Source organism: Hyperoodon ampullatus, assembly GCF_949752795.1.
Source record: "Hyperoodon ampullatus genome assembly, chromosome: 4".
NCBI lineage: Eukaryota > Metazoa > Chordata > Mammalia > Artiodactyla > Ziphiidae > Hyperoodon > Hyperoodon ampullatus.
Genome location: NC_136917.1, coordinates 26,284,040 through 26,354,541, shown reverse-complemented (window position 1 = coordinate 26,354,541; position 70,502 = coordinate 26,284,040). Strand labels below are relative to the sequence as shown.

The 70,502-nt window shown below is 53.5% G+C and overlaps 2 protein-coding genes across 4 annotated transcripts; both read right to left on the bottom strand.

Moving 5' to 3' along the window:
• Positions 1-12,612: 12,612 nt before the first annotated feature.
• On the bottom strand, positions 12,613-36,382 carry BTBD2 (BTB domain containing 2; the record flags this gene model as incomplete). Of its 2 annotated transcripts, none has more annotated exons than XM_079703171.1 (9): positions 12,613-13,571; positions 13,965-14,111; positions 14,432-14,519; positions 14,650-14,860; positions 18,092-18,289; positions 18,453-18,558; positions 19,707-19,863; positions 23,539-23,658; positions 35,982-36,382. In XM_079703171.1, 9 exons carry the CDS (start codon positions 36,380-36,382, stop codon positions 13,410-13,412), a joined length of 1,590 nt encoding a protein of 529 aa, XP_079559297.1. In that variant the 3' UTR covers positions 12,613-13,409. The 2 variants fall into 2 exon arrangements, with proteins under 2 accessions (XP_079559297.1, XP_079559298.1); XM_079703172.1 differs by having other exon boundaries at positions 14,650-14,842.
• A 20,187-nt stretch (positions 36,383-56,569) lies between these two features.
• On the bottom strand, positions 56,570-68,480 carry MKNK2 (MAPK interacting serine/threonine kinase 2; the record flags this gene model as incomplete). 2 transcript variants are annotated; one of them, XM_079703910.1, is made up of 13 exons in its annotated part: positions 56,570-58,530; positions 58,873-58,916; positions 59,621-59,785; positions 60,551-60,745; positions 61,200-61,295; positions 61,386-61,441; positions 61,569-61,673; positions 61,921-61,994; positions 62,319-62,398; positions 64,430-64,527; positions 64,608-64,710; positions 64,796-64,894; positions 68,430-68,480. In XM_079703910.1, the coding sequence occupies 13 exons, from the start codon at positions 68,478-68,480 to the stop codon at positions 58,293-58,295; spliced, it is 1,404 nt and encodes a 467-aa protein (XP_079560036.1). In that variant the 3' UTR covers positions 56,570-58,292. The 2 variants fall into 2 exon arrangements, with proteins under 2 accessions (XP_079560036.1, XP_079560037.1); XM_079703911.1 differs by having other exon boundaries at positions 64,608-64,709; positions 64,807-64,894.
• Between the last annotated feature and the right edge of the window lie 2,022 nt (positions 68,481-70,502).

The window sequence follows — 70,502 nt, the reverse complement described above, 5'->3', positions numbered from 1 at the left end:
CTTGTGCTATACAGTGGGTCCTTGTTGGTTATCTGTTTTATGTCTAGTAGTGTGTATTTGTTAATCCCAACCTCCTAATTTATCCCTCCCCCTACCTTTTCCCCTTTGTTAACCATAAGTTTGTTTTCTAAGTCTGTGAGTCTGTTTCTGTTTTGTAAATAAGTTCATTTGTATCATTTTTTTTAGATTCCACATATAAGTGGTATCATAAGATATTAGTCTTTTCTGTCTGACTTCACTTAGTATGAGAATCTCTCGGTCCATCCATGTTGCTGCAAATGGCATTATTTCGTTATTTTATGGCTGAGTAGTATTCCATTGCATGTATGTACTGCATCTTCTTTATGTATTCATCTGTCAGTGGACATTTAGGTTGCTTCTGTGTCTTGCCTATTGTGAATAGTGCTGCTATGAACATTGGGGTGCATGTATCTTTTTGAATTATGGTTTTCTCTGGATATATGGCCAGGTGTGGGATTGCTGAATCACATGGTAGCTCTCTTTTTAGTTGTTTAAGGAACCTCCATACTGTTGTCCATAGTGGCTTCCCCAATTTTCATTCCCACTAACAGGGTAGGAGGGTTCCCTTTTCTCCACACCCTCCCCAGCATTTATTGTTTGTAGAGGTTTTTTTAAATTAATTAATTAGTTTTAATTTTGGCTGCGTTGGGTCTTCATTGCTGTGCGCGGGCTGTTTCTCTAGTTACGGTGAGCGGGGGCTACTCTTCGGTGCGGTGTGCGGGCTTCTTACTGCAGTGGCTTCTGTTGTCGCGGAGCATGGGCTCTCGGCACGCAGGCTTCACTAGTTGTGGCACGCGGGCTCAGTAGTTGTGGCTCGTGGGCCCTAGAGCGCAGGCTCAGTAGTCGTGGCTTGTGGGCTGTAGAGTGCAGGCTCAGTAGTTGTGGCGCACGGGCTTCGTTGCTCCGCGGCATGTGGGATGTTCCCGGACCAGGGTTCAAACCCGTGTGCCCTGCATTGGCAGGCGGATTCTCAGCCACTGCGCCACCAGGGAAGTCCCTGTTTGTAGACTTTTTGATGATGGCTGTTCTGACTGATGTGAGGTAATACCTCGTATTATAGTTTAGATTTGCGTTTCTCTAGCAGTTAGTGACGTTGAGCATCTTTTCATGTGCTTTTTGACCATCTGTATGTCTTCTCTGGAGAAAGGCCTATTTAGGTCTTCTGCCCATCTTTCGATTGGGTGTTTTACTTTTTTTGATATTGAGCTGCATGAGCTGTTTGTATATGTTGGAGATTAATCCCTTGTAGGTCGCATCGTCTGCAAATGTTTTTTCCCATTTCTTAGGTTGTCTTTTTGTTTTGTTTATGGTTTCCTTTGCAGTTCAAAAGCTTTTAAGTTTAGTTAGGTCCCATTTGTTTATTTTTGTTTTTATTTTCATTACTCTAGGAGGTGAATCCAAAAAGACATTGCTGCAATTTATATCAGAGAGTGTTCTGCTTGTTGAAATTATTATTACATCTATTTTGTCCATTTTTCTACTGTCTTGAATATATGAATTCTCTGATAACTCCAATTTCTTTTCTTGTTTTTGAAGTATAGTTGATTTACCGTGTTCTGTTCGTTTCAGGTATACAGCGAAGTGATCCAGTTACCTATGTATCTGTTCTTCTTTAGATCCTTTTCCATTATAGATTATTACAGGATATTGAATATAGTTTCCTGTGTTATCAGTAGGTGTTTGTTGTTTATTTTAGACATAGTAGTGTGTGTATGTTAATCCCATACTCCCAATTAATCCCTCCCCCCACACCTTTCCCCTTTGGTAACTGTAAGTTTGTTTTCTATGTCTGTGAGTCTGTTTTGTACATATGTTCATTTGTATTATTTTTTAGATTCCACATGTAGTGGATATCATATGACATTTGTCTTTCTGATTTACTTTGTATGATAATCTCTAGGTCCATGGATGTTGCTGCAAATGGCATTATTTCATTCTTTTTTATGGCTGAGTAGTATTCCATTTTATATATGTAGCATTTCTTTATCCATTCATCTGTCGATGGACATTTAGGTTGTTTCCATGTCTTGGCTATTGTCAACTATTATAGTGCTGCTATTATAGTGCTGCTATGAGCATAGGGGCTACATGTACTGTTTTGTTTTGTTTTTTTTTTGACCTGGACCATTTTTAATGTTTTTATTGAATTTGTTAAAATATTGCTTCTGTTTTATTTTTTGGTTTTTTGGCCTGAGGCATGTGGGATCCTAGCTCCGCAACCAGGGATTGAACCCACACCCCGTACACTGGAAGGCAAAGTCTTAACCACTGGACCCCCAGGAAAGTCCCTGCATGTACCTTTTTGAATTATGCTTTTGTCCAAATATATGACCAGGTGTGGGATTGCTGGATCATATGGTAGTTCTATTTTTAATTTTTTAAGGAACCTCCATACTGTTCTGCATAATGGCTGTACCAATTTACATTCCCACCAACAGTACAGGAGGGTTCCCTTTTCTCCACACCCTCTCCAGCATTTATTATTTGTAGACTTTTTAATGATAGCCATTCTGACTGGTGTGACGTGGTATCTCATTGTAGTTTTGATTTGCATTTCTGTGGTAATTGGTGACGTTGAGCATGTTTTCATGTGCCTGTTGGCCATCTGTATATTTTCTTTGGAGAAATGGTTGTTTAGATCTTCTGCTCAGTTTTTGATTGGGTTTTGGGTTTTGATTTTTGTTTTTTTTGTTTGTTTGTTTGGTTTTTTTTGACTTTTTTTTTTATTAGTTTCTGCTTTATAACAAAGTGAATCAGTCATACATATACATCTGTTCCCACATCCCTTCCCTCATGCATCTCCCTCCCTCCCACCCTCCCCATCCCACCCCTCCAGGCGGTCACAAAGCACTGAGCTGATCTCCCTGTGCTCTGCGGCTGCTTCCCACTATCTATCTACCTTACGTTTGGTAGTGTATATATGTCCATGCCTCTCTTTCCCTTTGTCACAGCTTACCCTTCCCCCTCCCCATATCCTCAAGTCCATTCTCAAGTAGGTCTGTGTCTTTATTCCCGTTTTACCCCTAGGTTCTTCATGACATTTTTTTTTTAATTCCATATATATGTGTTAGCATACGGTATTTGTCTTTCTCTTTCTGACTTACTTCACTCTGTATGACAGACTCTAGGTCTATCCACCTCATTACAAATAGCTCAGTTTCGTTTCTTTTTATGGCTGAGTAATATTCCATTGTATATATGTGCCACATCTTCTTTATCCATTCATCCGATGATGGACACTTAGGTTGTTTCCATCTCCGGGCTATTGTGAATAGAGCTGCAATGAACATTTTGGTACATGTCTCTTTTTGAATTATGGTTTTCTCAGGGTATATGCCTAGTAGTGGGATTGCTGGGTCATATGGTAGTTCTATTTTTAGTTTTTTAAGGAACCTCCATACTGTTCTCCATAGTGGCTGTACCAATTCACATTCCCACCAGCAGTGCAAGAGTGTTCCCTTTTCTCCACACCCTCTCCAGCATTTATTGTTTCTAGATTTCTTGATGATGGCCATTCTGACTGGTGTGAGATGATATCTCATTGTAGTTTTGATTTGCATTTCTCTAATGATTAATGATGTTGAGCATTCTTTCATGTGTTTGTTGGCAGTCTGTATATCTTCTTTGGAGAAATGCCTATTTAAGTCTTCTGCCCATTTTTGGATTGGGTTGTTTGTTTTTTTGCTATTGAGCTGCATGAGCTGTTTATAAATTTTGGAGATTAATCCTTTGTCAGTTGCTTCATTTGCAAATATTTTCTCCCATTCTGAGGGTTGTCTTTTGGTCTTGTTTATGGTTTCCTTTGCTGTGCAAAAGCTTTGAAGTTTCATTAGGTCCCATTTGTTTATCTTTGTTTTTAGTTCCATTTCTCTAGGAGGTGGGTCCAAAAGGATCTTGCTGTGATTTATGTCATAGAGTGTTCTACCTATGTTTTCCTCTAAGAGTTTGATAGTTTCTGGCCTTACATTTAGGTCTTTAATCCATTTTGAGCTTATTTTTGTGTATGGTGTTAGGGAATGATCTAATCTCATACTTTTACATGTCCCTGTCCAGTTTTCCCAGCACCACTTATTGAAGAGGCTGTCCTTTCTCCACTGTACATTCCTGCCTACTTTATCAAAGATAAGTTGGCCATATGTGCGTGGGTTTATCTCTGGGCTTTCTATCCTGATCCACTGATCTATCTTTCTGTTTTTATGCCAGTACCACACTGTCTTAATTACTGTAGCTTTGTAGTATAGTCTGAAGTCAGGGAGCCTGATTCCTCCAGCTCCGTTTTTCGTTCTCAAGATTGCTTTGGCTATTCGGGGTCTTTTGTTTTTCCAAACAAATTTTGAAATTTTTTGTTCTAGTTCTGTGAAAAATGCCAGTGGTAGTTTGATAGGGATTGCATTGAATCTGTAGATTGCTTTGGGTAGTAGAGTCATTTTCACAATATTGATTCTTCCAATCCAGGAGCATGGTATATCTCTCCATCTATTTGTATCATCTTTAATTTCTTTCATCAGTGTCTTATAATTTTCTGCATACAGGTCTTTTCTCTCCTTAGGTAGGTTTATTCCTAGATATTTTATTCTTTTTGTTGCAATGGTAAATGGGAGTGTTTTCTTGATTTCATTTTCAGATTTTTCATCATTAGTGTACAGGAATGCAAGAGATTTCTGTGCATTAATTTTGTATCCTGCTACTTTACCAAATTCATTGATTAGCTCTAGTAGTTTTTCGGTAGCATCTTTAGGATTCTCTATGTATAGTATCATGTCATCTGCAAACAGTGACAGCTTTACTTCTTCTTTTCCAATTTGGATTCCTTTTATTTCCTTTTCTTCTCTGATTGCTGTGGCTAAAACTTCCAAAACTATGTTGAATAAGAGTGGTGAGAGTGGGCAGCCTTGTCTTGTTCCTGATCTAAGTGGAAATGGTTTCAGTTTTTCACCATTGAGGACAATGTTGGCTGTGGGTTTGTCATATATGGCCTTTATTATGTTGAGGAAAGTTCCCTCTATGCCTACTTTCTGCAGGGTTTTTATCATAAATGGGTGTTGAATTTTGTCGAAAGCTTTCTCTGCATCTATTGAGATGATCATATGGTTTTTTTCCTTCAACTTGTTAATATGGTGTATCACATTGATTGATTTGCGTATATTGAAGAATCCTTGCATTCCTGGAATAAACCCCACTTGATCATGGTGTATGATCCTTTTAATGTGCTGTTGCATTCTGTTTGCTAGTATTTTGTTGAGGATTTTTGCATCTATGTTCATCAGTGATATTGGCCTGTAGTTTTCTTTCTTTGTGACATCCTTGCCTGGTTTTGGTATCAAGGTGATGGTGGCCTCATAGAATGAGTTTGGGAGTGTTCCTTCCTCTGATATTGTTTGGAAGAGTTTGAGAAGGATGGGTGTTAGCTCTTCTCTAAATGTTTGATAGAATTCGCCTGTGAAGCCATCTGGTCCTGGGCTTTTGTTTGTTGGAAGATTTTTAATCACAGTTTCAATTTCAGTGCTTGTGATTGGTCTATTCATATTTTCTATTTCTTCCTGAGTCAGTCTTGGTAGGTTGTGCATTTCTAAGAATTTGTCCATTTCTTCCAGGTTGTCCATTTTATTGGCATAGAGTTGCTTATAGTAATCTCTCATGATCTTTTGTATTTCTGCAGTGTCAGTTGTTACTTCTCCTTTTTCATTTCTAATTCTACTGATTTGAGTCTTCTCCCTTCTTTTCTTGATGAGTCTGGCTAATGGTTTGTCAATTTTGTTTATCTTCTCAAAGAACCAGCTTTTAGTTTGGTTGATCTTTGCTATCGTTTCCTTCATTTCTTTTTCATTTATTTCTGATCTGATCTTTATGATTTCTTTCCTTCTGCTAACTTTGGGGGTTTTTTGTTCTTCTTCCTCTAATTGCTTTAGGTGCAGGGTCAGGTTGTTTACTCGAAATGTTTCCTGTTTCTTAAGGTGGGATTGTATTGCTATAAACTTCCCCCTTAGAACTGCTTTTGCTGCGTCCCATAGGTTTTGGGTCGTCGTGTCTCCATTGTCATTTGTTTCTAAGTATTTCTTAATTTCCTCTTTGATTTCTTCAGTGATCACTTCGTTATTGAGTAGTGTATTGTTTAGCCTCCATGTGTTTGTATTTTTTACAGATCTTTTCCTGTAATTGATATCTAGTCTCATAGCATTGTGGTCGGAAAAGATACTTGATACAATTTCAATTTTCTTAAATTTACCAAGGCTTGATTTGTGACCCAAGATATGATCTATCCTGGAGAATGTTCCATGAGCACTTGAGAAAAATGTGTATTCTGTTGTTTTTGGGTGGAATGTCCTATAAATATCAATTAAGTCCATCTTGTTTAATGTATCATTTAAAGCTTGTGTTTCCTTATTTATTTTCATTTTGGATGATCTGTCCATTGGTGAAAGTGGGGTGTTAAAGTCCCCTACTATGATTGTGTTACTGTCGATTTCCCCTTTTATGGCTGTTAGTATTTGCCTTATGTATTGAGGTGCTCCTATGTTGGGTGCATAAATATTTACAATTGTTATATCTTCTTCTTGGATCGATCCCTTTATCGTTATGTAGTGTCCTTCTTTGTCTCTTCTAATAGTCTTTATTTTAAAGTCTATTTTGTCTGATATAAGAATTGCTACTCCAGCTTTCTTTTGATTTCCATTTGCATGGAATATCTTTTTCCATCCCCTTACTTTCAATCTGTATGTGTCTCTAGGTCTGAAGTGGGTCTCTTGTAGACAGCATATATATGGGTCTTGTTTTTGTATCCATTCAGCCAACCTGTGTCTTTTGGTGGGAGCATTTAGTCCATTTACATTTAAGGTAATTATTGATATGTATGTTCCTATTCCCATTTCCTTAATTGCTTTGGGTTCGTTATTGTAGGTATAGTCCTTCTGTTGTGTTTCTTGCCTAGAGAAGTTCCTTTAGCATTTGTTGTAAAGCTGGTTTGGTGGTGCTGAACTCTCTCAGCTTTTGCTTGTCTGTAAAGGTTTTAATTTCTCCATCAAATCTGAATGAGATCCGTGCTGGGTAGAGTAATCTTGGTTGCAGGTTTCTCTCCTTCATCACTTTAATTATGTCCTGCCACTCCCTTCTGGCTTGTAGAGTTTCTGCTGAGAGATCAGCTGTTAACCTGATGGGGATTCCCTTGTGTGTTATTTGTTGTTTTTCCCTTGCTGCTTTTAATATGATTTCTTTGTGTTTAATTTTTGACAGTTTGATTAATATGTGTCTTGGCGTATTTCTTCTTGGATTTATTCTGTATGGGACTCTCTGTGCCTCCTGGACTTGATTAACTATTTCCTTTCCCATATTAGGGAAGTTTTCAACTATAATCTCTTCAAATATTTTCTCAGTCCCTTTCTTTTTCTCTTCTTCTTCTGGAACCCCTATAATTCGAATGTTGGTGCGTTTAATGTTGTCCCAGTGGTCTCTGAGACTGTCCTCTGTTCTTTTCATTCTTTTTTCTTTATTTTGCTCTGCATCAGTTATTTCCACTATTTTATCTTCCACCTCACTTATCCGTTCTTCTGCCTCAGTTATTCTGCTATTGATCCCATCTAGAGTATTTTTCATTTCATTTATTGTGTTTTTAATCGATGCTTGATTCATCTTTAGTTCTTCTAGGTCCTTGTTAACTGTTTCTTGCATATTGTCTATTCTATTTCCAAGATTTTGGATCTGGGAAATAGAATCTTGGATCAGCTTTACTATCATTATTCTGAATTCTTTTTCAGGTAGACTGCCTATTACCTCTTCATTTGTTAGGTCTGGTAGGTTTTTATCTTGCTCCTTCACCTGCTGTGTGTTTTTCTGCTTTCTCATTTTGCTTATGTTACTGTGTTTGGGGTCTCCTTTTTGCAGGCTGCAGATTCGTAGTTCCCGTTGTTTTTGGTGTCTGTCCCCCGTGGCTAAGGTTGTTTCAGTAGGTTGTGTAGGCTTCCTGGTGGGGGGGACTAATGCCTGTGTTCTGGTGGTTGAGGCTCGATCTTGTCTTTCTGGTGGACAGGTCCACGTCTGGTGGTGTGTTTTGGGGTGCCTGTGGCCTTATTATGTTTTTAGGTATCCTCTCTGCTAATGGGTGGGGTTGTGTTCCTGCCTTGCTAGTTGCTTGGCATAGGGTGACCAGCACTGTAGCTTGCTGGTCGTTGACTGAAGCTGGGTGCTGGTGTTGAGATGGAGATCCCTGGGAGATTTTCGCTGCTTGATATTATGTGGAGCTGGGAGGTCTCTTGTGGACCCGTGTCCTGAAGTTGGCTCTCCCACTTCAGAGGCACAGCACTAACTCCTGGCTGCAGCACCAAGAGCCTTTCATCCACCCGGCTCAGAATAACAGTGAGAAAAAGTAGAAAGAAATAATTAGTAGAAGAAAGAAAGAGAGATTGAAAGAAAGGAAGAAGGGAAGAAAGGAAGGAAGAAAGAAAGGAGGGAGGGAGGGAGGAAGGATGGAAAGAAAGAAGGAAAGAAAGGAGGGAGGGAGGGAGGAATGAAAGCAAAAGGAAGAGTGAATGGAAGAAGGGAGGGAGGGAGGAAGGAAAGAAAGAAAGACAGGAGGGAGGGAGGGAGGAAAGAAAAAGAAAGTGGAAAGAAGAAGGGTGGGAGGGAGGGAGGGATGGAGGAAAGAAAAAGAAGGAAAGGAGGAGCGGAGGGAGGGAGGGAGGAAGGGAAGGGAGGAAAAAAAGAAAGAGCAGGTAAAGTAAAATAGAATAAAGTATGAAATATAGTAGCGTTATTAAAATTAAAAAGTAATTATTGAAAAAAAACACGGACCGATAGAACCCTGGGACATATGGTGGAAGCAAAGCTATACAGAGAGAATCTTACACAGAAGATTACACATACACATTCACAAAAAGAGAGCAGGGGGAAAAATCAAAAATCTTGCTCTCCAAGTCCACCTCCTCGATTTGGGATAATTCGTTGTAAAAAGAGGAAAAGGGCGAAAAGTCTGAAATCTTGCTAAGTCCACCTCCTTAATTTGAGATAATTCGTTGTAAAAAGAGGAAAAAAGGGGGGAAAATCTTAAATCTTGTCCTCAAAGTCCACTTCCTCAATTTGGGATGATTCGCTGTCCATTCACGCACTCCACAGACGCAGGGCACATCAAATGCACCGTGGAGCTTTAATCCGCTGCCTCGGAGGCTGCACAGAGAGATTTCCCTGTCTCTGCTCTCACAATTCCCGGGTCTCAGCCTTGGACCTGGCCCCGCCTCTGCGCGTAGGTCGCCGGAGGGCGTCCGTTCTTCGCTCAGACAGGACGGGTTTAAAGGAGCCGCTGATTCGGGGGCTCTGGCTCACTCAGGCAGAGGGGAGGGAGGGGAATGCCCTCTCCTCGCGCACCAGGCAACAAAAGGGAAAAAAGTCTCTTGCCTCTCCGGTAGCTCCAGACCCTTTCCCCGGACTCCCTCCGGGCTAGCACTAACCCCTTCAGGGTCTCTTCCTGCCGCCAGCCCCAGACCTCTCCCTGCGCTCCGACTGAAAGCCGATACCCGAGCCTCAGCTCCCAGCCCCGCCCGCCCGTCTGCCGAGCAGACAAGCCTCTCGGGCTGGTGTGTGCCTGAGGGCACCGATCCTCTGTGCCAAAATCTCTCTGCTTTGCCCTCCACACCCCTGTTGCTGTGCTCTCCTCCTCTACTCCGAAGCTTTCCCACTCCGCCACCTGCAGTCTCCGCCCTCGAAGGGGCTTGTAGTGTGTAGAAACCTTCCCTCCTTCACGGCTCCCTCCCACTGGTGCAGGTCCCGTCCATATCCTATTGTCTCTGTTTATTCTTTTTTTCTTTTGACCTACCCAGGTATGTGGGGAGTTTCTTGCCTTTTGGGGGGTCTGAGGTCTTCTGTCAGCGTTCAGTAGGTGTTCTGTTGGAGTTGTTCCACGTGTAGATGAATTTCTGATGTATCTGTGGGGAGGAAGGTGATCTCCGCGTCTTACTCTTCCGCCATCTTCCTCCGGCTCCTTGTTTTTAATATTTATTTCTTCATTTGCCTGCACCAGGTGTTAGTTGTGGCACATTGGGTCTTTGTTGCTGCGTGTGGGATCTTTTTTTTTTTTTTTTTTTAGTTGCAGCATGCAGGGTCCTATAGTTGTGGCATGCGGAATGTAGTTCCGACCAGGGATCGAACTTAGACCCTCTGCCTTGGGGTGCAGAGTCTTAACCACTGGACCACCAGGGAAGTCCCGGGTTGTTTTTTTGATATTGAGCCTGCATGAGCTGTTTGTGTATTTTCGAAATTAATCACTTGTAGGTCACATTGTTTACAAATATTTTCTCCCAGTCTGTAGGTTGTCCTTTCATTTTGTTTATGGTTTCTTTTGCTGTGCTAAAGCTGTTACGTTTAGTTAGTTCCCATTTGTTTATTTTTGCTTTTGTTTTCATTAATGTAGGGGGTGGATCCAAAAAGATACTGCTGTGATTCATGTCACAGAGTGCTCTGTGTATGTTTTCCTGTAGGGGTTTTATAGTATCTGGTCTTATATTTAGGTGTTAATCCATTTTGAGTTTATTTTGTATATGATGTTAGAGAATGTTCTAATTTCATTCTCTTACATTTAGCTGTCCAGTCTTCCCAGCACCACTTAGTGAAGAGAGTGTCTTTTCTCCACTGTATATCTTTGTCTCATAGATTGACAATGAGTACGTGGGTTTATTTCTGGGCTTTCTATGCTGTTCCAGTGCTCTATATGTGTGTTTTTGTGCCAGTACCATACTGTTTTGATGACTGTAGCTTTGTAATACAGTCTGAAGTCACAGAGAGTGTTCTGACTTCAGCTCTTCTTTCTTGAGATTGTTCTGGCTATTTGGGATTGTGTTTCAATATGAATTTAACATTTTTTTGTTCTAGTTTTGTGAAAAATGCCATTGGTAATTTGATATAGATTGCATTGAATCTGTAGATTGCCTTGGGTAGTATGGTCATTTTAACAATATTGATTCTTCCAATCTAGGAACATGGTATATCTTTCCATATGTTTGTGTCATCTTCAATTTCTTTCATCAGCATCTCATAGTTTTCTGCGTACAGGTTTTTTGCCTCCTTAGGTAGGTTTATTCTTAGGTATTTTACTTTTTTTGATGCAGTGGTACATGGGTTTCCATAATTTTTCTTATATTTCATTGTTAGTGTATAGAAATGCAAGAGATTTCTGTATATTAATTTTGTATCCTGCAACTTTACCAAATTCATTGGTGAACTCTAGTAGTTCTTTGGTAGCATTTTGAGGATTTTCTGTGTATAATATCATGTCATCTGCAAATAGTGACAATTTTTATTCTTTTCCAATTTGGATCCCTTTTATTTCTTCTTCTCTGATTGCTGTAGCTAGGACTTCCAAAACTATGTTGAATAAGAGTAAGAATGGGAGTCCTTGTCTCTTCCTGATCTTAGAGGAATTGCTTTCAGCTTTTCACCCATGAGTATGTTAGCTGTAGGTTTGTCTTATATGGCCTTTATTATGTTGAGGTATGCGATAACTCCAATTTCTGAAGTACATGTGGATCAGTTTCCGTTTTCTCTCTTGCTTTGTAATTTTTGAGTTCCTGTAGGACATCGTTATGACAGCTGGTAGAGGCTCATACTGTCGTCTTTCTCCAGAGGGTGAGTTGCATGTTCCTTTTGGCAGGTGACTGTGACCCTACATAGCTACACGTCTTGGGAGTGGGACGCAGATGTCTCTGGGGCTATTCTGACAACCCCACCATCTTGTTGCCAGGCTTTGCTCCTACTCATGCCCACCCGCCATGGGTGCCCCAGCTGTGCCCTCATCTGACACCATCTGTCATCCTGTCCTGAGGCGGCAGCCTTGAACTGCAGTGGCCCCCAGGACAGACTGCTCTGGGGGCTACAGTGGAAGGCCTGGCCCCCCACCCCGTGGATCCCTCAGTTGGGGTCTGCCTGCAGTGTGGCTGGTCTCAGGAGGTGACACAGCCTGAGGGCCAGAGTGGGTCTCGGCAGCCAGCCCATTCCTGGGTCCAGATCGTCCCTGCCTTGGGACAGTAAAATGTCACATCCTCCTTTGGGCCACCTTGGGCGTAAATTGTTACTTGTACCCAAGAGTTCTCACTGCACAGATGGAGGGGCCAGGGGTGGGGGTGTGAAGGCAGGGGGCCTCCTCTGGTGCAGAGCCAACAGGGCCGCTCTGGGGTGCAGCCCCAGGTCCAGAGGGCAGAGCTGACAAGATCCCTACATGGCTCACTGCAGTGGGGGCCCTGCTGACATCCTCAGAAAGTGCCAGGAGGCTCCCAGGGCCGCACCAGGGCACAGCCCCACTGTGTGGCCATCACCTGCTGGCGGCTCTGCCCACCGTGCCCAGGGTCCCTGATCGCTGTACAACAGGGGCACAATGGGAACCCCAGGGTTTTGTGCAGAGGACAGAGGGTCCGGGGAGGGTTCGCAGCCCACGTGGAGCCCCACGTGATTTGGACGCCCCGAAGGTGAGAATTCTGTGTCAGGAGATGGCCCCTCCTTTGGGCCCCCTAGCCCAGCTGGCCCTTCTAACAGTGGGGAAACAGATGCAGTGAGAAGGGCCAGGGCACCAGCTGCCAGGGGCCCATTCTGCTGGGAAGCAGCACGTGGGTCAGGGCCAGTACATTTCTTTCCTTTATTTAAAAAAAAAAACATTTTGGGGTGTGGTGTGAGGACACACCTTCCATGGCTTCGGGGAGGACACAGGCTCCAGGTGGAAGCATGGGGGTGGGGAGGGTACAGTACCTGGGGGTCAGGGAGGGGCTGTGCCCTCCAGCACCTCTGGGCAGAGTGCTCACTGGGGGCCGGGAGTGGGGCTACAGGATGTGCAGGTGGGCCAGCTGGGATGCGGCTCCCTTGTGTGGCCCGCAGCATCGCCCTTCCCAGGCAGACAGGGTCTGCCACCCGTGTCCACAGCTGCAGGGGCTGGGAGGGGCCGTCCAGGAGGGCTGGACCTTCACTGGGCCCACGGGCTGGGCCTGGGCCTGGCAGGAAGCCGGCCTGCAGGACCTCGGGAGGGCTCGAGCCTGTGTCCTAGGGGTGGGTCAAGGTGGTCTGAGTGTCCCCAGGGAACAGAACAGAGGAACACAGGACCCAGGCCCACGAGGGGCCCCGTACGTGGTCTCCTACCAGAGAAACGGGAATCCAAGATGCATTGCCACGTGCAGCTGAAACAAACATGAGGCAACACCCTACACGAATCCTATGGTCGGGCAGCTGGTCAGGTGACCATGAAATGCAGGGGCAGCAGGCGAAACCTCGGCTCAGGGCAGGGTCAGGCCGGCCCTGCCCCCCGAGTCCTGAGGGATTGTCTCCTGCTGCCCTGCCCATCCGCCACCTCGGAACAGAGGAGCCCTCCTGGCGCCCGGGACCGAGGCAGGGGGAACAGCGGGCGTGGCATGGGACGGGGCAGCCTAGGTGTAGAAGATGACCTCAGGGATCTGCCCGTCCTCCACGGACGTGCCATTGTTGTTCCCGGCCGCATAGCAGAAGGTGAAGCACGTCTTGGCCCCAGTCGTGGGCGACTCGTGGGTGACCTTGCGCAGGCCCTTGGTGCCGTAGTGGGAGTCCGGGCCCTGCGGGGTGGGGCCCGGTGGGTCAGGATGGATGTGCTGCGTGTGGAGAGGGCGCAGGATCCTGACCCAGCGCGGGCAACAGGTCCTCCATGGCTGCGACGCAGGGTTGCGCACTCCTAGCCCCACAGTGGGCAGTGGACTGGGAGGCAGGGTCCCACGTATGGCTCAGGGGTCAGGTTCAGGGTTGGGGTCTCGGGCACGGCTCAGGGGTCAGGGTCAGGGTCCTGGGTTTGGCTCGGGTCAGGACCAAGCTCAGGGTCAGGGTCCCGGGTACAGCTCAGGGACCAGCATCAGGGTCGGGGTCCCAGCTACAGCTCAGGGATCAGGGCTGGGGTCTCGGTCCTGGGTGGGGTGGGGCGTCAGGGGCGTGGCTAGGGTTGGGGTTGGGCACACCTTGAGCGTGGCGCAGGCCGTGTAGTTGACATTGGGCAGCACCTCCACCGGCTCCTTGAACATGACTCGGAACGTGCTGGCGGAGCCATCACAGCTGAAGCCTGTGTCGTTCTGGCCCAGGACCGTGTTGCTGTCTGTGTGGATGATCTGTGGGCCAGGAGCCAGGCACAGCTAACTCTGGCGCCCCTGCCCCTGTGCCCACCCCCAGGAGCCTGGACCCCAGGGCTGAGCCCCACCTCCAGGCCCTGCAGCAGGGGGTCCGACCCGTGACCTGCAAGAAGGAGGCCAATGGCAGGAGTGGGGAGGCATCGTCCTGGGTCCCATAGACTCCAGAACACTCGTGCCACCTTGGGGGAAACACGAGCAGACCCTTGACTGAGAGGGACGGGGTGGGATGGGAAGGGATACGAAGAAGGCGAGAGGTGGGAGGAGGGCTGTGGAGGGGCAGGGCCTGGGGCGAGCGGTACCTGGATGTTCACTTGGTAATCGGTGGGGCCGTGGATTGAGCCGTAGAGCCCGAAGCCAACCACGAAGATGCGCTTGTTGACCGAGAACCTGAACCCATCAGAGGAGGGAGATGCTGAGCTAGCTCGACCGTCCAGTGCCCACCCCTCCCCACGGAGGACCCCAGCTCCCCACCCCCGGCCGCTGTGCTCGCGGCCTGCGCCGCCCAGCCTGCACCTACCTGATGCGGTCGCTTGTGCCGCTGTAGCCCCAGCGGCTCTCCACCTGCTGGAAGCGGTTGACGCTGCACTCCTTCCCGCGGAGGCAGCAGCGTGGACGGTCAATGAAGTCCACGCGTGGCTTGGGGTTGACGGTGAAGTGCAGGAAGAGGCTGACCACCTCGCGGTCCACCAGGATGCCCGACTGTGCGGGCCCTGAGGGCACAGGGGCGGGTAGGGAAGGCTGGGCAGACCCCGAGCACGCAGAAGACACTGGAAAGCATGGCACCCAGCCTCTCAACTCCTCAGCATCTTTCTTCTGCAGAACGTCACCGGTCCAACCACCCCCGCGGGGGGATGGCCCTTCTGCCGCGTTTGGGGAAGGGTCCGAAGCAGACATGGGGCCAAAACACTGAGTTGCTGGCTAATCGGGCAAAATCCCCCTCACTGCCCCAGGCCTCCCAACCTCCACTGGGACCACCCCCAGGGGACCACTCCTGGTCCACGGAGCACCCGCCACCCTGCCTGTCCACCCCGGGCACCTACACAGACGGTGGGGATGCCAGCCCCCAAGAGAGGCCCAGAGTCGGAGAGGGGTCTGGAGGTGGGGGCCTGGATGTAGCCATGAGCCGGTGACGGGGGGCAGCGTGTGGGGCGGACGGGAGGTGCGGAAGGATTGTAAGCGCCCCTGCCCGCCACCTGCACCGGGACAGGGCGCCTAATGCAGGCCTTATGGCACCACCCTCGCTTTACAAGAATCACTCATTCACCAGCTTTGAGCTCATTTCTGCCACAGGTCAGCCACAACCTGGCCCACAGCCCCAACAGCTCACAGGCACACAGGTCTGAGCAAGAGACCTCCATGGATCACGAGAGCAAGTAAGATACAAAAGTGAACACAGGGATTCCCTGGGGGCGCACTGGTTAAGAATCCTCCTGCCAATGTGGGGGACACGGGTTCAAGCCCTGGTCTGGGAGGATCCCATATGCCGCGGAGCAACTAAGCCCGTGCGCCACAACTACTGAGCCTGCACTCTAGAGCCTGCGAGCCACAACTACTGCGCCTGCGTGCCACAACTACTGAAGCCTACGCGCCTAGAGCCTGTGCTCCGCAGCAAGAGAAGCCACCACAATGAGAAGCCTGCGCACCACAATGAAGAGTAGCCCCCACTCGCCGCAACTAGAGAAGGGCCACACGCAGCAACGAAGACCCAACACAGCCAAAAATGAATGAATAAATAAATAAAAGTGAATACAGATATTAACCATTTTTTTTACATCTCTGCATACAGAATACAGAAAGAAAAATACATCAGACCTCAGTTGTGACACACTGAGCCAGGGGAGTCTTTGGGGGAGTTTTTTTTCCATACGTCTCTCTACATTCTTGTAATTTCAAGTGGAACATAAGAGGCAGGAGAATTCTCTACAACACACTGAGTGACAAAGAGCTGAAGCCTTGCAGTCCGTGCTGCAGATGGACAAGGCCAGAGGCCCAGCTCACAACCCCTGGACACAGACACACTCATCCCAGGCGCTTGCAAGCTGAGGGGTGGTGGGCTGTTCTGGCCTGGGGGCCCGTCGTGGGAGGAGTGGCAAGGGGGCCAAGGGTGAGGGGATGGCGCTTCTAGGAGATCTGAGACCCCCGGGGGATTTGGTGGCCAGGTGGCCTACGAGGAGAGTGGTTTCGGGGGTGCAAACGGGGCTGGAGTGAGAGGGGTCCAGCAAGGCTCATACAGCTGTCTTAGGCCGGGACAGCTCAACACTATAGCTCAGGGCTCTCACCCGGGGCATCCTGCCCCCCAGGGGACACTGGGCAATGTTTGGGGACATCTGTGATCAAGACTAGGGGTGCGGGCTTCCGTGGTGGCTCAGTGGTTGAGAGTCCGCCTGCCAATGCAGGGGACACGGGTTCGTGCTCTGGCCCGGGAAGATCCCACATGCCGCAGAGCAGCTGGGCCCGTAAGCCATGGCCGCTGAGCCTGCACGTCTGGAGCCTGTGCTCCACAACGGGAGAGGCCACAACAGTGAGGCCTGCGTAGCCAAAAAAAAGACTAGGGGGTGCTGGGACTTCCCTGGTGGCGCAGTGGTTAGGAATCCACCTGCCCATGCAGGGGACACGGGTTCGAGCCCTGCTCTGGGAAGATCCCACATGCCGCGGAGCAACTAAGCCTGTGAGCCACAACTACTGAGCCCGCGAGCCACAACTACCGAAGCCCGCGCGCGTAGAGCTCGTGCTCCGCAACAAGAGAAGCCACCACCGTGAGAAGCCTGTGCCCGTAAGGAAGAGGAGCCCCGCTCGCCACAACTAGAGAGAGCCTGCGCACAGCAACGAAGACCCAATGCAGCCAAAAAATAAATAAATATATAAATATATAAAAAAAATAAAGCCCTCATACTGTTAAAAAAGAAAAAAAGACTAGGGGTGCTCCTGGCATCGAGGGGGTGGGACCAGGGAGGCTGCTCCACACCCCACAGTGCCCAGGACAGCCCCCCACAGAGGAGGACCCAGCCCCATGTCCGCAGTGCCCAGGCTGCCTCGGTCACCACTGTGCTGCCAGGGCCAGGTACCCAGGAGGTGCTAAGTATTTGAGGGATGAGTGACCCCCCCAGTGTGGAGACAGCCTCTCAGGCTTCGCCCCAGCACTGAGGGAACACCGTGGACCGCCAGATAAAACGCAGGACACCCAGCCAAGTCTCGATTTCAGATCAAAGAGGGCTGATCTGTAGGATAAGTGTCTCCCAGCTGCTGCACAGGACACGCTTACACTAAAAAAAATTGTTTGCTCTTGTTGCTAAATCTGGCAACCCTAAGCCTGGGTGGGAGCAGGGGCAGCACGGACCGGGGAGAGGCAGGACAGCGGTGCACCCGCCACGGGGCTGCATCACGGAGCCCCGTCCAGAACCTTCCAGGCCAGTTTGGCTCCAGGACCGTGGTCGGCACCGGCCATGAGAGTGACATGAAGGGGAGGCCCAGGCCCAGGGGAGGGGTCACCAAGCTGGCCACCGCTGCCGCTGGCGCACATCCCCAAGACCCGAGCATGCCCCCAGCGCGAGAGGCAGGGTCAGGGCCAACCCCACCTGGGCCCAAGTCCAGGCCCGGCAGCAGCGGCCCACAGTCCCAGACACCACCCACCCTTTCATGGGGCTTGTCGAGGATGCGGGCACCAGAGCCCAGCTCCCAGGACCTGAGCCCCAGACGGGACCCTCAGGGGCCTGGTACATTCGGATACGTGCGTGTCGACACCCAAGACGGGGGGGTGGGAGAGGCTGGGACGCGGGAGGGTCGGCATCTGGGGGTCGTTCCAGCTTCACCCTCTCGAGCCAGTCCAGGCTCCCGCATGGACACAGCCAGCACCCGACCCGCTGTGGCCGGGCCGAGTGTCATGGGACTGAGTCACACGCAGCAGGGTCCCTGGGGTCACGCCCCTCCTGAGCATTCCCTAGGCAGCCCCTGACCGTTACCTGCAGCAAACTCCTCGATGGTCATCAGCGGGAAGCGGATGAGGGCCAACGCCTTGCCCAGAACCTTCCGCTTGTTCTCGGGCGTCACCTGCAGCTGCTGCCGCTGACACTCAGCCTCAGACCAGCGGACGACAGCGTTGAACAAGCGCACCTCGCGGATGCCCAGGGTGTCCCGCTCCAGCACGGCCACCAGCGTGTCTGCAAGGGGAGGGGCCATCAGCGAGCGCCGGCCTCCATGGCCTCGGGGATGACCTCTGACCGGCTCGCGGCCAGGCCGTCCACGGCCCTCGGGCAGCCGCAGAGTGGGGCAGGCAGCGGGACGCATGTGACCACCGAGCCCTCCCCAGCCTTGTGGCCTTACCCAGGTCGATGTCTGTGAAGCCCTCTGCAGTGATGGCGTCGGCCGTGTTCTTGTCGATGTTTTCCAGACACAGGCTGGCGAGCTGCGGTTCGTCGAAAAGCCTCGCCTGCGGGGGAGAGAGCCTGTCAACACCCAGCCAGATGGACCTTGGCTCCAGACTGGGCACGGATTTCAAGTCCTGGGCACAGATTTCAAGGCCCGGGCCGAGGGGCCAGAGGGATCTTCTTTCTTGAGGTTCACAGGCTCTCATCTCAGTAACCACTGCCTGGGGCGGGGGCGGTCAGGCCTGCACCTCGAAAGCTGGGGCACCTAGAGGTTCAGGCTGGAGGCGGGCCCAGTCGCCCCTTGGGGCAGGCAGGAGCCCGGGGGAGAGGGCCGAGAGGACCCGTGGGACGCGGCAGCGCTGTGCTTCTGACCGTCCGAGAACTCGCACACGGGCCGGGGGCCGGGGACGGAGAACCTGTGGGGCAGCTCGACGCCCACACCCCTGTGCATCGGTCTCTGCCTGGGGCCTGGCTAGGAGGCTAGGACAGCCCACGTGGCTGCAGGTCTCAGCAAATGGCTGGGAGCAGCCGGCCCCCACCCGACCGTCCAGGCTCTGGCCCTTGAGAGCGACTCAGCAGACGGGGCCGAGGACCAGGTGCCACCTCAGCGAGGGGTCTGTGGTGCCACGATGACACTCGGGCTCTGCCCCGTCTCCGCCAGGCTCCCAGCCCCCACAGTGGTCCAGGACCGCCGCAGCCCATCAGACCAGACAACCCCAAAGGGTCCCCCCTTCCAAGAAACCTAGTACGGAACGCCTTTCCCCCCACACCTGAGCTCTGCACAAGGGCACCAAAACGCCAACGGGAAGCCTTTAGCAAATGACTGTCGTGAGGCCGGCCTGCCAACAAGGTGCACTGCACGAGAGGCGACCAGGGAAACACCGCGGTGCCACCAGGGGCAGGGACAGGGCAGGACGAAGTGAGGGAGACACTAACCTGGGCGCAAGAGTTAAGCGGCGCCTAAACTCCGAAATTCCCCCATCCGTCCTCCCCTGCCCCGGCGTCCTTACTCGCACCCACGCACCTGCATCCTTGCGCAGACCCGGAGCACCTGCTCCCCAGCGGGTCGCGCGCCCTCGCCCCACCCCGCAGCCCTGCTCCTGCGCCCTCGCCCCGGCTCCTGCGCCCTCGCCCCGCCCCGCAGCCCTGCCCCTGCGCCCTCGCCGCGCCCCCTGTGCCCTCGCCCCACACCTGCACGCCCGACCCGTACCTGCGTCAGCAGCATGAACGCGTTGTCCGCCCGCAGGTTCTTCTTCAGAAACTCCACGCAGTGGGCCTCGAGCGCGGGTACCGCGTACTTCTTGGCGGTGTACAGCGTGGTCATGACCGTCTCAGGCCCGATCTGAACCTCGTCCGAGTAGAGAAACCTGGGGTGGGGGGGAGGAGCGGACGGCGTCATGAGGACAGCCGCCCAGCCCCCACCCACCGGCCTGGCCCGAGGAACCAACCGAATTAGCATCGGTCGCCCTCTGACCTGTGAACGTGACTCCGCAAAGGCAGTTACCCGGGAAAAGGAGTGCCCACAGGCCAACCCTGGAAACGAGTCTACACAGCAGGTGGGCCTCTGTCCGGCTCCTCCGTGGGCAGCATGGGATTTGCCCCGGGACAAGGAGAGGCTTCCACACCCCCCGACCCGGCCACAGCCGGCTGCCATGCCCGACCACTAACGGGACCAGAAGTGTCAGCCGGAATCGCAGACACCGGACGTGTTGACCACCCGCCATCGGCCCGACTCTATATGTGGGTCAGAAGTCAGGGTCGATTACAAAACCACTGGGAGATGGTGAGAAATCAGAACCCTGGTCCGTCTGGTGGGAGTGCCTCAGAGGCGGCCCTGGGTGCGCAGCTCACGCCTCTGCGTCTGAGAGAAATGACGCATGTTCACAGCAGCGCGATCCACGCGAAACCACCCAAGTGTCCGTCCACGGGCACCATGGACACGGGATGGGGGTGTGGAGGAGCCCAACCGGGAGCCGCCCAAAGAGCAAGTTCCTGGAAGGTGCCCCCCGCCTCCTGGGACTCACTCCCCTGCGAATGCACAGGAAGCCGTACCAGCAGCGGCCGGCGGGGTCAGGGACAGAATGACCACTAATGTCAGCAGTGCTGAGGGGGACCTGGTAATGGGACAGGCCAAGACATGTGCGGGGAGATGGGTGAGCCCTTCACATGCCAGTGGAGACAGTGTCCACCCTCTCGGGGGGGCAGCTTGGTTACCAAAACCCAAGTTGATACGGGGAGAGAGAGACAAGGAGAGATATAGAGACAGAGAGACACAGGGATGGAGAGGGAGACGGAGAGAATAGCCTTCCACCCCACATCTCACCAACTTTAGACTAAGGCAGGGTTTGGCTAACTGCAACCTGTCACCTGTTTGGGGTCTTGATTTTCTTTTATAGATATGACTTTTACATTTTTTCATTTGTTTACATTATGGTAAAATACACATAACATAAAATTTACCACTTTAACCATTTTTATCAGTAGCATTAGGTACATTCATATTGCTGTGCAACCATCCCCACCATCCATCTCCAGAACTTTCTCATCTTCCCAAACTGAAACTCTGTCCCCTGACTCCCCCTCCCCCAGCCCCTGGCCCCCACCATCTACTTCCTGTCTCTGGATGTAACTCCTCTAGGACCTCCTGTGAGTAGGTTCACACTGTATTTGTCCTTTTTCATCTGGCTTATTTCACTAAGCATCATGTCCTCAAGGTCCATCCACGTTGGAGCAAGCGTCAGAATTTTGGGGTTTTTTTAATTTTTATTTATTTATTTATTTATGGCTGCGTTGGGTCTTCATTACTGTGCGTGGGCTTTCTGTAGTTGTGGCCAGCGGGGGCTATTCTTCGTTGCAGTGCACGGGCTTCTCATTGCAGTGGCTTCTCTCGTTGTGGAGCATGGGCTCTACGTGCGCGGGCTTCAGTAGTTGTGGCACGTGGGCTCAGTAGTTGTGGCTCGTGGGCTCTAGAGCGCAGGCTCAGTAGTTGTGGCGCACGGGCTTAGTTGCTCTGTGGCATGTGGGATCTTCCCAGACCAGGGCTCGAACCTGTGTCCCCTGCATTGGCAGGTGGATTCTTAACCACTGCACCACCAGGGAAGTTGCCAGAATCCTTTATGACATAAACGGGTGTTGAATTTTGTCAAAAGCTTTTTCTGCAACCTATTGAGATGATCGTATTGTTTTTATTCTTCAACCTCTTGATGTGGTGTATCACGCTGATTGATTTGCGGATACTGAAAAATCCTTGCAGCCCTGGAATAAATCCCATTTGACCATGGTGTATGATCCTTTTAATGTGTTACTGAATTCCAGAATCCTTTTGAAGGCTGAGTAATATTCCAGTGTGTGGATGGATCACACCTCGTTCATCCCTCAACTGTTCATGGACACTTGGGGGTGTTCCCATCTTTTGGCTGTTGTGAATCAAGCTGCTGTGAACACGGGTGTGCAAATATCTCTTCGAGCCCCCGCTTCTCCCTTCTTTGGGGGATGTACCCAGGAATGGGATTGCTGGAGCACACAGTGATTCTATGTTTAGCTTTTGAGGATCGTCCAGACTGTTTCCACAGTGGCTGCCTCATTTCACATTCCCACCAGAAGCACATGAGGGTCCCAATTTCTCCACCTCCTCGAGACAAGTCATTTTGTTTGTTTGTTTTTTAATAATAGCCACCCTGGTGGGTGTGAAGTGATATCTCACCGTGCTTTTGTCCCCTATTTTGTACATAAAGTTTCCTTGGCCCACAGCCCTGCCCACAGTTTACAAATCCTTCCAGGCTGCTTTTGCAATGTCGGCGGGGAGCTGTGGAGACAGAGCCCCTGCCCTCCCACCCACCCAGGGGCAGCCTGCGGCCCCTGGTCTGAGGAACCATCTGAAAAGTTGCCTAAAGACAGAGGAGTGAGATTATTCCACAAAGTGCTGTGATCAGCCCACAGGATTCAACACTGTTAGATGGAGCTGAAGGGAACCAGTTTACACCCTGCAGACACCAGAGGAAAAAAGGAGATGACGACACAGTGGGTGTGGAGGGGTGCTGTGAGCACGTGATATAAATGGGACCTGATATGAATGGGAGCGGCCAGCCAAGGCCCCGCCCATGGTGCTGAGAGGCTAGACAGGTTCACTCCATTTTCTTCCTTATGCTTTCTTTTCTCTTCTTTTCTTCTCTCCCTCCCTTTTTCTTTCTCTCTCTTTCTTTCTGTGAGCCAATGCCATTTTTATAATCAGAAAGGGAAAAAAAAATAAGCTCCACATCTGTAGAGCTGTTTTGACTGTTTGGGATAACCTTTCAAGCCACCCAGACCATTTACACCCAGGGTTTCCGGACGGTGCTCCGCGGAGCAGGGGTGTATGCTAGTTCCAGAGAGCTCGCAGGCCTCCTTCTCGGTGGAGCTGCAATCTGTGGGCGGCACTCCCACCCCCAACATCCACTATATTTGTTTTAAAGTCCTTGAGAAAAAATTTGAAACCCAGGAAGAAAAAATATAGGTGGAATTTAAAATTCTTGCACTAGGCTATTTCTTCAAAAACTCTTGAAAGGATGAAAACTTAGGGACTCACATGCTGCAGTGTGGCTGGACCTGGAACTGCGATGCTCAGTGAGAGAAGCCAGATACAGAAGGACACACAGTGTGTGATTCCACTGATGGGAACCATCCAGAACAGGCAGATCCACAGACACAGAGAGTGGGTTCCTGGTTGTCAGGGGCTGGGGGAGGGGGATGCCATTCCTTTGGGGGTGATGGAATGTTCTGGAATTAGAGGTGATGGTTGCACACTCTGTAAACATACTAAATGTCATTGAATTGTACACTTCACATGGGTGAGTTGTATGGTATGCAAATTACATCTTGATATTAAAAATACAAAAATGAAAATGGGGGGGCGTCCAGAGCCCACCCCTCACTGAGGAGGTGAGTTCTAGAAATCTCCAGGGAGCTGGGGGCTCTGGAGGCAATGTCACCAGGGCTCTATTTTTTTCAAACATCAGGTGTGTCTGTCCCTCCCCCCAGGGCGTGAAGGACCTGGAAAGTCTTACTTGAGCAGTGCCAGGAAGGCAGCGGGCTCCACGTCTGGCAGCTCGATCTCGGTGGACGTGGTGGCCATTCCCCCGTTGAACATGGCATCGAAGACAGCACTGCCCACGGCCAGCACGAACCTGTTGTGTCAGAGAAGACCCAGTTACCCTTTGTGAGGCCCACCGGTCCCCACCACCCGAGCCCGGGGGGCTGTCAGGGCCCCGGGATGTGGAAGGCGAGTGTCCCCACAGCAGTGACACCCCAGCCAGCACCTGCAGCAGATGCTGTGCCCAGAGCATCCTGCCCTGGATGCTTCCGTTAGGAGGGCCCTGAGGACTGAGAAGGCAGCGCATGTGGATGAGTAGCAACAGAGGCCAGAGAAGCGAAATCATCTCCCCAGGGGCTGAATGGCTTATGGCAGAGAGCTCATGCCCTCCCCACGCAACTCATTCACTCCTTCCCTCCGTCATTCCCTCCCTCCGTCATTCATTCACTCACTCATTCATTCATTCACTCACGGATTCACCCATTCATTCATTCACTCGACCACTCCCTCCCTCCGTCATTCATTCACTCACTCATTCCTTCACTCACTGATTGGCTCACCCAGATTCATTCATTCATTCACTCCCTCATTCATTCGTCATTCACTCCATCCTTTCATTCATTCATTCACTGACTCACTCAACCACTCCCTGCCCCCCTCATTCACCCCCTCCTTCATCACTCCCTCCTTACTCTACACACACGGCCCCCGTGCTGGGGCTGTGGGCACTGAGACCCTGGCCTTGTTGGAGGAAGGCAGCCACGGGTCCACGGCATGGACAGCCTGACAGTGCGGCAGGAAGGAGAACGCAGGGCTGTGTGGGAGCAGAGTCAGGGAAGGCCTGGCGGGGTCACCTGAATCGGGCTGAGTCCGTGGGGAAGGGCGTGGAGGCCAAGGGAGCATCCAGACGTGGGTGGCCACGGGGGCCTGCAGGTTCTGCCTGGCGTCACGCGCCCACTGTGCTGTGCACCCGCGGTCCCCAGGGCCCGCCCCACGACAGCCTACCCCGGGGCGGCAGAGATGGCGGGGGCCGAGCTCTAGGCCTGCCCCCTGCAGAGCCCCTGTCCTCTGGGTCTGCAAGGCCCCACGTCGCAGCCCCTCCCGGGGTCCCCAAGGTGACACACGCAGGGCTCTGAGAGGCCACCCCCTTGCGGAACCGCTGGAGTCGGCAGCCACAGCCCGATTCCCGGCCTCTGCCCAGTGCCCGGGGGACGTTCCCACCGCTCCCAGCGAGCCCCACCTGGGCAGCCCCCTACTCTCGGCGAAAAGAACCGCCCCCCCGCCTCCCACCCACTCCTCCATCGTGGACTGGTGCTCCCGGCCCCGCCAGGCCCTTGTCTGGTCCCCAATCTGGCCCAGGGCTCTACGGCACCCCAAAGGCCAGCCCAGAGATGGGGGCCAGGTGGAAACCGAGTGTGAGTGTAGTGGGGTGAACAGTGTCTCCAAAGTCATGTCCACCTGGAACGTCAGGATGGTACCGTTTGGAAACAGGGTCTTTGCGGATGCCATTTATTAAGATGAGGCCACCCAAATCCAGGCTGGCCCTAATCCAATGACTTATAAAAGGGAAATGTGGACCCAGCACACAGGGAGAGGCCACGTATTGACGGAGGCAGAGCCTGGAGCGCCGCGGCCACAAGCCCAGGACGCCTGGAGCCCCAGAAGCCGGAGGAGATAGGAAGGACCCTCCCCGGGAACCTCTGGAGGGAGCGCGGCCCTGCAGTACCCTGATCCTGGGCTTCTGAATTCCAGAACTGAGAGAGGACAGATCTGGATGGCTTTGCCCATCCATCGGCGGTGCTTTGTTTCGGCCGCCCCAGGTCGCTCAGGCCCTGTTCTGCCCCACCACGTCCTCGGAGCCCCGCTCATTCACCACCGCAGCTGGGCCCCTGGAGCCTCACTGCACTTCCCCACGCACACTCTCCATAAAGAAAGTGTCTTCCTGTTCCTCCTCTCTTTCTAGATTAAACAAAGCATCTTGATCTCCCGCGGGGAAAACTTTCCCCAACGATTCACTGGCAGGAAGTAAGCGGCGGCCCAACTGGGCCTGTGTGTCTGTGCAGAGCCCCGGATGCCAGGCTGTACGCACCCTCAGTGCCCTCGGCAGACGCGGCGACAAACCCCAGGGCTGGCAAGGCCACTGGGTCGAAGGCGGTCTGAACATCTCCAAGGCTCCTCCCCCCACAGCCCCAGCCACCGGCCCCTCGCTGGCCTCCCGCCAGGAGTCTTCTACCCTCCCTTATCCATCCATCCTCAGAAACATGACGATGAACATGGCAAATCAAAACCACCATGAGACACCACCTCACCCCCACTAGGAAACGCCAGCTAGGATAAAAAATCTGGACAATGACAAGAGTTGCTGCGGATGTGGAGAAATCAGAGCCCTCGTGCAGGGCGGGTGGGGACATAAAGTGTGCAGCCGCGGTGGATGACAGGCCAGTGATTCATCGGAGAGTTCAATGTGGAGTTACCGTCTGACCCGGCAGTTCCACTCCTAAGTTGTGTACCCGAGAGAAACGAACACACACGTCCACACAAAACCTGTGCACAAGTGCTCACAGAGACACGATTCATCGACGGCCAAAGGTGGAGGCAACCCAGTATCAATGGACAGATGATGGATGAACACAATGTGGTCCCTCCATACGTACAAGGAGTATTAGTTACCTTAAGAAGAAGGAAATTCCGACACATGTTACAGAGTGGATGGACCTTGGGGACATGATGCTCAGTGATAGAAGCCAGACATAGAAGGACACACAGTGTCTGATTCCACTCACAGGAGGTCCCTGGGGGAGTCAGATCCACAGAGACAGGAAGTAGATGGTGGGGGCCAGGGGCTGGGGGAGGGGTGGGGAGTCAGTGTTTCATGGGGACAGAGCTTCAGTTTGGGAAGATGAGAAAGTTCTGGAGATGATGGTGGGATGGCTGCCCGACAATGTGAAGGTGCTTAATGCCACTGAGCTGTGCACTTAAAAAGGGTAAAGAGGGTGAACTTTATGGTATGTGTATTTTACCACAATTTAAAAATTAAAAAAAAAAAAGAAAGAATGACGTATTACCCTGAAGGGGCAGGGAAGAAAAGACCAGCTAAGTAGCTTTGGGAAACAGGTTAAAGGCCAAATGAACTGCATACAAATACTGTGCTTTACTTAGTAAAAGTATTTTTCACAGGAGAGGGTTAGCAGCTCTGAAACTACTCTACATATCTAGGTTTGTGCTACCAAGTAGACGTGTGCAGAATGAGAGCCAGGGTCCTCATCGTGGGAGAAAACAGTTATAGATAAGGGGAGGGGGGGCTGGAATAAATTCTGGAGGGCTGAACCGAAATCAGAGCGATCAAGATGATCTCGTGGCTTTTGGACAGGTAGATGGATGGTGGATGGGTGGACAGATGGACAGACGGGTGGAGGGACAGAAATAAACAGAGATGTGTGTGTGCTGGTACATTTCCTCGCTCTACCTGCTAAAAAGGTCTCTAAACAACACCACCCCAGCAGCAGTGGGCACACCCAGCACCCAAGTCTTGGTTTCTAAATACCATTTTCCACTAAAACGAACCAGAGCTCCTTGGAGAAGTGGCTGACTTGCAGGGCTGGGGCAGGGGAAGGACAAGATGAGCTTGGAGTATCTTGTGGCGCCAGAAAGTAAAAACACGCTCCAACATGACGGGGAAATGCTGAACGGACACGGGAGCCAAATCTGGGACGATACGAACAACAAAATAATGTTCGCACCGGATGATGACCCACAGGATAAAATAAATATCCGTGAGTCCATGATGAAATAAATATATAACTGAAGGAATGGATGAGTAAGGGAGAAGGGACAGCTCTTCTAGAACCCCAGTTGACAAATGCAGAGGGAGTTACAGAAATAGGAAATCACCATATGGCAGACGCTAGAGTAAATAACTCTTTCCAGCAGGAACCACCATACACCAGCGGGCAAAGCAGGAGGGGAAATGGGATGTCTGTACAGTCCCAAAGTATCCCTCAGGAAGGGTGATTTACAAGGGGACGTTGGTGACATCCAGTGGAGAAATCTACCCCATGACCAAGGCTCACATCACCAGAGATGGGACAGGTGGACGTCACGGGCTCAGAAGTTTCACATTCAAACACACAAAGGGGATGAAAGGAGAAAGATGGGGAAAGACATACCTTGCATTCGGAAACCACCAGAGAGCTGGAGTGGCTACAGAGATATCAGACAAGACAGTCGTGAAGATGAGGAGTATTACTGAACAATGGACGTTTCATGTGAACAGAGGGTCAGTACATGGGGATAGGTAACAGTACAAATGAATACACAACAGAGTCCCAAACCACACGAAGCAGAAACTGACTGTTAAAGGAGAAAGAGACAATCCAAGAATGATGGTTGGAGGTTCTGATGCCTCACTCTCCACAACTGACAGAACAGCCAGACAAAATCGGCAAGAACACAGAAGACTGAATAACGCTGCCAAGCGACCTTTACGGAACCCTCAGCCCAACGACGGCAGAATGCATGCTCTTAGGCGCAATGGCACATTCTCCAGGACAGACCACATGCAAGGCCAAACAAATATACTCAGAGGCACTGAAAGCAGTCAAAGCATGTTCTCCAAAGAGAGGAATTAAACTCCATACCAACAACAGAAAGACCTCTGAGAAATCGCCAAATATTTGGAAATGAAACAACACTTATAAGTAACCCATGGGTCAGAGAAGGAACACAAGGGAAATTAGAAAAGATCTTAACTGGAACAAAAATGCAAACACGGCGCATCAAAATGTAAGGGATGCAGGGCTTCCCTGGTGGCGCAGTGGTTTTGAGTCCACCTGCCGATGCAGGGGACACGGGTTCGTGCCCTGGTCCGGGAAGATCCCACATGCCGCAGAGCGGCTGGGCCCGTGAGCCATGGCCACTGAGCCTGCGCGTCCGGAGCCTGTGCTCCGCAACGGGTGAGGCCACGACAGTGAGAGGCCCGCGTACCGCAAAAAACAAAAAACAAAAAACAAATGTAAGGGATGCAGCTAAAACAGTGCTTAGAAGTAAACAGTGTATATGTATTAAATAGAGATCTAAAATCAGCAAGGTAAGCTTCCAGTAATTCCCTGGTGGTCCAGTGGTTAGACTTGGCACTTTCACTGCCGGGGCCTGGGTTCAATCCCTGGTTGAGGAACTAAGATCTCGCAAGCCATGTGGCATGACCAAAAAATAATTAATTAATTTAAAAAATAAAATCAGCTCCCATCTCAAGAATCTAGAAAATGAAGAGCAAATCGAGCCCAAAGAATGAAGAAAATAATAAAAGTGAGGGCAGGAATTAATGAAACTGGGAATGGGAAAATAGAGACAAATCAATGAAACCTAAAGGTCACTCTTTGGGGGCGGGGGGGAAATCAACAATTGCTAGAACTTTAGCTAGACTGACCAAGAGAAAAAAACACAAGTTACCAAAATCAGGAATGAAAAAGGGAACATCACTACAGACGCTATAGGTGATAAAAAAAAAAAAAAACTTTGAAACAATTTTATGCCAACAACTTAAGACAACTTAGAGAAAATGGACGACTTCCTGGAAAGACACAAACTGCCATCACTCACCGGTGAAGAGAAAATCTAAACAAACACATAACAAGTAAGTGAACTAGTCATTAATAATCTTCCGGGACTTCCCTGGTGGCACAGTGGTTAAGAATCTGCCTGCCAATGCAGGGAACACGGGTTTGAGCCCTGGTCCGGAAAGATCCCACATGCCGCGGAGCAACTAAGCCCATGTGCCACAACTACTGAGCCTGTGTGCCACAACTACTGCAGCCCACGTGCCTAGAGCCTGTGCTCTGCAACAAAGAGAAGCCACCACGAGAAGCCCGCGCACTGCAACGAAGAGTAGCCCCCGCTCGCCGCAACTAGAGAAAGCCTATGCACAGCAATGAAGACCCAAAGCAGCCAATTAAAAAAAAAAAAAAAAAATTCCCACTGGGACTTCCCTGGTGGCGCAGTGGATAGGACTCCACGCTCCCAATGCAGGGGGACTGGGTTTGATCCCTGATCAGGGAACTAGATCCCACATGCATGCCACAACTAAGAGTTCGCATGCCACAACTAAGGAGCCCACCTGCCGCAACTAAGGAGCCCTCAAGCCGCAACTAAGGAGCCTGCCTGCTGCAACGAAGACCCGGTGAGACCAAATAAATAAATAAATATTTTAAAAAATCTTCCCACACAGAAAAGCCCACTCCCAGAAGAAATAATACCAACCCTATGCAAACTCTTCCAGAAAGGAGAGGGGGAAGGAATATTTCCCAATCACCTATGAGGCCAAAGACACTCTGGAACCCTCGGGCACCACTGGGGGGTGGGGAATGGGGCGGCCACTTTGGAAACCAGTTTGGCAGTTTCTTAAAATGTCACGTTACCCTGTAATTCCAACATGCGACCCCTAGGTATTCACCCAAGAGAAAAGGAGCAGTTCTTCCACAGGCAAATTTCTACACGAATGTGGAATGTTCATGGCAGTATGATTCCTCATAATGAAAAGCTGGAAATAACCTATATAACCCATATGCCCATCGACTGATGAGTGGACAAAGCGTGGTCCATCCATGCAATGGAATTCAGCAGTAACATGAATTACTTTAGCAATAGAAAGAAATGAACTGCCGATACAACGGTGTGGATGGACCTTATAAACAGCACACTCAGTGAAAGAAGCCAGACCAAAGCCTACACATTCTATCATTCTAATCCTATGAAATTTCTACAAAGAGCAAAACTAGAGAGAGAGAAGGTCAGTGATTGCCCAGGGATCAGGGTGGGAGTGGGGACTGAGGGTAAGTGGGGAAAGGGGTTTCTGCGGGTGACAGAAGTGCTCCCAAACTGGGCTATGGCAGTTGTCACACAAATGCATAATTTTCTATATGGCCAATTGTCAGATCAAACAAACCAAAATCCATTAAAAGCACTCGATGACATCCCATGCCCACACTTCATGGAAACTCGTAGTGAACAAGGGATGGAAAGAAACTTGTTACTGTATTAAAAAGAATTTGTCAGAAACCAGTATCAATGATCACATTGAACTGTGAAAAACACCTCTGTTACGGAACAATGCCCTGGTGGTCAGAAATGCAATCAGAACAGAAAAAATGAGGCAGAAATATGAGAGAGAATGAGAAATTAATTGCCCATAACGTGATTGTCTCACTTAAAACTCTAAATTCAGGGCTTATGTAAATCTAAATTGATTAAGGTAAATAAAAGATTCAGTTTGGGAATTCCCGGGTGGTCCAGTGGTTAGGACTCTTTGCCTTCACTGCCAAGGGCGCAGGCTCAATCATTGGTTGGGGAACTAAGATCCTGCAAGCCACGCAGTGTGTCCAAAAAAACAAAACAAAAAAAAAGGATTCAGTTCCTCAGTTGTAAGAGCCACAATTCAAGTGCTCAGCAGCCACAAGTGATTAGTGGCTAGGACTGGAGAGCACAGATCTAGAACAATCCCATCATCACAGAAAAGTCTACTGGACAGTGCCAGACCACGGAATCAGTGGAGCAATTAACGCTAAGAAGGGTTCAGAAAGAAATCGTTCAAATAGATAAAAATAAATACGCAAAAAATCTACAGCTTCCCAGCAAGAACCAACTAGAAAAAATACAATGGAGAAATTACTCACAACAGAGAAAAAACAAACAAAAATATAATTCGAAAAGAGTCATGTACCAAAATGTTCATTGCAGCTCTATTTACAATAGCCCGGAGATGGAAACAACCTAAGTGTCCATCATCGGATGAATGGATAAAGAAGATGTGGCACATATATACAATGGAATATTACTCAGCCATAAAAAGAAACGAAATTACCTATTTGTAATGAGGTGGATAGACCTAGAGTCTGTCATACAGAGTGAAGTAAGTCAGAAAGACAAAGACAAATACCGTATGCTAACACATATATATGGAATTTAAGAAAAAAAAAAGAAGAACCTAGGGGTAAGACAGGAATAAAGACACAGACCTACTTGAGAATGGACTTGAGGATATGGGGAGGGGGAAGGGTAAGCTGTGACAAAGCGAGAGAGAGGCATGGACATATATACATTACCAAATGTAAAATAAATAGCTAGTGAGAAGCAGCCGCATAGAACAGGGAGATCAGCTCAGTGCTTTGTGACCACCTAGAGGGGTGGGATAGGGAGGGTGGGAGGGAGGGAGACGCAAGAGGGAAGGGATATGGGAACATATGTATAACTAATTCACTTTGTTATAAAGCAGAAACTAACACACCATTGTGAAGCAATTATACTCCAATAAAGTTGTAAAAAGAAAAAACGAATCAGAAACTTAGCAATATATGTGCAAGACCTATTTGAAGAAACTACAAAACTTTCCTAAGGTTTCACAAAAATGCCCTGGATAAACGTGTTCCCAGATATATTTTGTATTCTAAACTGTCAACTCTCCCAACCTGTATCTTTGCAAAGACCAATCCCTCCAGGAAATTCCTTTAGCATTTGATAAATTGATTCTAAAGATCATAAGGAACCACTGAGGCAGAGGCTGGTCAACTACAGCCCTGGGACTCAATCCGGCCCACCGCTTGTTTTTGTAAATAAAGTTTTATAGGCACAAAGCCACACCCATTCATTTCTGTCTTAATGCATTCGTGTTGCTACGCCAAGAATTAAGCAGTTGGGACAGAGACCGTGTGGCCTGCTGACACTATATACTATCTGGCTCTTTACAAAACTTTGCTGGTGCAAATTTACCTGAAGGTAAGTCCCACAGGGAAAGAGATGTCTTCTGTCAGCACTGTTTCAATGACTGTTTGATGCAGGGAGGGACAGATGGATGGGTGATTGATTCTGGAGGAGTTAAGTGTGTGAGACGAGCTGAAAAAAGTCTTGACACGGAGTAAAACTGGGAAGAACAGACACGGCAGTTCTCAAAACCCACCACCATAAAGCCACAGTCATCAAAAAACGTGTTATTGGGCTAAGCACACACAGATCGATGAAAGAGAAGGGACCCCAGACACAGACTGCTCCACTTCTGGGACTTCTCTGCACTGCTAAGTTTTCCGTGATAGATGAATAAAGGTATTTTAGATATTAATGTGGGTCCATCCGATTTGTGCACAGTGCTACCCTGAAAATGCTCGGTATTTCCTCAGAGGGAGCCCCGCGAGCGCGAGCGTAGACAGTGGACTCACAGGTTTCCTGAGCACCTGCCGTGCCAGGCATTTTCCTGGGCCTAGCAGGACGGAGAGAAGCAAAACCCTGTGGCCGTCCAGTGGCTGGGACTCCACGCTTCCACTGCCAGGTGCCGGGGTTCAATCCCTGGTTGGGGAACTAAGATCCCACAAGCTGTGACTCAGCCAAAAAAAAAAAAAAAAAATCCTGCTCACAGGAAGCCAATGACAGCAGTCACAGAGAAAGTTAGAAGGAGAAAGCTGTCAAAAAGCAGTGCAGGGCTTCCCTGGTGGCGCAGTGGTTGAGAGTCCGCCTGCCGATGCAGGGGACACGGGTTCGTGCCCTGGTCCGGGAGGATCCCACATGCCGCGGAGCGGCTGGACCCGTGAGCCATGGCCACTGAGCCTGCACGTCCGGAGCCTGTGCTCCACAACGGGAGAGGCCACAACAGTGAGAGGCCCGCGTACAGCAAAAAAAAAAAAAAAAAAAAAGCAGTGCAGTGCAGGGCGAGGGGGTGGGGCTAAGCCGACGGGGCACGGGGCAGGGGGCGGCTCCTAATGAGGTCTGAACTTGTCGGGGGCCACAGCTGGCCCCTTCTGCCATCACTCATGCCAGACCGTCCTGTGTCCCATGCCCCAGGTCACCCTGTACCCAGAATTCACGGCCCCAGCCTGAGACCACCCCAAGCCTGGGTCCCGGGAGATGGTGGGTCCAGACCCCATGGCCTTCCTCAAAGTTAGCACGAGCCCCTCCCCGACTCGGCCCTGCTCCCCAGTCACCAGCTCCGGATGCTCTCCGCCCCAGGCCCGCATCCAGGATCCCACGTGGCTTTCGCTTGTGTCCTCAGGCTCCTCCCAGGACCGGCTGGCGGCTGGCGTCCTGCAGCATGGCCCCAAGCTGGGTTTATCTGGTATTTTCTCCAATAGGACCAGGTGTACTGGTTTCCTGGGGCTGCTCTAACAAATTACTGCAAATTGGGTGACTTGAAAGGACAGGAATTTCCTCTCTCACGTTCTGGAGGCCACACGTCCAAGGTCAGTGTGTCCCAGGGCCGTGCTGCCCCCGGAGGGTCCCCCTCCGGCCTCTTCCAGCTTCTGGGGTCCCAGGCGTCCTGGGCTTGCGGCCGTGTGTCCCTCCCGTCTCTGCCTCTGTTGTCACATGGCCATCTTCTCTCGGTCTCTCCTCTGTGTGTCTCTCATAAGGATACTTGCTGGATTTAGGGCCCGTTCAGATAATCCAGGATGATCTCTTCTTGAAACTCTTAATCACATCTACAAAGACCCTTTTTCCAAATAAGGTCCCATTCACAGGTTCTGGGTGTCAGGATGTGGACACACCTTGTTGGGGGCCACCATTCAACCCACCACACTGGGGTTAAGAGTTTGGGGTGGCGCACACTGAGGTGAGGTGCCCTTCTCATTGATTCCTTCTAGGGGGACCCTGACACCCCCAGGACATCACCCTGAGGTCGACCTTGACCACCTGGCTGAGGTGGCATCTGCCGAGCTCCCCCAAGGTGGGATTCCAATCTACTCTTTACAAGCAAGTCCCCAAATCCAGCCCACCTGGGACAGAGACGGGAGTTAGGTCCAGCCCGGGAGCATGGCGCACGGTATAAGGAATTTTCCCCACTCCTGTCTGTGTTCCATCAGCGAGGCTGCGAGGTGTTTCCTTTATGCGTTGGGTCACAGCCCCACCTGCATTTTAAGCCAGCCCGTATGGAGGATGAGCCCCGGGCCACTGTGATAAGGACCTGGTTGGGTCACAGGGTCCACCCTCCCTGTGGCCCTCGGAAGGAGGTGTCTGAGTGGTCAGTCCCAGGTCCCGGGGGGTGGGGAGGTGGGGGGAACTGAGGCTCAGCAGGGTTCACGGTCACTCACGGTACAGTCATCTACCTGATCGCTGCAGGTAAAATGGCAACAATGCGTATGAAATAACAACCCAAAGGCTGAAAAGACAAAGAACTAGAACCCTTCGATCTGGGAGGTCCACACAGCAGGAATGTGGGACAAGAAAGGCATGAGGGAGGCTGGGGGCTCACAGGTGACACATCAACTGGCCCCCTACTCACAGCTTGTGGGAGACGGGGGAGGACCGCAACACACACACAGGGCAGGGAGGTACTGGGAACCCCATCACGGGCCTGGAAGCGTCCTTGGACAGGAATCTAGACCCAGTTGTATATAAATAACCAAGAAAAGCCAAAAAGAGGAATCTCGAAGGCACAAGTTAAATAAAGGCCACACGTCAGAAAGGTGGGGAGGACCCTCACAGCAGGTTGGGGGACACTCCGGGCAGAGTGGTGACAACCCCTGCAGCCCCCCTCCCCAGACAGAACCCTCCCCAGCACCCCCCAGCGAGTAGGGGCAGAGGAACCAGCAGTGGGCAGGACGCTGACATCAGTCCCACCCTACCCAGGAGTCTGGGGGCTGCACCCTGGAGACTGGCAGAGGGATGGGGCCTGGACCAACACCCACCCCCCTTTCGAAAGGAGGCCTGGGGGATGGGGCGTCACGGAGCTGGGTGATCGCAGAGCTGGGAGTCACTGGGGGTCCTGGGTTCACAAGGTGGGAGTCTGGTGGGGCTCTGGCGGTCTCAGCCCCAGAAGGATGGGGCACTCGGGGGAAGAGGTCACTGGGGCAGGAAGGAGGAAATGGAGGGAGATGGTAGTGTCTGGGGGTCCTCGGGCTGGCCAGGCTGGGGGTTGCAGGGCCTGGAGAGCCTGGCAGGGGCTGAGGGGTCACAGGGATGCTGGGGGTGGAAGAGGTCACTGGGTCTGAGAGATCCTGGCCAAGGTGGCAGGGTCAGGGGTCACAGAGCCAGGAGACGCTGATGAGAGTGGAGGGGCAGGGGTCGCAGGACCAGAATACGGCCAGTATCTGGAAGTACGGGTGGAAGGGGGCCTGGCAGGGTCACAGGGCCTAGGGGTGGTAGGGCCCGGGGATGGTGGTTACTGGGAACAGCAGGGTCCCAGGGACCAGCAGGGGTTCCAAGAATAACGGGTTGGGTCCTAGGACGACGGGGTCCTGAGGGTGGTGGGGTCCCGGGGACGGCAGGGATTCCAAGAAGGGCGGGTCCTGGGGGATGACTAGGTCCCCGGGGGTGGCGAGTATCCCCGGCGGGGGGGGAGGGGTGGCGGGATCTCGGGGATGACTGAGTCCCGGGGGCTGGCGGGGGCTGGGCCCGGGGATGCTGGGTCCCCGGGGGGCGGCGGGTCCCGGGACGGCGGCCCACCTGTGCGCCGGGATGCGCTGCGCGCCGAGCCCCTTGCCCACCAGGAAGTGCACGTCGCAGAGCACCTCGTTGTTGAAGAGGAAGGCGAAGCGCTCCTTCACCGTGGGCTTGGTGGCCTGCCAGTTGTAGACGGGCTCGCGCAGCAGCGCCCCCGCCCCCGGCTCCTCGGCCGCCCGCTCCCCACCCGCAGCGGCCTGCGCGCCCGGCCCCGGCCCCGGCCCCGGCCCCGACACCGACACCAGCGGGGGCGGCCCGGGGGCGGCGGGGGCCTGGGCAGCGGCGGCGGCGGCCGCGTTGCCGGGGGCCGGGGCAGCGTTGGCGCTGGGCCCGGGGCCGCCCCCCGCGCCCGGGCCGACCCCCGGCGGGCACGAAGCGCGCCCGCCGCTCCCACCCGCCGCCATCTTGTCGGTGCGGCGCCCGGCGGGGCGGGGCGGGCGGGGGAGGGCCGGGGAGGGGGAGGGGAGGGAGGAGAAAGGAGGGGGCAGAGGAGGGGAAGAGGGGGAGAGGGGAGGAGGAGGGAGGGGGCGGGGCAGGGGGAGAGAAGGGAGGGGGAGGAGGTGGGGGACCTGGAGAGCAGGGAGGAGAAGGGAGGGGGCCGGGGAGGGGCTAGGAGGAGGGAGGGGGCGGGGCAGGGGCACGGTGGGGGGAGGGGCAACGGACCTCGTACCTCCGACCCTGGGCCTGGACCCCAGACCTCAGACATGGGACCCCAAGTGCTAGATCTCGTACTTCACACCAGGGACCCAGACCCTGGACTCTATATCCTTTACTTCAGACCCGGCCCCCCAGATCCTGGACCTCAGACCCTGACCCCCAGACTCTAGATCTTTAACCTCAGACTCTGGACCCCCGGATTCTAGATCATTTACTTCAGACCCCGACCCCAGACCCTGGACCCCATACGCCAGAACCCAGGTACAAGAGCCCAGATCCCCTACTTCAGACACTAGACCCCAGACCCAGAAATGGCAACCCCACAACTCAAGACCCTGACCTTGGATTCAGGATCGCCAGCCCCAAATCCTAGATCCTCCATCCCAGCAGCCCCAGACCTGGGACCCCAGTCCCTATATCCCAGACCTCAGGCCTCAGAACTCAGGCTCTGGATCCCAAACTCCAGACCTCAGATTCCAGACCTGGGGCTCCAGAACTCAGATCCCCGGCCCCAGACCCCAAATCAGACCCCAGCTCCAGTCCCTGAAACCCAGATCCCAATCTCTGACCCAGGACCCCCAATCCCAAAGCCAGACCCAACTCCAGAGTCCAAACCCCAGACCCTATCCCCAGTCGGTCTGCCTGCCCAGTGGACGGGACAACACTGTGTGTGGCAGGGGAAGCTGAGGCCCGGGCAGGCTGCCACTGAATGCAGGGAGGATGCTCTGTGCCTCCCAGACTCAACAGATATATGGAGCCCTCCTCCGGGCCAGGTCTCGGCTTCCCAGCGCCGGCAGAGCTGGAACCCCCAAATGACTAACTGCACCCACAGTGTCAGAGTGACAGAATGCCTTGAAGATGAGGCACAGGGAGCTAGGAGGGCATAAAATGGGGTCCCTTGAGCAACCTGGGGGTTGCACCTGGAGATGCAGCCTGGGGGATATAACGGGGGTACAAGTTCAGGGGTGCAGGGGGCAGCCCGGAGGGCTTCCTGAAGGAAGGGATGCTGACCAGTGACTTAGAGTCAGGAAGATGAATAGGGGTTGGGTAACCTCTTTAAAGTCCCAGAAGTCAGGGGCTGGGTGGAGAGGGAGGGGTGAGGGGCCCTCCGCCGGCCCCCACCTGAGCATGGGACTTGAGTAACACCTGTGATAATTTAGCATCTAAAGAGTGGCTGGGGCTTCCCTGGTGGCGCAGTGGTTGAGAGTCTGCCTGCCAAGGCAGGGGAGACAGGTTCGTGCCCTGGTCCGGGAAGATCCCACATGCCGCGGAGCGGCTGGGCCCGTGAGCCATGGCCGCTGAGCCTGCGCGTCCGGAGCCTGTGCTCCACAGCGGGAGAGGCCACAGCAGTGAGAGGCCGCGTACGGCAAAAAAAAAAAAAAAAAAGTGGCTGGGAGACCCCCAGGGGTCTTGGACCTGGTCCATCCCATGGAGAAGGGATTTCTGCGTGTGGGCTGTGGCCCATGGACACCCAGGAGAGGCACAGGCAAGACATTCTGCCTCAGCGTCCAGTCTCTGCCAGAATCCTGGCCAATTCTTACCTCCAAAGCAGACCTTGAAGCGGCTCCCTTTTTCTGTGTCCCCACAGGGGCCGATTTCACAGGCGTTCAGCCCCTGCACTTGATTGAATGCTCTGCTGTCACCATTGTGAAATTCATAATAATTTTTCGACAAGGGGCCGCATGTTTTCATTTTGCACTGCGGCCCAGGTCCCACTCCTCCTCCACTGCCGTCTAGAACTGCCCAGCCCCCTCCCTGACGACCCCCAGCCCCAGCTACTTAACCTTCCTTACTCTTTCTAGAATCTAGGCTCCTCCCAACTTAAGCTAGGTCTCTGGGAGCCAGTGCTTAAAGCCCTACCAGTACTTCCCTCAATTGAAAGCTAAACCCCCTCACCTGGGGACAACATTTACCCCCAGGGCCGAGGACCCAGCTCCACAGATTTTACCAGCCCTCTTAGCTCAACGTCTTTCAGCCCCACCTCATAGGATGTACTCCCATCCTCAGCCTTGGGCTCTGGATTTTATAAAATCCCACTTGCAATCCTCTGCTTTTTGGGGTGAGAAATTTCCCAAAGACCAAACCATACAACGTTATAACCATGGAAAAAGACATCCTGAACCTGGAGATAAGTAGTGTTCTTGTTTTTGTTTTTTAATATTTGCTTCTCTTTTCAAGAAAGTATTTTAAAAAAGTTTTTTTTTACAATTTCTCTCTCGTTTTTTTTTTTTTTTTTGGCCTCACCACGTGGCATGCGGGATCTTCGTTCCTTGACCAGGGATCGAACCTGTGCCCCCTGCAGTGGAAGCACAGAGTCTTAACCACTGGACTGCCAGGGAAGTCCCTGGAGATAAATTTTTTTCAAAGATTTTTCTTTTTCACTCTAAAAGTAATATATAAAAAATAAAGGCGGGAACTTGGAAATGCCAGAAAAAATTCAGGAAAAGAACATGAGTATCATCTATCATATTACTATCCAAAAATAACCAATGTTAATACTGTATTTATTATGTTTTTCATTGTTTATGTTTTACAAAGAGGAGAATCTTTTTATACAGTTGGGATCACCCTGAATATATATCATTTGGTAAGAAGATGTCAGCCTTTTTATGTAGGGATGCTAAAAAATGGTTCACCCAAATAAAATCAGGCTATGGATATAGAACTAGCAGCTTCATAAAGAACAAAAATCCTGATTCTTGTCTTTTGAGGATAATTATGAATTCATGGCATTCAGACTTGAGAGTAGTTTCATGAATTGGTCATTAACTAATCATTATTGACATGGGATACCTTTAAGTGGGTTCCGGTGTGCCTTCAACACACACCCAGAACTTAAAGAGGCATCCCTTCTTTCTGGCAACAAGATATACTAGGCCCATACTGCATCTTCCCTGCCCTGAAACATAAAACCAGCTATTCTCCAAAGAGCCCTTATTCCTTGGGGTGGGGAAAAGTACCGATGACTGCATTTTGGATATTGGGACCCCTCTCTAATTACTGCACACAAATTTGTGGTGGAAAACTGATTAAAGACTACTTCAGTGGTCAGGTAGAAATAATAAATTTCAAAGATTGGAAGATCCTGTTGTTCTAATTTAGTTCTAACAATGCTGCAGAACACCTGCCCTCAGCAACTTCAGCCTGCCTGTGGGCCAGACCCTGCCCACCACCTGTGGTTGTAAATAAAGCTTTATTGGTACACAGCTACGCCCACTCATTTACACATTATGTACAGCTGCTTCCTGGCTTACAGGGATTTGAGTAGTTGCCACAGAGACATTATGGCCAGCAAAGCCGAAAATATTTACTCTCTGGCCCTTTACAGAAAACATCTGCAGATTCCTGCTCTATAAATGCCTCACCCAGATTATAATTTTACTCTTTTATCGTTCTGTGAACCATGTTAGTCTCCGAAGATCCTATTATAACTAGTGTAATTTCTTGTTTTATCTGGCAATATAAAATATAAATCCAGGCCATGACAGTAAGATCAACAATATCTAAAATAACTGCAGGTTGGAAATTAAGATCTAAGATCACAGAAGCTATCAGGATGAGTGTGAATGACTCACTCACTGATTGGTTAAGGGACCAGGCATATGACCAGTCCTGGCCAATGAGATGAGAGGAAAAGCCTGCAGGGATGGGGATGCCCCTAGCATCCCGAGCCTGGAGGCTGCCCTAGCTTGCAGCTATTTGTTCTGTAAACTAATAAATGTCTTTATGGAGTTAAGCAAGCAGAGTTGTGTTCTCTGTTACTCATGGCTACAGGCGTGTAACTGGTGCAACTGGCCCCGGTGGCCACCTCTGAACACCTCCTGCTAATGACAGACAGGGAAGCAACTTTGTTCTTGCATCTGTTTTGATAATCCCTGACACTGTGTGGTTATTTACAGGTATCCTACAGTATCCTGGGGAGACTGGTTCCAGGACTGTTGCACATACTAAAATCCGAAGATGCTTAAGTCCCTCATATAAAATCGCATAGTATTTGCATACAACCTATGCACAAATGATACATATATTATTTCTAGATTATGTATAATACTTGATAAAATGTTTTGTTTTGTCTTGTATCTCTGTTCCCTGACCAGGGATTCAACCTGGGCCATGGCAAACATGTTGTAGATCTTAATAGAAGTTCAAGTTGCACAGATGTGTGCATCTGTCAAAACTCAGCAAAAGGGGACTTCCCTGGTGGTCCAGTGGTTAAGACTTCACCTTCCAATGCAGGGGGTGCAGGTTCGATCCCTGGTTGGGGAGCTAAGATCCCACATGCCTCGAGGCCAAAAAACCAAAACATAAAACAGAAGCAACATCTTAAAAATTCAATAAAGACTTTAAAAAAAAACTCAGCAAAAGCATATTTAACACTTATGCAAGTCATTGTCAATTTTACTTCAAAAGAAAAAATATAAACAAATATTGGACTCTTGTTAGTCATATGCTAATGATATGCACACCAAACTATTCAGGGAGTAGTGGGCTGATGTCTGCAACTGTGAAATGCATCAAAAATGAGATGAAGTAAAAAACCAAGAAACAACAACAACAAAAAATGAGATGAAGTGATGCATGAACAAACGGATGGGGAGATGACAGATTTAATAAAATGGAAATGGTAGAAGTGATGTGTTAGGAATGTGGGTGTTCACTGTAAACGTATTTAAACTTTGATACACATTTGAAATTTTTCACAATCAAATGTTGTTGGGAAAAAACTCGAATTTTGTTTTTTTTCCATTTGGTGGGTTACGGGGCATTTCCTCTGTTGATCTTATCTGGGCTGATTTATGAGACCACAGACACCTGGAGGGTTCAGTCTGCTGCAAGGTCCAAGATGACTCCACTGGCATATTGGGCAATTGGTGCTGGTTGTTGGCTGGGAGGCCTCAGTTCTGCATGGAGTCTCCCAGTCTCCAAAAAACTACACTGGCTTCCTTACATCATGGTTGTTGAAGTTCCACACCTCACTTCTGCCGAATTCTATAGGTCAAAGCAAGTCACATGGCCATGCATCGATTTAAATGGGTGGAGAAACTGACTCCCCCTCTGGCTAGGAGTTCCATTGCAAAGTGGCATGCATATTGGGATGGGGGGAATTTGTGGTCATTGTACAATACACCCAAGTCCTTTGGTCCAGTTGTTTAAGTTCATGTTTAGTCAGAAGGTGTTCTATCGGGACTTCCCTGGCAGTCCAGTGGTTAAGACTCCATACTTCCAATGCAGGGGGAGTAGGTTCGATCCCTGGTTGGGGAACTAAGATTCTACATGCCACAAGGCACAGCCAAAAAAAAGAAAAAGGTATCCTGACTCCTGACACTTCTTACTTGGTAGCTTACAGACATCGGGTCTTCCTTGATAATGACATTTAGCTATTGGAGGGTCAGGGAGGTCAGCTCTAAGCAGTTTGCTTTATGAGACAGAAGGAAAACAACATAAGCCATTCAATGTCTGAAGGTTTCATGAAGAGACCCTACAACCACCCACCTGCAATGCAATGAAAATTGTACATGGGTAATTTTTTGGGTTTTTTTTGGCTGCACCATGCAGCTTGCAGGAACTTCCCCAACCAGGGATCAAACCCACACCCCCTGAAGTGGAAGCACCAAGTCCTAACCAATGCACCACCAGGGAAGTCCCTGTACATGGGTAAGTTAAGATTCAAATGCACACTGCCTGCTCTGGCCCCACTTGACAGCATCACACTCATCCTGAAGTTGGAGGGCTTCTGGGCTTGAAGGCTGGTGAAGCAGATGAAATCTCCAAGAGTTTTCAGCTCTTCATGAAATTATTGATTCAGGCAAAGATTACCAATGGTGTTGAGATACTTAGGTTCTTTTTTTTTTTTTTTTTTTAGTAGTGCTACATGGCTTGCAGGACTTTAGTTCCCCAACCAGGGATCGAACCTGGGCCCCCTGAAGTGGAAGCACAGGGTCCTAACGACTGGACTGCCAGGCAAGTCCCCCTTTGGTTCATTGTTGATGGAGAACTAAGCCATTGTATATGCGGGATTCTCATCACACACAATACTGTCTCAGATAGCTATTGAGACTTCTTAAACAGCTATACAGTAGTCAGTAAGAAAGGGGCTGAAGGATTGACAAATGGATAGATTAGGAGCCCAAGACAGACCGTATCCACATCCAGAGGGTTGATTTATGATAGAGGTGGTAATGCAGAGCAGTGCAGAAAGGACAATCTCTTCAATAACTATGCTGCGACAACTGGATATCACTATGGAAAACACACAAAATGTGACCCCTACCTCACACCAAACACAAAGCCAATTTGGGGAGGGCTGCGGAGCTAATGTGAAAGATGAAACAATAACATTTTAGAAGGTGATACAAAATAATACTTTTATAACCTTGCGGTAAGGTTTTTTTTTTTTGGCCTTGCTGCAAGGCTTGTGGTACCTTTAGTTCCCCGACCAGGGATTGGACCCAGGCCCTCAGCAGTGAGAGCACCGAGTCCTAACCACTGGACTACCAGGGAATTCCCAAGGATTGATTTCTAAAACAGGTCTCATAACAATAAAGGAAAAGAATGAAACATTGGGTTATATTAATATTAAGAATGGTTCAGGGACTTCCCTGGTGGCCCAGTGGTTATGAGGCAGGAGATAGATGGGCCCCAGTCTGAGCAGCTGGAGTTTCTCCCCTGTGGACAGAGAGGAGGCTGGGCCCTGCCCAGATAAGAGATAAAAAAGCACATATTCCTTATTCTCAAAGTCAAGGAGACCTTCCTGACTACACATGTGCAGAAAGCCTCCTTGGAGGTCAAAAGAGAGGGGGCATCACCCCATAGTAAGTGATGTCAACTACCCATAGGCCTCTTCACTAGAATCCATCTTGGCTGAGAGATGCACAGGCCCACAGGGAAGGACCCTGAGGTATACCAAATACGGACTCAGAACCAGGCAAAGCAAGATGACTGGCCAAAGGAAACCTGGAAGAAATGCCCCATATAAGTGATTCAAACTACCATGAGGACGCAACTCTCTCTTTGAGCCCAGCCATGTGTCTATCCACACGTACTCTTTTTCCTCCTAATAAACACTTTACTTGTTTCACTACTTTCCATGTCTTTGTGGGAATTAATTTCTGTAAAGCCAAAGGGCCAGGGCCTTGTCACTGGCCACTGGTCTAGTGGCCAGGATTCAGCACTCTCACTACTGCGACCTGACTTCAATTTCTGGCTGGGAACTGAAATCCTGCTTCAAGCCACTGCAGGCCGAGGCCACCTGAGATCAGTTAGGGCTGTGTGCTTCCAGTGCAGGGGCTGCAGTGTGTGTGGGGGGAAAAAAAAAAACTATTCAAAAGACACCCCTAGGAATCATTGAGAGAAAATCAGGCAGCCAAGTTGAAAACTGGGCTATACCTAACTAAATGATTCACTAAAGGGGAAATCCAAATGGCCAATGAATCATGAAAAGATGTTCACCGTTATTAGTAAATAGAGAAATGGAAATTAAAACTGCAATAAGGGAATTCTCTGGCAGTCCAGTGGTTAGGACTCTGCACTTCCACTGCAGGGGGCATGGGTTTGATCACTGGTGGGGGAACTAAGATCCCCACAAGCCGTGTGGCATGGCCATAAATAAGTAAATAAATAAACATAAAAATCAAAACTACAATGAGATAACACTATAGACCCAACTGGTTGGGAAATAAAAATTCAGGTGTGCTGGTAAGTTGTGGCAAAGATGCAAGGCAATGGGAACTATTGCGTCCTCGTGGTGGGTGGCGATATAAATCAGTACAACAACTTTGGGAAAGAGTTTACCATTATCCATGAGTCTGCAGATTCACAAACACTACACCCTGGCAATACCACTCCTAGGTATATACTCTAGTGAAACACACAGATGTATATAGCCAGACTTATCCAGAGCCACAATTTTTGGGGGGTAAAAGCCCAAGTCTGAAAATAACTCAAGTCAAATAGTAAATAATTTGATGGATATTCACACAATGGAATACATATAGTCATGAAAGTGAATGCACTCAGCTACATGGAATAACCTGGATGAATATTAATTGAAAGAAACCAGACAGAAAAGAATACATGCAATACACTTTCCCTTATGTAAAGTTGTAAAAGAGGCAACACTAAATTTATTTGGGCTGCACACTCATGTGGTCAAACCATAAAAAAAGCGAGAAAGTAATAATCATAAAATTCAAGTTACTGGCTACACTGTGGGAAGGGAGGACAGGGTCCAGATGACCCCTGTGGTTGCAAGGGGTGTGGGGTGGGGAGGACTCCTAAGGTCCTGGCCGTGATCATGTGTTGGCTTTATAATAACTTGTTAAATTATCCATCGGCATCGCATGCACTTTTCTGAAAATGCATTACAATTCACAATAAAAAGGTTTGCACACATGATGTTTTAAAAGACATCAGTAAGTTAGAGTATAACAAATTTTGGTATAAAGCCATAGTCATATCTTATTTTCCATTCTCTGGAATAGTAGTTCACCAACTGGTAGGGTTTTTATTAAAGCAAAGGTAGAGAATTCAGAAAGCTTTAGCCATTTCAACATCAATGCAAAAATGCAAATCTTTGCAGGAAGTAAAATAGGTGATGCTTGATCCCCAAGTTCCATCTTTTTTTTTTTGTAATAAATTTATTTACTTTTGGCTGCCTTGGGTTTTTGTTGCTGCACGCGGGCTTTCTCTAGTTGTGGCGAGCGGGGGCTACTCTTTGTTGCGGTGCGCGGGCTTCCCATTGCGGTGGCTTCTCTTGTTGCGGAGCACAGGCTCTAGGCATGCAGGCTTCAGTAGTTGTAGCACGCGGCCTCAGTAGTTGTGGCTCACAGGCTCTAGAGCACAGGCTCAGTAGCGCAGGGAAGCCCCTCAAGGTTCCATCTTGTTGTAACTGCTCTATTGCTACAAAGATGAATCAAAACTTAAAATCCTGGACTTCCCTGGTGGCACAGTGGTTAAGAATCCACCTGCCAATGCAGGGGACATGGGTTTGATCCCTGGTCCGGGAAGATCCCACATGCCGCAGAGCAATTAAGCCCATGTGCCACAACTACTGAGCCCGTGCGCCACAACTGCTGAAGCCCGCCCGCCTAGAGCCCGTGCTCCGCAACAAGAGAAGCCACCGCAATGAGAAGCCTGCGCACCGCAACAAAGAGTAGCCCCCGCTACTCTAGATACCCAACTAGAGAAAGCCCGCGCACAGCAACAAAGACCCAATGCAGCCAAAAATAAAATTAATTAATTAATTAATTAAAAATCAAACAAAAAGAACCACCAAAATCCTGAGACACATTTCTTTTAGCAACACATAAAGAAATATTCTGAAATGTGAGAAATAAATGTTCAATTTTAATATGCCATATTCTTTATGTTAAACTGAAAGCCTTTTAATAAAAGCCCCTAGATTTGAAACCATTTTAAATTTGTAAATGTAAACTTTTAAAACATCACCTTTGGATGGAGAAAGGGAATGCCATCCTCCCCTCTTTGAAATGTCAGAGCCTAGAAAAAGTCAAGCTCATGATTTTGATCAGAACATCTCCCTTCCTGGGCTTCCTTGGTGGCGCAGTGGTTGAGAGTCCGCCTGCCGATGCAGGGGACAGGGGTTCGTGCCCCGGTCCGGGAAGATCCCACATGCCGCGGAGTGGCTAGGCCCGTGAGCCATGGCCGCTGAGCCTGCGCATCTGGAGCCTGTGCTCCGCAACGGGAGAGGCCACAGCAGTGAGAGGCCTGCGTACCGCAAAAAAAAACAAAAACAAAGAACATCTCCCTTCCTGTTGGCAAGATGATCTTTTCTAGGGATTTCCCTGGTGGTCCAGTGGTTGAGAATCCGCCATCCAATGCAGGGGATGCAGGTGCCTTTGTCGGGGAAGTAAGATCCCACATGCCGCGGAGCAACTAGACCCTCACGCCACAACTAGAGAGAAGCCCACAACGAAAAACGAAGACCCAGTGCAGGCAAAATTAAAAAAAAAAAAAAAAAGATGATCTTTTCTAAACAAATCAGGATGAAACGCAAAAACCGGTGAATTGACCATAATGCTATTTCAAGTCACCATTTTTGGGCCCCATAGGTGGTCAAGGTGGTTAAATTACTTTTGAGGAATAAGTTACAAGATCTTTAGTTATTTTGTACACATTTCACCCTTCCATGTCTGCGGGGAAGAGACCAACACATCTATCCATAAAGGTGTTTATGTTTCAAGTAAAAAAAATGTCTTAAGGGACTTCCTTGGTGGTCCAGTGGTTAAGACTTTGTCTTCCAATGCAGGGGGTGTGGGTTCGATCCCTGGTCAGGGAGCTAAGATCCCACAGGCCTCGTGGCCAAAAAACCAAAACACAAAACAGAAACAATATTGTAACAAATTCAATAAAGACTTAAAAAAAAATGGTCCACATCAAAAAAGATTTTTGGGGACTTCCCTGGTGGCACAGTGGTTGGGAGTCTGCCTGCTAATGCAGGGGACACGGGTTCGAGCCCTGGTCCGGGAGCATCCCACATGCCACGGAGCGGCTGGGCCCATGTGCCACAACTAGAGCCCCCAAGCCACAACTGCTGAGGCCCGTGTGCCGGGAGCCTGTGCTCCGCAGCAAAGAGAGGCCACCGCAATAAGAAGCCTGTGCACCTCAACGAAGAGTAGGCCCCGCTCGCCTCAACTAGAGAGAGCCCACGCACAGCAACGGAGATGGAATGCAGCCAAAAATAAATAAATAAACCAATTAATTTTTTTAAAAAAAGAGAGTAGATTGCTCCATCTCCAAAGAAAAAAAAAAGATTTTTTTTAATGTTTTAAATTTCTCTGAATACAAACTTTCTTACCTTACGTCGTACCTTTGCAAAGTCACAGCTCTTTAGCCAGATGCTGAAGACATCCAGTGGGGGACCAACTGGATGAAGTTCTGGAACAGGCATAATTTCTATGGTGCCAGAAATCAGGAAGACGGGTGTCTGGGGGAGTGGAAGGGACTTTTTAGGATGCCAGAATGTTCTAGGTCTTGATGGGGTGTGGGTGACATGGGTTCCCACACTTGCCTAAACCCATCGAAGTACACTTAGGATCTGTGCAGGTCACCATTAGTAAACTATACCTCAATTAAGTTCAGCTGGCATAAAAATATTACATTTCTACCATCAGTTCTGGCATCTTTTCAAAGACACAGAGACTAGCTGTGAATGCAGAAAGTTGAGCCCGCCCAGACGCGGGGGTGACCAGAGAATGTCGCCAAGCCTTTCTGCCCCACCATGTTGATATACTTCCTGTTTGCTGATCAAACACCTGAGTCCCTCGCAGAAATTCTTGGAGAGGGTTTTGAGGTTCACACCCAGGGTTCCCTGAACCACCCCCATCCCTGTCTAAGCTGGTGGTGGCCTCTAGAGGGCGCTGTTAACATAGCCAATCCCAGGAGTTTTCATTCATTCTGGAGCTTCAGCAATTTTTAGGAAACCATCATTGGCAACCAAGGTGGGAAATCATTTCCTTTCCCACCTCCCTGACTCTTGGACACTGGGGCTGTCCCTCAGGGATATCATTCACACCAAAAATGCCTGATATTGAAGAAAAATTTTGGAGAGGCAGCAGAAAATTTGGGAAGAGCCAACTGGAGATGAGAATTAGCCATCCCCAAATGTGCCGCTCTGGTGTAAGAATTACTCTGAGCTGAAAGCATCTGAGCTCTTGAAATCTGTTGTTTACCTAAACACAGAGCCTCATACTGTCATACATCCCTGCCTGGAATCAACTCATTTTCTCTTCTCAGAGGAGACAAGGCAGCTCCCAGACAGACTTTGTCACAAACTATCATATCTCTCACCTATTCTCCAAAGGCCCATTTATCTCTCCTAACATTCGTTTGCCCTCGCATAAGTGGCCTTTCTCCTCTCCCTTTCCTCTATTACGAAGGCCTATGAGCTCTCAAATCTCACTGTTCCTTTGGGGATTCACTTCTTTCTGTGATGCCCCAAGCATGTTAAATTAAAAATTAATACATTTGTATGCTTTGTCTCCTGTTAAAATATCCTTCGTCAGTTTAATTCGCAGCCCCCAGTTATGAACTTAAGAGGGTAGAGGAAAACATTTTCCTCCCCCACACAACGAGGTCAGTTGTGGGTTGACGCTTCCTGCTTCTACTTGGCCTAAGTTAGCTGGTGTCTAAGGTGGAAACACTTCTGAGAAGCCAGCCTAGCCTCTCCTTGACATCCTGGCCCAGGAGGGGACCCCTTACAAATGGGTCAGTGACTGCAAACAGATGCGGCCCAGCCCGTGCCAGGTGCTCAGCCTGGATTAATTTCTGGGCCATTTAATGTCTCATACCCCATCAGACTATGGGGTTTGCCAAAGCGCAGAACAGAAGATTCACCCACAGGGACAGCATGGCCCTTGTTACATCATAAATTGAGGATGTGACTGGATTTGAGGAAAGGAAGAGACAATTTCAACTGAGACCAGCCAGGATTTTGGAGCTCTTAATGAAATTCTTGGTTCCAGCAGTGGTGATCAGCAGTGTTGAGATAACCAGGTGAGTCACGAAAGGGGAAATCAAGCCACTCTATGTGCTAGAAGCTCATCCCAAGAGTTTTATCCATGTGACTTGTGTCACTCGATTTTCTTTTTAAGTTATTTTATTATTTATTTATTTTTAAAATATTTCACGTATGTATGTATGTATGTATGTGTGTGTGTATGTATGTATGTATGTATGTATTTTGGCTGAGCCGGGTCTTATTTTATTTATTGTGGCATGTGGGAGCTTCCTTGCGGCACGTGGCCTTCTTAGTTGTGGCATGCAGACTCTTTGTGGCATTCATGTGGGATCTAGGTCCCGGACCAGAGATCAAACCCAGGCCCCCTGCATTGGGAGTGAGGAGTCTTACCCACTGGACCACAGGGAAGTCCCTCATGTCACTCTAGTCCAAGGATAAACTGTACCACATGGAGTCACCAGATCCTGCCTGAGGGGATGCAAGTGCCACCTAGGAGGTATTCAAGCCAAAAATGTTACCCTGACTCCATCAAGCCTTTGACTCTGATTTCCCACTTGTAAGAAATTCAGGGGTTCAGGAAATGAGCTAAAGGCACTGGAGCTGCCAGAAGTGACATTCTGCAGGACAAGGGGCTTAGCCTCTGCAGGAAGTCAGATCAGGAGCAAAGGGCAAGGTGACATGGGCTGTTGGCCGGAGTCTCAGCCCTTCTCCACGTGGGCCTCTCCATAGCGCTGCTTGAGCATCCTCACAACATGGTGGCCGGCTTCCCCAAGATGAGTGATCCCAGAGACAGAGAGAAGTCACACCCCGTCATTTCCCCAGTATCCCATTGGTTGCCTGATCCATCATATTCCATGCGAGTGAGGGCTACACAAAGCATGAGTGTCCAACAGCACGATCATGGAGGGCCAACCTGCAGGCCTGGTGACCATCAAAAAGGAAGGGAATGGAAAACGAAAGATAGATCTACCGTATGACCCAGCAATCCCACTCCTGGGCATATATCTGGACAAAACTCTAATCCAAAAAGATACATGAACCCCAATGTTCACAGCAGCACTATTCACAGTATCCAAGACATGGAAGCAACCTAAGCGTCCACTGACAGATGAATGGATAAAGAAGATTTGGTACACATATACAGTGGAATACTACTCAGCCTTTTTTAAGAATGAAATAACGCCATTTGCAGCAACATGAATGGACCTAGAGATTATCATACTAAGTGAAGCAAGTCAGAAAGAGAAAGACAAATACCATATGATATCACTTATATGTGGAATCTAAACTATGACACAAATGAACTTATCTACAAAGTAAAAACAGACCCACAGACATAGAGAACAGACCTGTGGTTGCCAAGGGGGAGGGGGGTGGGGGAGGGAAGGATTGGGAGCCTGGGATTAGCAGATGCAGGCTAGTATATATAGCATGGATAAACAACAAGGTCCTACTGTAGAGCACAGGGAACTATATCCAGTATCCTATGATAAACGATAATGGAAGAGAATATGAAAAAAGGGTGTGTACATATGTGTACAACAATCACTTTGCTGTACAGCAGAAATTAACACAACATGGTAAATCAACTAGAATTGAATAAGAAACAAAATTTTTAATTAAATAAATAAATAAAAAGGAAGGGAATGAACAGGACAGGCAACCAAGATTGGCAGTTCCACCCGAATGACCTCAGTGCAGGGTTTTTAAATAGATCTTCTACCTCCTGGGACATCCCTAGTGGTCCAGTGGTTAGGACTCTGCACTCCCACTGCAGGGGGCACCAGTTCAATCCCCGGTCGGGGAGCTAAGATCCCACGTGCCTCGAGGTGAGACCAAAAGAAAAAAAAGAGAGAGAGAGAGAGAGATATCCTCGAGCAGCAGGAGGTCTGGGGCTCAGCCACCTGAGTTCCTTCAACCTCCGCCACTTCCCTGACTCCAGCTCCTCACCTCCTTCCCCCTTCCAGAAGGTTCTGGGTGCCTAAATTCTTCACAGGGAGAAGCCTCGCCCTCCCCAGCTCCTACCCGAGCCAGGAGAGGCCCCAGATACCAGCACCCACCCAACCGAGGAGGCAAAACAAACAAGACAGGACAAGCACACCAAAAAGGCAAGCAGCATGCAGGCGACATCACCTGACACACCCAGCCAAGGACACCCACTGGCCTTGTGGGCAGAGGTTGGAGGATTCCTCTGTGGGCAGGGACCTCCCCCACCCCACTGGCCATCAGGAAAACCCTCCAGTGTGTGAGGAGTGTGCCCTCCAGTGTGGAGACTGTAAATGAAAACACTTATTCACTGAGGAAATTTTTTAAACCCACGGGACAAATATATTTTATATATGTTCGTTCTGGGACGTAAAGTGGCTCTGGATAGAGAGAAGGTACAACATGTGCCTTCCTTTATTATAGGAAGGAAGGCAGACAGGAGGGAAAGAAGGAGGCGGGACCGGCTCCAACTGAGGACACAAAAGCTCTACACCCACAGGCAAGTGACTTACGTGGCTGTACCTCCGCTTCCCCATCTGAGACTCCTCCTCCTCGCTGTTGGGATGCCCAGAGCACACCAGGCCCCAGATGCAGCCCTGCTTCTATCTCTTGCTAGGGTGGGGGTCCCGGTGGCCCTCCCCCAGGGTGCCACCCACCGCTGTGGAGTGTATCCCCCATGGGTGGCTGTCACAGGGTGTGAAACCCCGAGGATCTGCACCGGCAAGGGGTGAAGGTGCGGAGGACAGGGGGAGCCCCCTCTCCTGGAACTTTGGTGCCCTGACCCATTTTGCAGATGGGTGTACTGAGGCCCAGGTGAGGGCAAACCCAGTCTCACGTGGAGGGGCCAGAGTCACATGGAGGAGGTTAGAAGACCAGGAGGGACTGCCCATCCAGAGACCTCTCACTCAACCTGTCCCACCACAAACGTTTATTGAGCGCCAACCATATGCCCGGAGCTCAGGATGAACAGACTGAGGATCAACCAAGGACCTGGGGTGAAACCCAAGGTAACGCACAGACTGGGCCTTTTGACCCACGTCCTCCAATGGGACAGCCAGCAGCCCCACTGGGCCACAAAAATGTAAATATATGAAAGTGAAATCAGTAAAGCATTCTGCCCCTCCCCTGCACTGGCCACATTTCACGTGCTCAGTAGCCACATGTGGCTGATGGCTGCACAGATGGAGGAGACGTTCATCATTCCAGGCGGTTCTATCAGAAGACACCAGCTTCCACAGTCCAGTCTGATTCCTTCTATTTCCAAGTGAGAACAGGGGGTGAGTGGAGTTTTTTCACCTGAAAAGCACATTCTATTTTGCTTTGAGCCCAGAGCGGTGTTGGTTGGTACCACGAAAGGCACACACACAAGAGGATACAAGAGACAGTGTCAACTTTAACAATGTCAAGATCCTGCTCGTGACACTGTAATAGACTTTTGCAAAAATGTTGCCACTGGGGAAAATGTTATTTCTTACAACTGCTATGAGTCTACAGCTGTCATGGCACAAAACATTATCTGGGTGACGGAGGTTTTTTGGCACCCCCTTAAATTTCACACCCAGGGGAGGGTCCTGGCCCAGGACTGGAGTGGTGGCAAGCCGGTTTTTCACCATCGTGTGCCTGGCACCAGGCCCCCAGTGAAGGGATAAGTGGCCAGGGGTGACTCACTGGGCTGATGACCTCAGCTGGGGAGGCATCAGGGCTCCGACCCACAACTTTTATGTGGCCCCTGCACCTGCGGGGTGGATGCCCCTTTGAATGTGCAGATAAAATGCTGGTAACAGGGGACTTCCCTGGTCGTCCAGTGGTTAAGACGCTGCGCTTCCACTGCAGGGGACATGGGTTCAATCCCTGGTTGGGGAACTAAGATCCTGCATTCCACAGACCAGCCAAAAACACAAAACAAAAAACCCCCACTGGCAACAGGCTCTTGTCCCTGTTTGTCTGCAAATCTCTGCTGGGGACTTGCTCACCAGACGCTCTCCCCAACGGCCTTTGGCACCAGCATCCTGGGACCCAGACCCTGGAGGCCTCCTTGGTTCCAGAGCCAAGGATGCAGCGCTGGACAAGCCCCCTCTTGTTGGTGTCCAGGTTTCTGCCGCCTCTCAGGAGGTCACAAAAGGGAAACTGAGGCCGGGGAGAGCTGGAGTCGGTGGACGTGACAGAAACCCCACGGCATCTTCCCGAAGTTGCCCACAAACCCCAAGCCCTATGTGCAGGGGAGCGTGACGCCCATTGGATGGAGGGGATGAATACAGCCCAGTGTGGGGACCGGAGAGGGTTCACGGCACACGATGGCCCAGGACCGACGGGCTCCAGATGCCCATCCAAATGCCAGAGGCAGGCGGGGTGGGTTGGCAGGTGACACTCTTCACCCAGCTGCCCCGCCCCCAAGAAGCCAGCCCTCCCTCCCTCGCCAGCTCACCCCATGCAGGCTTCCACCAACGGGGTAAGTCCTTCCTCACGTCCGACTTGATTTCATCAGGCTTCGCTTTAAACCAGTTTCTCCTCCTTCTGGGTGAGTCTAAGACCAGGACAGGCCGCAGTTTCCTGAGACGGAACAGTGAAAGAGGTTGTGAGATGGGATGATCCACGGGGAGGACTTGGGTTGGTGAGTGGTGACAATGACGGGAACAAAACCTGCACAAATCCCTACACTCTGGGGCGGAGACAACTGTGCTGGTGATAAAACATTCCTCCATGCATTAATTGAGCACTCACTCTGTACCAGACTCAACACAGACTCGGTCCCGTCATCTTTTTCATTCTTATTTAGGAGAAATTCACAGAACATGAAATTCACCCATTTAAAATGAACACTTCAGGGACTTCCCTGGTGGTCCAGTGGTTAAGACTCTGCTCTCCCAATGCAGGGGACACGGGTTCCATCCCTGGTCGGGGAACTAGGATCCTGCCTGCCGCACAGCGTGGCGAAAAAATAAATAAAATGAACACTTCAGGGGCGTTTAGTACATTCACAGAGCTATGTAACCATCACCTCTAGTTCCAGAACATTCCATCCCCCCAAAGGAAAACCAGTGCCCATCAGCAGTCACCCCCACCCCCTCCACAGCCCCTGACAACCAGCAATCCACTCTCTGTCTTTGTGCATTTGCCTGTTCCGGACATTTCACAAAAATGGGATCACATACTATATGGCCTTTTGTGTCTGTGTCTTTTTTAGTTCACTTTATTTTTTAAAATAAAATTTCTTTTTTAAAAGACAGTATTAGGTTTACAGAAAAACTGCGAAGACAGTACAAAGTTTCCAGATACTCGCCCTGTTTCCCCTACTCTTAACACCGTACATCAGCATGTGTGGCCCTCTTGTGTGTGGGGGGCAGGGTGGAGGGCAGCTCCCGAATCACATATGTGATTCGCCGTGATCTCGGGGTGACAGATCCAGTTTGCAGATGCCCCGGACCAGCTGAAGCACCTGCCGTGAGCCCGTGAGCCCCGTTTACTGAGGTGCAGACAGGTGGCCACGGTCGCCAACTTGGGAAAGGCTTCAGCTCCTCCGGCTCCGGGATTTTCCTGCCACTCCTCCAGGGGACGTGGAAGGGGTGGGATCGGCCAAGAGGAAACCGCAAACATCAAATGTACAGCGGCAGCTTCGAGAACAAGCTGTGCCTGGCAGCTGCAACTTGGCAGGCGGCAGGGGGCAGGCAGAGGTCAGCGGCGGGGCCTGGAGGGGATGGGCGGGGCTCGGTGCCACCTAGGAGGGCGGTGGCTTGGCATGCGGCACCCACCCCATTCCCCCCACATATACCGGGCCAGGCAAGGGACAGGGCGGGGCCTGGAGGCATTGGGAGGGGGACTGCGGGGTTTGAGAGGAGGGCTCTAGCAGGCGGCTGAGCAAATGCAGCGGTAGGGCCAGGCTCCAAGGTGTGCCTGAAGGTTCCTCTGGAAGGGCCAGGTGGGGGAGGATGCCACCTGGCGAGCCTGGGGTCCTGGGCAGGAGAGGGGATCCTAGCACGTACACCGTGCCAGGAGGCCTTTTGGACAGCCCGGAGAGCCCCCCTCTTGCCCCCCCACCGCCAACATGCAGGCTTTCCCCGGGCGCTGGCAGACACCCAGCATCTGTGTGCTCTGTGGCCTCCACCCTCACCAGGCCCGTCAGCCCTCACTGGACTGGCTGCAAGGGTGACAATGGCTCTCGGGGTCCTTTGGGTCCCAAGCCCACACTCCACCTGGTGACAAGAACAGTCCTCCCCAAAATGGCATCTGATGGGGTCTGTGCCCTGCTCACATTCTTCCTACGGGTGTCCACCAGGGGCAATGAAACAACCACCAGACAAACGCACACTGCTGTTCAGAGCATGACTCACAACTCACAACTCAGTGTCCATCGATGGGTGATGGATAAACACAGTGTGGTCCGGATGATGGACCAATCACTCAGCCATGAAAAGGAGCGAGACACTGACACATGCTGCAACACAGATGGACCTCGAGGACGTGATGCTCAGTGAGAGAAGACAGACACAGAAGGCTCCGGGGGCTGACCTGGACTGGCCCACCCTGGGACTGCCTGCTCCCCACCCCAGGCCCTGCAGAGGCGACCACATTTACTTCTTTCTTGCCCCTCTCACTGTACTACCTGCTGGCCTCCTCACCTGGCTCCTTTCAGATCCCTGTTGTCAGTTGAGGAAACTGACAAGCACGGCAGTCCTTAACCACTGGACTCCACTGCCACCCCCTTTTGGCTCCTGCCTGCAGGGAGCCCTCCCTGATCCACCGCCTCCCTCCCCACCCACATGCCCCCCAGGATCTGAAGTCAGCCCTGGACTGTCCTGCAGAAACCTGCCTACAGCAAGAACTTAATCATGGCTGAGGGGATGGAGTCTAGAGAGGGAGGTGGGCCAGCCACGAGGGGGAGGTTTGAATCACCGGGTTTTATCGAACTAGGTTGCGCTGTCCAAAGGCGCCCCTCCCCCACACAAAGCTGTTTTCCCATCTCCGTCTGGATCTGGGACAGCTGTGCGCTTGACCCCAACCTAAGCTCCGACGTGGGGAGGTGATGCAGGAAGGCTTCTGAGGCCAGGCCACTCAGATCCACCGGCCATGCTGCGAGGGAGCCCAAGCCACGCAGAAGGCCACGTGTGGGCACCTGGCCCTCGTTCCCAGCCGAGCCAGCCTTGGTGCCAGCCCAGCCCACACCTGCGGATGATGAGTCTTTCCCAGCCGAAGACCCAGGTGTCCTGGAGCAGAGAGAAGCCGGGCCCACCCATGCCCCATCTGAATCGGTGACTCACAGCATCACCGGGAATATCAAAATGCCTTCGGGCCACTAGGTTTGAGGCAGCTTGTTGCAAAGCAACAGAAACCGGGGTGCGGGCCGCAAACTAGTTTTTATGACTTTTATTAAATCCTTACAAAACAGAATACAAAATACCGGCGTTGACAGTTGGTGTAAAGGAAAACTTCTGAGCTGTATCAGTTCACCTGGTACAGTGGAGTTAAAGTGCTTGGATGTTTTTCCCCCACTTTAAAAAATTGAGTTTTTTTTTTTCTTTTTTACACATCTTAACGTTGAAACACTGCTGTGCCCCCTTCCTCCCAGCGCCAGGCTCGTTCACAGTAACGGTTCTGACCAGTCCTCCGGGCCGCACTGTCGTTGTGACAGGGGTGGGGGAGGAAGTGGCTGTCCCACCTTTGAGGAAAAAAAAAAAAAAAAGCTGCTCACAGCTCAGCTTTCCGGAGTAAAATGGCCATGGCGCCTGCAGCGGGCGAGAGTCCATTTGTTTCTTTTTTACAAAAAGGCAGAATCCTCGGTTGCAAAACGTGGAATCACTGATGGGCGAGAAATGATGGGGGATGGCCTCCCCATCCCTGGAGTCTTTGGAAAGGCCAGTCCACAGATCGGAGAGCGGGAGGGGCAGGGCGGGGCGGCGGCCCCCCACCAGCCACCAAGGACGGCGACAATCTCCGAGACTCGGGGGGCCGCAGAGACGGCGCTCGAGCCCCCCACGCCTCGAGGCCCGCCCCGCCCCCCCCCCCCCCCGACATTCAAGTATTCGTCAAGAACAGGGAAGGAAAGTCAGCTGATGTTCTGGAAAACTAACGAGACAGGACGAACAGCTAGGAGCCGGAGGGCGGTCTGGGCCGCTGCCCGCGCCCCCAACCCCGGCAGAAGCCCGTGTGCACGTGGAACAGGAAGCCTGTGAATTGCATAGAGTCTCCCACCCGAGGACGAAGGGCGTCAGAGTCTCCCCAGCCCGGCGGGTCACGCGACATCTGACTCAGGCGCGGGCGGAAGGGGCGCGGCAGCTGCGGCCTTTTCCTGAAGGTGGGCGGAACAGAGACGCCGCCCTTGGTGGGGGGGGGTCCCGCGAGACCCCAGGGACTGGGCTGAGAGAGCTTCCACGCCAGACCCGAGGGGCGGCCGGGCAGGACGTGGCCGTGGTCAGACTGAGCCCTGAGAAGGGGCACTCGGGTGCCCGGGTCGGGGGTCCGCGGGACCCCCGCGTCGGCTGACGGGGGCCTGTCCGGCTCCTCGCGCTTCCTCTGGCGCCCCCCTTCGCGGGTGGGCAGTCCCCAGTGGAGAGGCCACGGGAGGGGCCCCGGGCAGCCGCAGCTTAAGGTCAAGGTTCGAGGGAGCCCCGATTGTCAGTCGGCGGGGGCTCCAGCGGGCGGCGCCACCCCGCCCGCCCCCAGGCCCCGCCCTGCGACAGGCGAGACGTGAGAAGCCCCCGGCCCGCCCGGCCGCCAGGGTGTCTGAGGGGAGGGAAGGAGCTACCGTCTCGTCGAGAGGAGGTGGGTGGGGGTCGACCCGTCCCTGAAAACACTGTGAGGGCCGGGGAGGGGGGCGGCGAGGTCCCGCCGGCTCGGGGAGACGCCACGCCCTCCTCTCCTGAGTCACGCGGGCGGCGGGGAGCGGTCTTCACAGTACCCGGCGCATCCCGGGCCGGGGCGGCGGGAGGGCCCCACCCAGCCACAGGCCCTCCGCTCTCCTCCCCGGGCGCCTGCTCTGCGTTTAACACCATTGAAAGAAAAAAAAAAAAAGGAGGGTAACAGGAAAAAAACCCAACAGCAAAAACCTTATATAAAAGGACCCCCGAGCTGAGCTTAGCGCCTCGGAATCCAGCCGGGGGAGGGCAGCCCGCTGGTCACCCGCGGGCAATAGCTTAAAAAAATCTTTAGACTTGACGGGGGGGGGGAGGGGCGGCCTATGTACAGAGGGAAGGAGGGGGTCACGCGTGGTCTCCCACCAGGACCACGGGGGCTGCGGACAGGCTGGCTCGCTGCCGCCGCTGGGCCAACTTGGACTGGGAGGGCGGGGACAGCTGCAAGCAGCGTGAGGTAGCTCGGATGACCACGGGCTGGTCCTGCCCCGCCTCCTCGGCCGCGTCCTCCTCGCGCTGGGCCAGCTGCCGGTTCATGGCAATGGCCTCGGCCGCGAACGACGTGAGGTCTTTGGCGCAGCTGTTCCTGGGGACAGGGCGGGGGTCACCAAGGAGGGGGAGGTAGCCGCCGGCCCGTCCCCCCTGCTTCCCTCAGGACCCTCGGGGTCTGTGCAGTGCCCTGGGGGAGGGGCTGCAGGCCCCAGGAGGCCCCCAGACTCCGCAGGGGGCGGGAGGGGCCGGCGGACTGGAATTCGCGGTGGGGTCACAAACTCATCACCCGGTACAAGGACACCCAAGCGCTTGGACGGCTTCCCCCGCCAAGACTGAAAGAGGATCGTGTAGTCTTCTTTGAACATCTTAACATTTAGCGCCCCCTCCTGGACCCGGGGCTCCCCGCTCGGAGCCCGAGATCCCACACGGGCCTCACCTCTGCAGGACCATGGGCGTGGGCAGGGTGTTCTCCGGGGCGCACTGCAAGGAGACAGAAGAGGTGAGGCTGGAGAGCAGAGCCCGCCCGCCTCGGGGCGCCCAGCTGGCTACGACAGCAGCGGGGGTTAAGGCGGTGCACCTGCCCGGGAACCGAGCCAGGCTGGGGGGAGGGGCGCGGTGGACGTTGCCAGACCACGTGACGGGCGGGGCCTGCCTCTCACCAAAGCTGCCCCAGTTCCCAGCAGGGCTTGGGAGCCCCCTCCACCAGCCCATCTGCCTCGACAGCGGGGCCCCAGTCTTTGCTCCCCACAGTGCCAACTTGTACTTTTGTTAAGCCCCCTTGCCCTGGTGGCCTTAGGCATCTGCCCCGCCAGGACAACAACTGGGCAGAAGAAACAGCAAGCTCTTCTCAGCTTGGTGGGGACAGAGCCTTGGACGGGGGGTGGCAGGCCCCCGCCTGCCACCTGGCTGACCTCAGCTTGACACTCTGTTCCAGGTGAGAAGAGGCCCCTGCACCTCCAGGACACAGGGCCTGGTGACTCACTAAGAAGCAGCTCCTGCAGTCCCAACCCAACCTGGCCAGCAGGCAGTGGGGGTCTCCCTGCTGCGCACTTGCCCGCTCTGGGGGGGTCTCGATGCTGAGCCGCCTAGGGCTGTCGTACCCTTGCTCTGAGTCACCCCAGCCCACTGGCAGAGGCTGGATGGAGGCCAGCGGCCCCCCAGGCCTCCCTGGGGCTCCCACTCACCCCCTGCACCCAGGGGTGCTGCAGGACTTGGGCAGCACTCAGCCTCTGCTTGGCGTCACGGACGAGGAGCTTGGAGATGAGGTCTTTGGCAGCAAAGGAGATGTGGGCCCAGTCCTTCTCCGGAAACTCGTACTTGCCCTCCTGGATGCTCTCAAACAGCATGTTCTGGAGGGGACATGGAAGGTGGGGTGAGCTGCAGCCAGCAAGAGCTGAGGCCACGTCGCAGACGCCTGAAGGGGCAGGCCTGGACCCGGAGGAGCACCGATGAGTGACAAGTTCTGTCAGGGCCCCCAGCCTCTCCCAGCTGCATGTGACCTGGGCCCAGGGTTAGGGTCGGGGAAAGTGCCCTGAGCTCAGCTGGCAAGGCCAGGGGCTCTGGCAGGCCAAGGAGGGCAGGGACCCACCCGTCTGTGGGTGGCTGGGAGGCTGGGCCAGAGAGTGGCCTCGGGGAGGCACGTGGTGGGCTCTGCTCAAGTGGGGCCCGATTTACTGAAGGGTGGCTCTGGGCGACCAGCCTCTGGGGGGATCAGGCCATGAAGCCTGAGCCTCACATGGTGGGTAGAAGGCTGGAACCTGGCCACCTCAAACCATAGGCCTCGCCCCACCTCAACTTCCTGACCCGACTGCCTTCTCCCGTTGGGCTGGGGAACCCTACGAGCCTCTGGAAACCCAGGAAGGTCAGGCCGGCAGTGGCCTGTGGATGTGGTCAGTGGTTGGAGGCCAAGCCCTAAGGGGTGCTCAGGGGGGTTCACAGGCCAGGTGCCCCAGGGTGGGGGGTAGGTGTGTGCATGGACCAGACCTTGGGGTGCACTGGGCAGGCAGGGGTGAGGGTGCACGTGTGTGTGTGTGTGTGTGCGCGCGCGCGTGTGCGCCGAGGCAGGCCAGACGAGGTGCTCGGGGGAGGGGTGCACGGCAGGACCCCACTCGCACCTGGCAGGCCGGGCAGGCCTCGCCGCGGTCCCAGCCGCAGTCGCTGCCGCAGTGGCCCACGAAGGGCGGGTAGCCGCTGAGCAGGATGTAGAGAATGACGCCCAGGCTCCAGAGATCGCAGCGCTTGTCATAGATGCTTGCCTCCTCGCTGAAGGCCTCCACCACCTCCGGGGCCATGTACTCGGCGGAGCCGCACTGCGGGCAGGGGCAGGAGCGGGGGCGTCAGGGCCCGCGGAGGGGGAAGGGGGGCGCCCCGACACGGACTTCCCGGAGCCCAAGGCCAGACAGCCCTGCCCAACCAATCACAGGTTGCTGAGCCAGCCCCGCCTTCGCCCTGCCGGCCAATCAGAGGCTGCTGAGGAATTCGGCCCCGCCCCAACCTCCTCCCAATCAACAGGTGCCGGGAGCCCGCCCAGCCTCACCGCGCCCGACGCGGCCCCGCCCAGCCGCTCTGTCCGGCCAATCAGCGGCTGTTGCTAAGCGGAAGCCCGAGTTCTGAGGCCCGAGCCGCCAAGCAGGCTCCGCACCTCGAGGTTATGCAACTGTAGCCTGGGATAGGATTCGGAGCCATTCCCGCCCTTTCCGCCCCTGCCAGCTACCCCTCCCCCCAGCACCCCACTCGGGGAGCCCTGACCCCGCAGGCCCTCACCGGGGTGAGCAGCTCCGGGGTGGAGATGGGGGAGCAGTCCCCGTTGAGTTTGATGCCACTGCCCAGATCAAAGTCACAGATCTTCACGGGGGACACCTGGGCGGGGTCAGAGGGGGCTGTGAGGGTGGGGGTCCCGACCCTGGGGGCCCTGGCCCACAGGGAAGGCCACCCCCCGGTGCCCCTCACCTGGTTGGGGTGCTCACAGAGGATGTTTTCCGGCTTTAGGTCCCTGTGGGCGATGCCTGCAGGGAGAACCAAGAACCACGAGGGCGGGTCAGGGGTCCGTGGGTGGGTGGACACGTTTTCCAGGGTCCTGGGCGCAAGGCTAGACACCCAGGGACCCCTGGGGCAGGCAGAGTGGCCACCCACCTTTGTTGTGCAGAAAGTCCAGGGCGCTGGCCACATCCTGCACCACCACGCTGGCCTCCAGTTCGTTAAAGTGCCGCCGCTTGTGTATGTGGCTCAGGATGGAGCCTGGGCCAGGCCATGGAGCAGAACACACAGGGGTCACCTCCACTGCCCAACGGCCAGCACCCACCCCACCCTGGCAGGGAAGCCCCCACTCCTGCCTCCTCGGGTCCAGAGTCCTCCAACCTGAGCTGGCATGTGGACCCCACAAGGCCCCTCTGATGTGCAGGCCCCCCCTGAAAGGTTCTCCCTGGTGGCCCTAAGCCCCCGGCCCGTTAGGATCAGATGGAAAAGCCTGCCGGGCCCCACGTACCGCCCCGCATCTTCTCAAACACCAGGTAGAAACGGTCGTCTTCCTCAAAGAACTCAATCAGCTCTAGAACGTTCCTGGGGTGGGGGCAGGGAGGTGAGGGAGGAGTGAGGCTTCCTCAGGCCTGTGGGCAGCCACAGCCAGGCCCAGCAGGGGCCCGCCTTCTCCACCCCACCTACCCACAGGAAGGCTGCGCCTGGGGCCACGGGCCTGCTTCTGCCTTGCCCACCTCGGACTGTCAGCCTGCCTGCCGCTGGGCCCACCCACAATGCCCAGCACAGGGCCTAGCACACTGTGGGTGCTCACTAAGTGCTTGCTGGGGGTGATGAGGCACTCGGGCCCATTCAGCCACTGAAAGATGGCTTGGGGCCCAGTGTTGTGGTGAGGGTAGGTCATATTACCTGTGTCCCTGGCACTGATACAACATCTCCACCTCCCGGAAAACCCTACTCCGAATGTGGCCCGGCTGCTTCTCAATGATCTGAAACGTCAGAGGGGGGAGGACACACACAGACACCAACTGGGTCAGCCTGACCCCCTACAGCCTGAGACCCGCCCCCCCTTCCCCTGCCAGAAACTTCCCGTGTGTCACGCCTGAAGCTCGTCAGAGCTTAGATTTTGAAGTTCTGGAAAGCAGAGCTATCCTATGGGGGCCCAGAATTTACCGGAAGTCGAAACTGTGGTGTCAGAACAAACTGGGGGCAATGTGTTTCCCCAGAGGCATCACAGGAGGGGTGAGCAGGACAGGAGCCAGTAGCTCTCCGCCCCTGACTGCCACAAGCCTTGGGGTGTATTTGGGGCCTGGAGCCCCTGCAAGATACTCCTTCAGGGCAGCAGGTTCCTTAGCCTAGCGGCCTCCTCTCCCTGACCAGGAGACTGAGGGCCACTGTGCTGGCTCACACACCACCCAGGGGACTGGAGGGGCCTGGGGGCGCCTGGCTGCCAGCCAAGACATCCCACTTGCCTGGACACCAGTCTGGACAGATGCCCCAGCCCCGTAAGCCCAAGTCTGTTTCAGGCCAGGTGAGCGGGCACAGCTGCCCAGGACCCCAGAGCCTCAGGAAACCAGCCCACGCCTCTGTGCCCATCCCCCTCTGGCACCCAGGAGCTCTAAGGACAGGAGGGTTCTGGGCCCACCCCCTGGGGTGAGCCGCTTCGTTCCCAGAGAGGGGAGGTCAAAAAGCACGTGCCAAAAGAAAAAAAAGTGCGTGCCAGCCCTCTCCCAGCAAAGCCAGGCCACACACACCTCCTGGGAACCTCTTCACGTGTTGGACCTAGGGCCCCCTCTCACTGGGTGGGCGGGCAGCCTGGGTCACCACTGTGCCCAGGGCTCCCGGCCCACCAGCAGCCTGGGGGAGGGGACGTGGTGTGCTCCACTGGCCAGGCTCCAGCAGCAGGTGGGCACACACATCCACTGGTCACCGGGGCTCGGCCACCACCCTAAGCACTGTCCCACCTATCTAGTGACAAATACACCTGCCCCACAGAGGGGCAGAACCACCAGATTCCAGGGCTCCTTGAGATAATGCCAGCAGCCATGCCCTCCTGGAGTTACCTGAACCTCATTCCATCCCTTGGGAATGTAGCTAGGGCCCCCCACTCCACGGAGGAGACAGCAGTCCCGAGAGGGGACGGCCTTCTGAGGGGTCACACACGGTACAACTAACCCAACCCTCTGAGCCTTGGTTTCCCTGTCCGTCAGAGTGACAGAAGCCAGGCTGCCCAGCAAGGGGCCTTAGGAAGGAGGACACTGACCGTGCAGAATGTGATTGATGCCAGGTGTGCAGTCCTATGGTACCATCACCCACCCAACCCGGGCGCTCCCAGGGGGCGGGGACCACAGCCACCCTGGTCACCACGCTTCCACCAGGGCCTGAGGCTTCCGGCCAGCCCGCTTGCCACTGTGCACCTGGCCCTCCTTCCTGGGCAGCCAGCCTCCCGTTACCCCACCCAGCCCAGATGCAGGGTCATGAGGGAAGCCTGGAAGGCTTCTTGGAACGCAGGGTCTGACGCCTGGCCAGGCAATACAGGCTGCGCAGGCGCACCCTGGGTCAGAGGTGGCCCAGGGCTTGCAGGAGGCTCTCGCGGACCTGCCCTGGTCTCCCCTGATGCCCAGCTCCCCCGGGGCCCCGAATAGGGCATTGCCTTTCAATGTTTGTAACCAGTACAGGGACGCATTCGTCATCCCTGGGGACAGGGGCCTGGCCCGAGTGACCCAACAGGTGAGCATCAGCTCTAACCGAAGCCCCCAGTTCTCAGCGGTCCCTCTGGCACCAGGTCCTTGGCCACCTGTGCAGCAGGGCCACCCCCCTGTCACTTCCCACCCGGACTTGGGGGCTCAGCCCAGGCTGACCTGGATTCCCAGGTGTGGCCTGAATCACCGGCCTTGAGGCCATTTTTAGACACTGGTTTTCCCCGCCTGCCAGTCCAGCAGCTCAAATGCCAGCTCCCCTCCTTTTGCCACCCCTGGAGGGTGCCAGATCCCAGGAATGGCTGGGGAGGGGTGTCTCACCTTGACGGCATACTCCTGGTTGGTGATGAGGTTCACGCAGGTCTGCACGCGGGCGTGGGCACCCTCCCCAAGCACGTCCTCCTGCAGCTGGTAGACGTCTGCAGAGCAGGGGGCCGGTGAGAGCCACCCTGGGCCGGCTCATTTCCCCGACACCACCGCCCCTGCCGGCCCCACTCACCTTCAAACCTGCCCGAAAAGCTGTCGGTGGCCCGGCACCTCTTCTTCTTCTTGCCCCTTTTCTTGGCATCGGGGATGTCAATGGGCTGGCTCGCGGGCATATCTGTGCAGGGGGAGCCGGAGGTGAGGCCCGCCTGGCTCAGGAGGTGGCCCAGCCCTCCGCCACCGCCAGAGGCTCGCCCTCCCCACCAGCCCCTCACCAGGGCGGGCCGGGCACTCCAGGCCGAAGTCAGGCTCCCCGTGGTGGGCCTGGTCTAGGGAGAAGGCCAGCTCGAAAGGATTCTGTCCCTGCAGGAGAGGAGAGGACAGAGCTCAGGCCCCAGCCCTGCGGGGCAGCTGCACCCAGAGTGCCCCGGCCTCCATGTCCACAGCTGCGGAGCAGAAAGCCTGGCTCTGCCAGACCACAAGGAAATGGACCTTTCACCCCCAGCCCAGGGCCCTCGGGGCCTCTGGGGAGGGGGTGTGGTATGGGAAAAGGCCAGACGCAGGCATGGAAGGGGGTGCCGCCTCCCAGGCCAGGCCTGAGTCGCTGTGGGGCACCAGGCCACGTCTTGAGCCTTGGTTTGCTCACCTGCAGGATGGGGCCGGGGCCAGCACCACAGCCCGGCTGACCGCCCGCGCCCCTGCCGGAGCAGAGATCAAAGGCACAGGGCAGCCAGTGGGAGGGAGTGAGTCAGCGGCTTCCCAGGGCGGGGCTCCCAGCCAGGCGGCCCTGCCTGCTTTCCCATGGCTTCCTGGCCTCAGTCTCCCCTCTGTGGAATGGGGCACCACTGCCCTCCTTGCCTCTCACTGTCCGCTCGTCCCCGCTGCACCTCCCGGCCCAAGACGATTCCCGCCACCACACCTCTGCTCCTGATGCGCCCCGTCCCCCAGCTCTGTGCCTCCTCTCCTGGTCCGACCCCCCTCACTCGTCTGCTTCCAGCTCCGCACCGCTGGGACCCGGCTCCGGGGGCTCACGCGAAAGGCACCCGCGGTCTCCCACGTGAGCACTGGGCCGCTCCCTGGCCCGGCCACAGCCGCACTGTCCCGTGTACCCTCAGACACCCCAGGATGGAGCCCCTCACAGGCCGCGGTGTCCAGCTAAGGAAACAGCCCTTGAGCAGGGAGGGACATGCTCAAGGTCACCTGACGGCCCCCGGGACTGGGGGGCGGTGCGTGGGATCCTAACAAGGGAACGAAGGCAGCTGGGGTTCCTCCAGTTTCTGCGGATCCTGCGTGAGGACTGGCAGCCCCCGGCAACGCACGAGGCTGAGGCTTTAAGGCTGGGGCTCTGAGGCCCCACCGTGTTTCTCTAGGAGTTTGCAATCACTTAGCTCCCCGAATCCTGGTGGTCCAGGTGGCCAGGGCTTCAGGTGGCCATGGGGGCCCTGTACACGCGGCAGTGGCACCAGCTCTGATGCTGGAGGACCTGGGTCAAGTCACTGCCCCCCTCTGGGCCTTGGGACAAGGGGAAGCAGGGCTCCAGCAGGAGGCCATCTGGCAGAGAAGGAACTCCGGGAGAGCCCCAGGGAGATACCCAGGGGCCTAACAGCAGAAGGGGCCTGGCCAGATTCCTGCAGACGGGAGGCCCGGAAGCCAGTCCGGCAGCACAGGGGCAGGCAGAGGTCACAGGGAGCGGCTGAAAAACAGGCATGGGCCCTCCCTGCCTCGCCACCCACCCGCCCTGCAGATAGTTGCTAGGAGGCCAGCGGGCGGGGGAGGGGAGGAAGGCGGCGCTCCAGCCAGTCAGCGCAGGATAGTCTACCAGCACCTGCCCCTGCCCGCCCAGGGGTCCGGCACCCACAGGGAGCCAGGCACATGGCTGTGCCAGCACCGGCAGTCAGCGCTCTGAGAAGGCTCAGTCCAGGGGCGTCTGGAGGCGCCAGGTGACTCCTTCCTCCCAGGAGGAGGGGCCCCAGGGTGGCAACGTGGGGGTGATCAAGAGGGAGGGTGGATGTGAGGCTCGGGGCCAGCGGTGGCCCTCACCAGCTTCTTCACCTCGGCCTAGTGACCTCAGCTCCAGGCCTGACCAGCACCCAGGAGTGACTCAAAAGGATCACGTAAGGGCACGAGGACCTCAGGGGGCCTGTCACCGACCCCACAACCCTGTGCCAGCCTCCAATGCAAAGAGCTGGACCCTGGAGAGAAGGGGCGGCCAAGCCACCAAGGTGAAGGGACACTAGCCATGCCAGCTCCTGTGTCCCTGTCACCACGTGCGGGGGGTGCTAAGACAAATGCCCACGCTGTCCAAGGCTCCACTCTCCCATGTGGAAATGGGGAAAAATACATCAGAGACACCTGGCAGACGCTGCTGCCAGGCTGAGGGGAGGGAGGTGGCCGCAGCCCGAGGGAGCTTGGGGTGCAGCGGGAGGAGACACGTAGCGAGGCCGGCCTCTGGCCACCGGGAGGGCCACCTCAGAGCCAGCACTCCCGGCCCAGTGTCCCTCCAACTCCCTCAGGACTCCCACAGTCCCACCTCAGCCCTGGGCTCTCGCACGGCCTGCAGAGGCCAACCCATAGTACCAGGCAGTGTTGCCAGGCCAGGCCCAGGGCTGGCTGCGGACCTCCAGTCAGCAGGCCTTGGCAGGAGGTGGCTGGAACCATCCAGAAAGTTCGACTTTGCTTTGGCCACTGTGCTGGCCCCACGCGCTGACCCCATCTCGGCTCCCACCCAGCCCCCGAAGGGGACAGACCACCACCAGTGACGTCTCAAGTCCACCCTGCTCCCGCCCAGCCCTGAACACTTGAACGTGCCAAGGCTGTGGCTGCCCTAGGGGGAGAAGCCAGGATGACAGGCGTGTGGGCAGGGGTGGGGCACTGGCCCAGGACGCTGGCTGGATGGCCTGGGAATTTTAACCCAAACAGTCTCAGCTCGCTCCTCCCACCCTGGTGTGCAGTTCGCCTGTAGGCGCGCGCAGCGTACTCACACACTCACACACGCACATACACCCAGGTCTTGCCTTCTCTAGAAGGCAACAGGTTCTTGCCCAAGAAGGCCCAGGGAAGCCATTACATAACACGGCCAGCGGGGTGGGGTGGCCGCTGACATCACTGTGTCCCCTGGGCCAGGCCCTGTGGGATCCCTGCCTAGCACCTGCCTGCCCCCCCCAGACTCGCTCATCTGAGACTAGAACTGCGGCGGCCCCATGCCACAGCCATGGGGCCGCTGCAGAAACTTCCTGCTCCGACAGGAAATAGCCTTGGGCCTGGGGTGTCTGGGAGGTGCTGGGCTGGGAGGGCATCCAGTCCACTGCCCCATTCTGCAGACCACCCAGGAGGGTGTAGGGGAGGCCTGCAGCCCTGCCTGGGGTTCCAGAAGGAAGGACTCCGCAGACCCCCGCAGGCCCCATGACGCTGGGGACCGGACTGTGGCCTGCTGACAGTCCCCAGCAGTGCACACTCGACTGAGCTCTGCAGGGGACACACAGTCAGGGGCCCCCACGGGCAGGCCGCCCCTCAGTCCTGCCCGGGGTTCCTGGAGGAAAGACCCCAGAGGCCTCAGGGCGCTAGGGACTGACTGTGGCCTACCGAACTCCCCCCTCCTCAACACACCAGCACATGCCTGGCTCGGGTCGGCAGGGGGCACATATGTAGGGGTCCCCAGCCCGGTATGGGGCTTCTGGAAGAAAGACCCGACAGGTCCCAGGGTGCCTGAGATTGGACTGTGGCCTGCTGACACCGCCCCCCACCCCCGACAATGCACACCAGGCTGGGGCAGCTCCAGGCGAAGGGTGGGGAGCTGGCACGAGCCCCGGGGGGTATCCTGGGGGGCGGGCTCCGCGTCCCGCCACCGGCCACTCGGGTGGTCCAGCCCGGGGCGGCCCCAAGACGACCCGGCCCTCACCTTGAAGGAACGGTGGAAGCCCTGAAGTTCGGCTGTTTTCTTCTGCACCATCTTCTGTCCGGGCCCCGCCAGCGGGGGAGGGGACGCGGGGCCCGGGGGACGGCCCGTGGGCGGGGGGGCGGCCGGTGAGGGGACCCTGTGGGCGGGAGCAGACAAAGGAGGGCGTTGAGTGGCCGCGGCCGGCGCGCCGGGAGCCCGGGCCAGGGCGGCGAGGCTCCGTGGGGCCCGCTTCCCGGGTCCGGGTCGGGGTCGGGCCGGGGTCGCAGGGCCACACTCACCGGGGTCGGGCTCGGGCCCGGACCGCAGTGCCGCCGCCCGAGACGCGCAGCCCGGAGCCCGCTGCGCGGACCGCGCGGGGAACAGCGCCGCCGCCGCCGCCGCCACCGCGGACTCCTCCACCAGGGCCGCCACCGCCGAGAGGAGCCGGGCGGGCTGCGTCGCCGACAGTTTTATAGGCCAGGCTCGACCCCCGCCCCGACGCAGACCCCGCCCCTTATGGCTCCGCCCACGCACGCACGGCGGGGGCGGGACTGGAAGGTCGCTCTGGCGGCGGGGCGTGTCTGCACGCCTGCGTCGTGTGGTGCGCGGGGTTCGGGGGGCGGGACCCGTGAAGGATCCTGGCGGCCGCGGGCAGGGTTGCCCGAGACTCCGGGAGGCCCGCAGCACCCTGACACTGAGCCGAAGCCCGGCCCTGCCCCCTGGCAACAACCGCAGTCTGTCGGCCGGGGCCTAGAATACACTGACTCCTTTGGGCGACACCCCTGCTCTAGAACCTGCCATGGCTCCCTCTTGCATCTCTGTTCTAGGATCTGCCATGGCTCTCTTTTTGGGCTTCCCGATCCTGGCCCCAGCTGTCGTGCACGCGCACCCCAACAGGCTTATAGGCCCAGCTGCCTCCCCAGGTTGCTTCCCAAGAGTTCACACGATTGTTGGCTGGGAAAGGGGACCACATTAGGGGGTGGGGACAGACCTGTGAAGGACCGTCCTTCAGTCCTGCAAAGGAGTGTTTCCCCTGCTTGATGGAGAGAAAGCCCAAGGGGTGGGGGCAACCAGGACAGGAGGCAAAACACAACCCCATTTTGGCTGGGGCCCCTGACCCAGGCTCTGAGAGAATCAGTCAGCTCTCTGTCCCCACAGCCCAGTGGTGCATGGTCCTCAGATCCCATGTCTGGACTCTTAGTGTTACAGGCCTGCGGAGTGAACTGTCCTCCCTCTCCTCCAGGCCCCCAGCCTGTCCTTTCAGAGGCTTCCCACCACCCACCCCCAACTGTCCCCCAACGAGGCCTCAGCTGGACCGTCCCCTTGCCTGTTAGGCTACCTCTATTTCTGTGCTGCCCCCCAAGGCCACAGCTCAGGCCACAGGAGCTGTAAGACCTGACCTCAGCCAGCTCTGGGGTGTTTGGAGGGACCTTCAGGGAGCTCCCTGGCCAGCCCCCAGCCCTCCCCTGCCCCGTGCGTTTGTGTGTGTGTGTGTCTGTAGACACACATTGGCTCCAGGTGCTGGGGTGGGGCTGCTGGACTTGCCTGCCCAGGGGAAGCCTCAGGCTCCTTCCTCATCATCCCCACCCCTCTCTTTACCTGGCTGTCCCTCTCTGTGTGTACACCGTCACCTGCAGGTCTTCATGTGCTTCTGGATGGCATGGGTGTGTACAGATGCCCCTCGCCAGAAGGCCAGCTCTGAGAAAGCCCAGATCCCCGCACTGCTGGTCCAGCACCCAGCACAGGGCCTAGCACACACACACAGGAAGTGCTCACTGAATAGTGCTGAAGAGAAAGGATGTATTTAAGCATGTGTGAGTGCGTGCCTGCATGTCTGTGTGCACGCATATAGGGGTTGGGTAAGGTATGAGCTTCCTGAGGCTGCTTCTGGAGCCCAGAAGTCTGAAATCAAGGTGTCATCGGCAAAGCCACACCCTCTCTGAAGGCTCTAGGGGAGGATCCTTCCTACTTGTTCCAGCTTCTGGTGGTTGCTGGCAATCCCTGGTACTCCTTGGCTCATGGCCTCATCACCTCAACTCTGCCTCATTGTCACGGGACCATCTTCTCTGTCTGTGTCTCTCCTTTCTCCTAAGG